The sequence below is a fragment of the Vipera berus genome (assembly GCF_964194415.1).
Source record: "Vipera berus genome assembly, chromosome: 3".
NCBI classification, from domain to species: domain Eukaryota; kingdom Metazoa; phylum Chordata; class Lepidosauria; order Squamata; family Viperidae; genus Vipera; species Vipera berus.
In genome coordinates this window covers 111,022,108-111,094,196 of record NC_138204.1, presented here as the reverse complement: position 1 = coordinate 111,094,196, position 72,089 = coordinate 111,022,108, and the positions used below count along the sequence as shown (strand labels likewise).

General features: G+C 42.9%; 1 long non-coding RNA gene across 1 annotated transcript; it reads left to right on the top strand.

Moving 5' to 3' along the window:
• Positions 1 to 47,806: 47,806 nt before the first annotated feature.
• Positions 47,807 to 63,320, top strand: LOC308665859. Its single transcript, XR_014025974.1, has 3 exons — positions 47,807 to 47,915; positions 48,753 to 48,874; positions 63,082 to 63,320. It is a non-coding gene; the product is annotated as an uncharacterized lncRNA (long non-coding RNA).
• The last annotated feature ends 8,769 nt before the right edge of the window (positions 63,321 to 72,089 follow it).

Below are 72,089 nucleotides of genomic sequence, written 5' to 3'. Positions count from 1 at the left end.
ATTGTATTCCTACCCCCTCCCCACCTGGTGCTGCTCTTGACTGGTCTAGTCTGTTCATATTGTTGTGAGTTGTAACATTCCTATCATTATTGGCCTGCACAATTTCAGGAGACCTTTTCCTTAACTGATCGATGTGTCTCCTAATCAGCCGATCCCCTTCCCCCTCTATAATGTACGATAACGGCCCAGTTTTGTCAATAACTACCCCTTGTGACCATTTATCCCCCTGTCCATAGTTCCTGGCCCATACTAAGTCTCCAATATTGAGAGACCTGGTCGGACTGTCTAGTTCCGGTTCCACAGGTAGTCTGTCGGGGTGTAGTCTGTCTAATTTGGTGGTTAAACGTCTGCCCCACCTCATTTCAGCTGGACTTTTTCCTGTAGCCGTGCAGGGTGTTGTATGTTGGGCCAACAGGAACTGAGCCAGTCTCTGGTGCCAGTTGCCGTGGATGATTCTTTTCAATGCGTCTTTTGTTGTTCTGACGTTTCGTTGAGCCAATCCGTTGGAGGAGGGGTGGAAGGGTGCCGACGTCGCATGCCTAATCCAATTGGCCTTGAGGAAATCCTGAAATTCATTAGACGTGAATTGGGGCCCATTGTCAGAGACAATCACGTCAGGTAACCCATGGGTGGCAAAGAGTCCCCTCAAAACCTGTATAGTTTTGGCAGAAGTCATGGACTTGACAGGCACGACCTCCAACCACCGGGAGTAACTATCCACAACAACCAGGAATGTAAGACCCTGGAAGGGACCTGCGAAATCAATATGAATGCGGGACCATGGATTTCTAGCCACCTCCCACTTGTGTACCGGTTTGTGTGATTGTTCAGGCCTAGACCGCTGACACTGATAACACCCAGCTATTCTTTCCTCAATTGCCGTGTCTAACCCCGGCCACCACAAATGACTCCTAGCCAGAGCTTTCATACGAACAATCCCAGGGTGCCCTTCATGCAGTTCCTCAATGACTGCGTTCCTATGACCTTCTGGAATAACAACCCTATTTCCCCACAAAATGCATCCCTGGTGTGATGACAGTTCGTCCTTCCTCCTGAAGTAAGGCGTGAAATTGGGGTCAGGATTTTTATTAGGCCAACCACCTTGTACCCACGCTGCAATTCTGCTAAGGATGTGGTCTTTATTAGTGGCTGCTGCAATGTCTTTAGCTGTCAATGGGCATTCAGGAATTTCATGTAATGACAGGATTTGCCCCACCGGTGCTGGGTCAGGCCCTATATCTGCTAGAGGTAATCTGCTGAGGGCATCAGCATGACCCATCTCCTTCCCAGGCCTATGTTTAATGGAGAATGTGTATGCTGATAGGAAAATAGACCATCTTAGCATCCTAGGGGACAAGATTTGGGGTGTCTGTTTGTCTGTGGTGAACAAGCCTAGCAGGGGTTTATGGTCTGTGTATATCGTGAAGTCCCTACCATAAAGGTAATCATGGAACTTTTTAACACCAGCCACTATGGCTAATGCTTCTCTGTCAATTTGTGCATAATTCCGTTCAGCTTTAGTTAGGGTTCTGGAATAGTATGCGATTGGCCTCTGTTGTCCCTGGTCATCCATGTGGCTTATGACTGCCCCCACTCCATAAGGTGAGACGTCACATGCTAAGTAGATTGGCTTGTTTTCAATAAAGTGAGTAACCGTGGACTGGCTAGACAATATGTCCTTCAAAGTTTGGAAGCTGATTTTGTGTTTTTCTTGCCACTGCCAAGGGGTCTTCCTGTCTAACAGCCTGTGTAAAGGTTCAGCAATAGCTGCTTTATGAGGCAAGAAGGTGTGATAGAAATTTATTAAACCTAGGAAAGCTTGTAATTCCGCCTTATTTTTGGGTTCTGGTGCTAATTTAATTGCTTTAATTTTTCCTTCTGTGGGGTGAATGCCCTGAGCATCCACTCTGAATCCTAAAAATTCAGTAGATTTTACACCTATAAAACATTTTTCCCTTTTTAACTTAAGCCCTGCAACTCTAAATTTCCCCAGTACCTGTTCCAGCCTGTCAGCTAAGATTTCTTCAGTTTTTCCAGCGATTAGGACATCATCGAAGTAAGGGCATACACCTGGTATGCCCTTTAAGGTCCTCTCCATCACCTCTTGGAAGATGCCTGGAGCTGCAGCAATGCCGAATTGAAGTCTGTGAACTCGGAACGCCCCCTTGTGGGTAACTATCGTTTGAGCCTCGGCGGCTTCCTTAGACACAGTAAGTTGCAAATACGCCTGCGCCAAGTCAAGCTTGGCAAAGATGGCGCCGTCCTGGATCGTCGCGAGGACCTGCTTCACCATCAGAACTGGGTAAGCATGCTTTTTCATTGTTAAATTTAGAGTAGCCTTATAGTCGGCACAAATCCTCACATCCCCGTTTGGTTTAAGGGGTGTGACGATTGGTGTCTCCCAGAGGCCTCCTTCTACAGGTTCCAGCACGCCCTGGCCTACTAGCTTATCTAGTTCGGCCTCAATTTTTTGTTTAAGGGCGAAAGGCACCCTCCGGGCCTTAAGCCTGATGGGCTTAACTGCAGGATCTAAATAAAAATTAATGGGGGGGCCCTTGTATCTACCTAACGACCCATCAAATACGTCTGCGAAATCATCGCAGACAGATTTGAGGGTCTTACTGTGTATAGTATTAATTTCCCCTACCCAGATTCCGAGGGCCGAGAACCAATTGAGGCCTACTAAGCTGGTTCTCTGGCCTTCGGTGACCAAAAGATCTAAAAGGCCTCTGAACCCTTTGTACTTAACCCTGACTGTGGCCTTGCCTTTTATTTTTATAGGGTTTTTTTTGGAAATCTGCTAACTGAATTCGGGTCGGTTTTAGGGGGATTCTATGGCCACTTTTGTTTTCTAAGTATTTTAGGGTATCGCTCGATATTATTGATACTGAGGCCCCCGAATCTACTTCCATCTTGCAGGGAATGCCCTGCAGTTGGACTTCTATTTTTAATTTAGGCCTCAGTATATGGTTGATCCTGGGGTTCCCTACAAGGTTGACTCCCACCCCCTCCCCGCGGTGGGAAGTGCGTGCCTTAGGTTTTGGGGTCTCTCTGCCACTACAATTGGGGGTTACCTTACCTGCGGGCCATGCGTTGATTTCGTGGAGATGGTTGTCGCGCGGTCGGCTATGGCAAATGGCCTGGATGTGGCCCGTTTTTCCGCACATCCTGCATTTAGCGGTGCGGAATCGGCAGGTTGCTCGGGGGTGGTTGCCACCACAGCTCCCGCATCTTGCTTCTGGGTCGCGTGGTCTGGTCTGGCTGTCCCTCAGGGATCTTTGTTGTAAAGGAGGTTGCTGTCTTCTTCCGTGGTCGGAACCATCTGTGCGTGGGGGTCTCGCCGCCATCTTCCCGAACCTTCGGGCGATTTCGTCAACATCGGCTTCCCACTGGTAATCCACCTCCTCACCGTCCACATGGCTCTCTAAGTTAATTTCTGCTGAGGTGCCCATGCTGTTGTGGGGGGGGGTCTCGTCTTCCTGTTGACTCGTACGTGAGTAGTTCATCTAAGACTTCTTGTAGGTTTCCAGTGGGCTTTGCGATTATCCTGTTTTGTAAATGTTCGTCTCGCAGCCCCAAAACCACTCTGTCGCGGATTTGAATTTCAAGATTGTCATATTTGCAGCGCAGGGCCGCTTCTCTGACTGCAGCCACGAACTTTGTTATCGACTCGCCGGGTTTTTGATTCCGTTTTTCGAATATCCTTCTCCAATATAATTCCGACCTCTTCGGTGTAAAATGGACCTTTAGCTTGGCCAGCAGGTCGGCATAGGACACACTGGAGACTGGCAATGGTTGGCACAGACCGACGGCGACCCGGTAAACCGGTGTGCCACTGATGGTGAGAAGGGCAGCCGCTTTCTTCCGGTCGTCAGTTATGCCGTTTACTAGCATAAACCCCTCAACTTGGCCCACATACTCTTCCCAATCTTCGGGGTAGTTCGGGTCGAACTCCTTCAGGGACCCGACTTGCGCCATTTTGTTCGTTGTTGTCGCGGCGATCTGCTTTCGGTTGACTGTGATTCAAATTTCCCGCTTCGCGCGCTGCTGGCTTTCCGCTGCTCCTTCACTGTTCCGTCGTCGAATCCCACCTTCATCGCCACTTGTTATGTTCGGAATGACGAGCGTTGACAGCGAGGTTTATCACAAGAACGTTTATTGAATGCACAATAGTCAACTGGTTCTGTGGCCGTTAAACCCCATATTTATATGCCAATACAATTTAAACAATAACCAATCCCCGGGCAGGAATCTCCCGCCAAGAATACAACATCCAATCCCAGTACCAGGTTTTCCCGCCTAAGGAAAACCACTCCCCTTTAACTACTGACACAACAAAAATATATTAATAAAATATCATAAAAATCAAAGTTCTAGTATTTATTCAACACTAATAATTTTCAAAAATAACCAACTAATAGCACACCAACTGAGCAGTTGTGTACCTATAAGCACCCTGATGTGCTATTCCACACCTCTTTATATTGCAACACACATCTTTCCTACTAGGTTGTTATTGGTCAGTGTAACTCCACAGCTATTATGAGGTTTTTTTTTCATTTAAAAAGCTCATTGTATCCCTGTAGCCTATACAATTTTCTTAGCCAAGGTTGTTCCCTCAGCTTCTTTATGGTACTCAAATTTGTCCTGCTAACAAGTTCAGTATTCTTGAAATTGTTCAAACTTAAGTTTATTAGAGTCATTCTTGCACTCCCAAAATATATTAAGAATGCTATCTTATGTTTAGAGATGGATTTGGTTCTTGTAAATGACAGAAATCGGTTCCCACTCATCAATATTTAGTTAAAGTTAATTTTCTTCCCCATAGGTTTGGTCCTTAAAGGCCACATATTAAATCAACATGGGTTAAGAAAGCCATTGATGAAATTCATTCACTGGATTCTAAGCACAGAGCCTCTGCTGATGTAAAGAGTACGGAAGATGGCCTTGAGGGAGATATGCAAGTTCTATTGCTAAGGTGACTAGAGGTGAAACATTTTCTAAGTCCACTGTTATGTACTGGGCTCTTGAGGAATACCACGTGGGTTGCTGGAGAAGCTAACGGCTCTCCAGCAACCCAGACTACAAGTCTCCTGTGCTGCAATTGGCTATCTCCAGGCGGCAATGGTTGATTCAAACCTATTGGCTGTCGCCTAGGGGCTAGACTATATATTGCGGCTAGTTGCAGCCATTTCCCCAGTACAGTTTCTGCACAAAATAAACTGAGTTACCTTGTACTCAGCTACGCGTCTTCATTCCTGCACCAAAGAACTCGCTATTTAACAGTAGCGATGAAGGTGGGATCCTGCTTCACTGACTAAGAGTTGAAGTCTACGAGGGAAAGGCAGCGCACGCCAGAGGGAAAAGGCATTTCTCCCCCCCTCTCTCAAGGTCGTCTATCAAGCTACGCTAGCGACCTCGTGCTCAGTGGACTCATTCCCTGAGCCTGGAAGCAGGATCCGGAAGAATGCAGGAACCAGCAAAAAGAATGCCAAAGGTTGGAAAACTGCGAGAATTCAATGTGAAACACCCGGAGGAATGGCCATCATATTTATCACAAGTAGAAAACTACCTCAGGGCCAATCAGATCGTTGAAGAAGGACTGAAGGCCGCAACACTACTCTGCGTGTGCGGCCCAGCAACCTTTGATTTGGTCAAGAACCTTTTCACGCCAACACCGATCGAAGCAGTCTCCTACGCAGACCTCAAAAAGAAGCTAACCAGACATTTCCAGCCCAAGATGTCTGAAATGGCTTGGCTGTTCAAGTTCGACTAAAGAGTGCAGCTACTGGGTGAATCAGCTTCAGAGTTCATAATGGGCCTGAGGCAGGCCGCACACCTTTGCAAATGTTCAAATTTAGAAGAGCGACTACGAGACCGGCTTGTCTGCGGCCTATGAGAACGCTTCAGCAGAGACTCTTTGCTAGGCCAAATTTAACGTTTTCTGAAGCACAAGATGAGGTGATGGCCGACGAAGCTGCCAGGGGAGCAGTTCAAACAGTGCAGCCTGCCAAATCGACAAAGTTTGAAGAAACGGTCCACCGTCAGGATGCCAAACGCACCGAAGAATCTTCCGAGGAAGAACCTGAAATCGACTGACTCCAAAAGCAACCCAACGTGCAACACTGCAACAGCCAGCAGCAAGAGGACAGTTATAAGGCAGTTCTCTTACCGAGATGTAAGGGGTGCGGCGGCAACCATTTTCGCGCCAACTGCAGATTTCGATCAGCCACGTGCAGAGCTTGCAGAAGGACAGGCCACATCGCAGTGGTTGGCAGAGCCCGCCAGAGAGACCGGCCACCCAACCACCAGTCAGAAGAACCAACTAGGAGAGGTACTGGGGTCCATGGTCCAGTTAGTGTGGGTTTTTTCAGAAGCCATAGAAGCGTATGCCGCACCGGGGCTCGACGCCCCCTCAAACCCAAACTTAAGCTCATGGTAGAGCTACAAGGAGTTCCATGTAAGATGGAATTGGACTCTGGCTCTGCAGTTTCAATTATTTCTCAAGACACTTTTAACTTCGTGTGTAGGTGCAGTAACAATTGGGCCAAACTAAGACCCTCAGATATAATCCTAACGGACTTTCAAAATGCTCACATTAAAGTTAAGGGAGAAGCCACTTTGTTGGTAAAGTTTAAAGGGTTTTGGGGGCACCTGGATGTAATAGTAGTAGGGGGCCAGAGAACGAATCTCATTGGACTCGATTGGTTTGATGCCTTAGGTAGTCAGATTACTGGCATAAACCGGACACAAACTGCAAACCTCGCGTCAGTATGCGAGGAATATACGGATGCTTTTGATTCAACCCTAGGAACATACACAGGCCCGCCTATTTCATTTAAGTCAGATTCCAACGTAGTTCCAATCAGGGTTAAGCCGCGTAGGGTCCCCTTTGCCTTAAAACATAAAATTGATTCCAAAATCCATAAGCTTGTAGAACAGGGTGTGTTACAGCCTGTTGATGGTGGGAAGTGGGAAATTCCTATAGTCATTCCACTTAAAGCCAATGGGGAAATTCGCATTTGTGCTGACTATAAATGCACACTAAATAAAGATCTCAAGCAACATGCTTACCCGGTCCCAGTGGTCAACCATATTTTAGCCTCCTTGCAAGGGGGTACTATTTTTGCTAAACTTGATTTAGCACAGGCCTATCAGCAATTGCCGAGTGCTGCGTAGCAGGGTGAGCGCCTGTTACTCGTCCCAGCTTCTGCCCACCTAGCAGTTCGAAAGCACATAAAAATGCAAGTAGAAAAATAGGGACCACTACGGTGGGAAGGTAACAGCGTTCCGTGCTAGTCATGCTGGCCACATGACCACGGAGACGTCCTCGGACAAGCGCTGGCTCTTTGGCTTTGAAACGGAGATGAGCACCGGCCCCTAGAGTCGGAAATGACTAGCATGCATGTGCGGGGGAACCTTTACCTTTACCTTATCAGCAATTGACGGTTGATGAGGCCACAGCCATGGTTCTAACGATCGTGACTCACAGGGGGGCTTTCAAAGTTAAACGATTACAGTTTGGAGTCAGTGTTGCACTGGGTATTTTTCAGGGAATCATGGAGCATATACTCAAGGGTATTCAGGGTGTCTGCCCTTATTTTGATGATGTTCTTACTGCAGGGGAATCCCCAGAAGTGTTGGCCAGTAGGCTCAGGGCTGTGTTGCAGAGGCTTCATGAAGCAGGCCTCAAATTAAAAAAGAACAAGTGTAGTATTGGGGTTTCTTCAACAAAATTCCTGGGTTTCCGAATTGATGCTAACGGCATTCACCCCGCTGATTCTAAAGTGTAGGCCATTAAAATGGCTCCTAGGCCCAAATCAAAAGGAGAGCTACAAGCATTCTTGGGCCTCCTAAACTTCTATCGCACATTTCTACCTCATAAGGCAGCAATAGCAGAGCCCCTCCACAGGCTTCTTGATAAGAAAGCTCCACGGAAATGGACTAACTTACATGAAAAAAGTTTCCAGGACTTAAAAGCACTATTGTCAGAAAAGTCCAGGGGAGGTGGAGCGTGAGCGCGCATGCTAGGACCCGAAAGATGGTGAACTATGCCTGGGCAGGGCGAAGCCAGAGGAAACTCTGGTGGAGGTCCGTAGCGGTCCTGATGTGCAAATCGGTCATCCGACCTGGGTATAGGGGCGAAAGACTAATCGAACCATCTAGTAGCTAGTTCCCTCCGAGGTTTCCCTCAGGATAGCTGGCGCTCGCGGGCACAAGGTTTGCCTAATAATGCAATATGGGAAAGTTTCTGGATTTAAGATCAATGTACAAAAAACTAAAATATTGTCTAAAAGTATGACAGTATCACAAAAGGGTGTTTTAGAAGAACTAACAGGATTTGAAATAGTTAAAAAGATTAAATATTTGGGGATATATCTGTCAGCCTCAAATGTGAAGTTATATAAAAATAATTATGAAATGTTATGGGGAAAAATACAAAAAGAATTAGATAGTTGGAAAAAAATACAATTATCTTTATTGCGAAGAATTGCAGCAGTGAAAATGAATGTTTTGCCAAAATTTTTATTTTTATTTCAAATGATACCTATACTTAAAAAGGACTTAAATTTGGAGGAATGGCAAAAAGGAATTAATAAATTTGGGCAGGGAAAAAGCCACGAGTTAAATTTAAGATAATGCAAGATACTCGTGAAAGAGGTGGTCTTAAAATGCCTAATTTTAAATTATATTATGAGGCTGCTGCTTTGTCATCGATAAGTGACTGGTTTAATTTAACACAAGGGAGATTATTGAATCTTGAGGGTCATGACTTGTTATTTGGTTGGCATGCATATTTATTGTATGATAAGAAGGTGGATAATGTGTTTAAGATACATATTATAAGGTATGCTCTGTTGCAAGTTTGGAAAAAGTATAGACATAAGTTAAACTACAAGATACCCATTTGGGCAATACCTAAACACGCAATAGAAAATATAAATGTGGGATTTAAACATGATGAGACTACATATAAGGAAATTTTAAGTCTAGAAAGGAATGTATGGCAATTAAAGCCATATAATATTTTAAAAGAAGAAAAGATTGTACAAACTTGGTTTCAGTATGGGCAATTACAGGCTAGATGGAAAGAGGATCAGAAAACTGGTTTTTCGATGACTGATGAAAACTTGGTAAAGCAAATCAGAGATCAAGGTGAAGCACATATAAAAAGGATATATAATGCATTGATAGAAATTGATTCAGAAACGGAACTTGTCAAAGACTGTATGATAAAGTGGGCTCAGAATTTTCAAGGTTATAACAATGGATACTTGGGAAAAGATCTGGGTTAGAAATGTGAAATTTACACAGGCCCAAAATTTAAGAGAGAATTTTTATAAAATGTTTTATAGATGGCATTTAGATCCTAAAAAATTAGCAAGTATGTATCCGAACTGCCAGCCCAAATGTTGGAGGTGTGGTTGTGAGGATGCAACGTATTTTCATATATGGTGGACTTGTAAAAAGGTTAAAGCTTTTTGGATTAAAATTTGGTGGAATATGCAAAAGATATTTAAGAAAAGGATAAAGTTTTCTCCACAATTGTTTTTATTGGGTATTATTACAGATACTACTGTTATAGATATTAAGTTGATGTTGAATTTAATTACGGCAGCGAGACTTTTAGTAGCGCAATATTGGAAGAAGGAAGAACTGCCGACTATAGAAGAGTGGACTTTAAAAGTTTCTAACTTGGCGGAGATGACAAAGATTTCAGCGTATTTGAAAGATCAATCGCAACAGAGATACATTGTGGAATGGAGGAGATGGATTGATTATATCCAGAATAAATATGGGACTAAAAAGTTTCATTTAGCATTTGAATAAGTAGTGGATCAATATGATGTACAACTAGTTAGTAGTTATTTTATTAATATTTTGACGATGGTGAGTTAAAGTGCGATAGAATTTAATGTTTTATTGTTGTTAGCATATTTTAGATTATGTTTGTTTGTAATTTTATACCCTGTATTCAGCTCTGGAAAGTCGGGGAGGGGGGAGGGGAGGGGAGGGAGGGGTTGGGGAGAGGGGAGGGGGAGGAGGGGGGTTTTTTGTATTCAAAAATGTATTGTAAAACTTTTCAATAAAAAAAAGAAATAAAAGTCCACTGTAACTCACTACAAAGAGTCTAAACCTGTATGTCTTGCATGTGATGGATCTCCCTATGGGGTGGGGGCAGTTTTAAGTCACATAGAAAAAAATGGGAAACAGGTTCCTATAGCATTTTACTCAAGGACATTGTCCTCTGCTAAGTGCAACTATGCTTAGATTGACAAAGAGAAAGATTGCTGGAATAAAAAAAATTCATGACTATTTATATGGCAGGGATTTCACGGTATACACTGACCACAAACCTCTGTTGGGACTTTTCACAACAGACAAACAAACCCCCCACATACTATCTCCAAGAATGCTGAGATGGTCTATTTTCCTATCTGCATACAATTTTAAATTAATTCACAAACCGGGCAAGGAAATGGGCCATGCTGATGGCCTCAGCAGACTACCACTGCCACTAATGGATCCAGATCTGGTTCCAGCTGCTAGAATATTGTCCATACAGGACATACCTGAATTTCCCCTCCATGCAGGGGACATTGATGCTGAAACTGCCACAGATAAAATACTTAGTAGAGTGTTGTCATGGGTATACATGGGCTGGTTGGATAAAAGTCCAAGCTCAGAATTTCAGAGCTATTTTGTCAGGAGGCATGAGTTATCTGCCCATAAAGGGTGCATTTTATGGGGAAACAGAGTCATAATTCCCATTTCCCTAAGAGACAGGGTTTTGCAATCATTACATGAAGGCCATCCAGGCATTGTCAGAATGAAAGCTTTGGCTAGAAGCTACCTCTGGTGGCCTGGCCTTCATAAGGCCATTGAGGCTCAAGTCCATGGTTGTTATACATGCCAGCAATCTAGGCCTGAAATGCCACAGGCTCCAGTTCACAGGTGGGAGGAAATGCACACTCCCTGGTCCCGGGTTCACATAGACTATGCTGGGCCCTTTCAGGGACAGCTCTTCCTTATAGTAGTGGATAGCCACTCCAAATGGCTGGAAGTAATTCCAGTTCCTAACATGACCATCCAGGTGCTGAGAAAACTCTTTGCCACACATGGGTTGCCAGATGTCTTAGTTTCAGACAATGGGGCCCAATTCACTGCTGCTGAATTTCAGGCCTTCCTTAGAGCTAATCTCATCAGAAATGCAACGTCTGCGCCTTTTCATCCATCTTCTAATGGTCAAGCTGAACGCATGGTGACGACAACGAAGGAAGCACTGAAGCGCATTGTCACAGGTGACTGGCATCACAGATTGGCAGATTTTTTACTCTGCCAGCATTCTACGCCCTGCACTGCTACAGGCAAAAGTCCTGCAGAACTACGTTGGGGGAGGTGTTTGATCACTAAACTGGACAGGTTGCATCCAGATAGAGTGGCAGCAGAAGCCTCTCAACCAAAACCCCTGAGGGGACTGCACATGTGCGATTGGGTTTGGGCCAGGAACTATGGTCATGGGAATCTGTGGGTTCCTGGTCAAATTACCAAGGCATCTGGTCCCCTATCTTATGAAGTGGGGTTGGAGGGAGGGTGAGTTCTCAGGTGACACATTGATCAGCTCAGGAAACGATTTCCAGAATGGCCACTAAGTGAGGACTGCATCATAAGTCCCTCCCAAGGTCCTCAAACTTGCAGCCAAGCCAGTCCTCACATGGACTCTCAGGACCTTTCCTTCATAACTGAGGTGGAACCAGAGGGAGAAGTGGGGAGTCCTGGAATGCAACATGGATCCCCTGAAGGAGCAAGCCATCCGAACTTCAGCAACCGCTGCGCCCACTCTGCCGAACAGTCTGACTCTGGGGTGGCTCAACCTGGAGAGGCCAGCCAGAGTGCATCGAATCCCCTTGACTCAGGAGCACAAAGGGACACAAGTCTACCCAGCCCACTGGGTAAGCTGATTGACCACAAAGTGATGGGAACTCCGAGACGTTCCTCTAGGGCACACAAGCCTCCTTCATATCTTGCAGATTACGTTGTAAAATAAAGAGCTATATATTGTTGTAATTCCTGTTGCCACTACACTAGAGAAACTAGTGCTATGATGTAACTGTCTAAAAGTGCCATTTTTGAAGCCTATTCATTGAGACATTGTTTAATAACATTGTAACCTACATTGGTTTTTTTACTTTTATTATTATTATCACTTTTACTTTAGTGTGTTTGGATAATGAGTCTTGACAATTGTTGAGACTAATTGGTGTTATTATGGTCTGTTCTAAGAGGGGAGGGGTGTTATGTACTGGGCTCTTGAGGAATACCACATGGGTTGTTGGAGTAGCTAACGACTCTCAAGCAACCCAGACTACAAGTCTCCTGTGCTGCAATTGGCTATCTCCAGGCGGCAATGGTTGATTCAAACCTATTGGCTGCCACCTAGGGGCTAGACTATATATTGCAGCTAGTTGCAGCCATTTCCCCAGTACAGTTTCTGCACGAAATAAACTATGAGTTACCTTGTACTCAGCTATGCGTCTTCATTCCTTGGGGTGTGTGTGAAAGCCCTAATAAGCAGGCATATACATAGAATGAAGGCTACTGCTAAGTTTGTAAAGCCGCCCTGAGTCTTCGGAGAAGGACGGGATATAAATGGAATTTAAATTAAATTAAATTTAAAAAATTCCTGCGCCAAAGAACTCTCTATTTAACATCCACAATGTCCAGATAACACCGTAGAAGTTACTCATACATGATCCTAATTCACTGGAGTATAAGATGGGGGAAGAGGTACAACACAATATTGACCTTCAAATCAATCTAACCCTAAAGTTTAGTTCTATAATTTTGGGAAATCTTTCAAAAGGTTTTGTACCAGGTTCATATCTATGGTGAACACAACAGTAGTGAACATTTCCAGAGCCTTTAGGACAGGGCTTTTCAACCTTTTCACCCATTGTACCACTTTTAGGATATGGCCACATCCGAGTACCACCAGTTGCCTAGCAAGATGTCAAAAACTTGACCAAAAAAAGAGGAAAAAAGTGATGTAGTACAGGTAGCCCTCAACTTACAACAGTTCGCTTAGTGACTGTTCGAAGTTACAATGGCACTGAAAAAAATGCCCCCCAAGCCACAGCCGAGCAAGATGCCTGCCTGCCCACCCGGCATCACTCTTCCTCCTGTCCGAGATTTTCATTGGTGTGAGCATTTCTGTTGAGGATTGGCAGCGGGGGTGGGGTGGGAGGTCTTTGGTTTTTATTCCCCCCCCCGTCTGCTGGGTGGTAGCAGCAGGTTTTGGTCACTTCACATGACCCTGGGACACTGTGACCGTCATAAATATGAATCAGTTGCCAAGCATCTGAATGTGAATCACAAGACCCTGGAGATGCTGCAACATTCCAGCTGATCGGCGCTTCTTCTGGGCTCAGCTGGAGCCTGGCGCTGATCCTGGCGCTTCCACTGAACCCTGACAGCCCTGCAGTTCCAGCCATCTCTCACTCAGGCTTGTGCGATGCTGCCACCAGTTCAGCTTATTCCCCTCCCCCGCTACCACTTTTTTCTAGGATGGTCACGTACCGCCTGCTAGGTGCCAATGTACCACAGGTGGTACCCGTACCACTGGTTGAAAAGCACTGGACTACAGAATTCCAACAAAACAAGCAGAAAAAGGAAAAAATAAGAACACAAACTCATTATATTGACCAGTTATAGATTTGGCACAGTAAGTACAATTTGCATTAGGACTTTAGAAACTTTTGATGGAAAGTCATGAAAGTCGTAATAAGAGGGAAATATATTGATCAAAGAATTATAATTAAAAAAGAAAAAAAATCATAAATATTAGATAAATTAGACTTAGAAAGCAAAGTTATTAGTAAAATATAATAAAACATATTCCTCAAAGGTCAATAAGACTGAAAATAGATAAGAGATCTATACAGTTTCAAAACAGCTTCTATACTCCAAGCAAAAATGAAGTTGATAACAAACTCTAAATTATTAGCAAATAAGCTTAATGAAAGTTTAATGAATTCATTCATAAAATATAAATTCTAAGGGATAATTGATGGCAACATCAATTTTGAATTAGTAAAATTTGTTTCAAAATCTTCTACACCTCTAAAAATCCAACATTGTAGGCCATCAAGAACTGCTTAAATTAGAGGTACCAGCTTTATCAACAGGAGAGATTCAATACCCAGATTCACCCTTTACAGAATCTGAATTTTGGCTTTAAAGAAAAATCAATTAATTAAGCAAAATATTCAATTCTGTCCAAAGCAAGGTTTGCTAGTAAAGTATCCATCTGAGCCTTGCATGGAATCACTGGTTCTTGGGGGTTCTTTTGAACAATCCTCTTGTATCTTCTAAAGATAGTGAAGAAAGGGAGACTAAGAAAAAATATGACATATTGTTATTTTTCCCACATATCAATAGGACTTAAGAGCCAATTTTTTTTGGGGGGGGAGCAGGGGAGAAACCTATAGTATTTTGTAGAAGAGAGACCAAGACTGATTACTGTTCCACTTGGAGGCAGAGAAGTCCTCCCCCCCCCCATTGTGAACAGCTTTGACTGATGATGTAGCTTTAGGGCACAAGAATAGCCAGGCAGAGTTTTTGTATTTCCTATACAAATGGCAACCTTGGCATCTATTCCTTGCACAGAGTTGCACAACTATGCACTAAACCATGTGACTCTGTCAAGACCTGGGTGCAGCCCACAGAGTACTTCCCAAAGTTGCCACGAAATTATAATGCGTTAATGTGCCTGGTGGGATAACATTATTAAATGCACTGGGAAATCCTGACAACTATATTTAATTAATTTTATTAAACTTGCATTTAAATTAAAACATATCCAGGTTTCATCCTCGTTTCATCTAATTCTTTGTCTTTCCCGTACCTACATGGACTCCTAGCATAGCATTCAAAGGTAAACACAGCTTTTAGAGTACAGTACAACAGAACTGAAAAAAAGATAAAAGGTAAAAGTTTTCCCTGTCCAGTCGTGTCCGACTCTGGGGGGGTGGTGGTGGCAGGGGACGATGCTCATTTCCATTTCCTAGCTGAGGGAGTCAGTGTTGTCCGAAAATGCTTCCATGGCCATGTGGCAGGCATGAGTTTATGTTGAGGCATATGGAATACTGTTACCTTCCCACTGAAGCAGTGCCTATTTATCTACTTACATCCACATGCTTTCCAATTACAATTTCTTTCAACTCCAACCAGCACAACTATGATGTTGAAGAATACTAACAGTTGTAGTTCAATATCTGGGAGTGCAGCAAGCTCTCTATGCCTGATGCTTACTAATATGTGAACAAACTGTCCTTAGAAATACAAACCACCCGTATATGCTTATTTTGACAGACAGTTGTGAATGGCTGCAATCTTTCTTCCTTTTATTATTGCAAGCTGAGTAATATGTGAAAATGACCCTAAGTTCTGATAAGACCAAAGTATAGATCTGTGTGTGTGGGATATAAATTCACTCTTTCTGTCAGGCTTCTGTAAAAAAGAGAAGTTTCACATGAAGACAGGGTTGTAACCTTGTCTGCAGACATGAGAAAATATGAAGAAAAGACTTGATAGGGTGAGAGGTTAGTTTTAGATTGGCCAGAGGATGGTGAAAAATAGAGACAAAATTGTCTGAATCCATTTCCAAGTTCTTCTCTAACAACTGATGCTATTCACTTGTCAATTTTGGATACTAACCCTCCTTGCAATAAAGAGTAGTCCTAGCTGTCTCAAAATTCCTCAAGGAAACAACTGCAGTGAAGTTGCTGAACCGGAGAGTTTGACTCCCTCCCAGATTAACATCACTTCTGGCCAGATTCACTCCTGGGAAATCAGATTATGCTTGTAGTCATAAGTGCTTTGCATTCTTTAATCCAGTAAACTGGCTATGTGCCTCTTCCTAAAAAGACGAAATCTGGTCTCTGTAATCATACAAATGGCTAAACAATGTATTTTTAATTGTACCTGAAGCTTTCGATACCAAATATGCAGCTTGCTTAGTGATAAGAGTATTATAAATTTCTATATAGACGGTTCTTCTCAGCATTAATGTTAGCTTCTAGATACAAAACAAAGCCCATTGTCTATAACTTCTTAAATGGAGAAAAATATTGCTCTTATGGTAAACACTCTTCTTTTTGAAAATAAGTGTCCTTGTATTCCAGAGTATTAAAGACAGTGATGGTTCCTGCTTTGCTTCTTGGAGTTTCTATTCACCTCTTGAAAACAGCATTTGAGCTACTACCATAATCATTTTAATAATCCACCTTTAGTTCCCAACCTTTCTTTTGTTTCTGTTCATCCCAACCATAAACGTTTACTGTTTCTCTTTAATCTCACATACTGTACGTACCTTGAATGAATAGAAACCCTTAGCCAGACTATAGCAGAGAGATTATTGGATTATAAAAAGACCAAGCCAGAATGAAATGGTTGGACCCATTCATGGAAGTCATGGAGATCAATGACTATTAGCCTTGATGGCAGTGTGACTGTGAAGGCCATCTACTCAGAGATTAATGGGCTTTCTTGTGCAATTTTTTTTTTGGGGGGGGGGCTACTGTAAGAACAGACTGCTGGACAAGATAGGCCAAGGGTCCAATCCAGCAGGGCACTGCTTATGTTCTTATGAAATGCAAAAATGTGTACACCACATCTAACATAAAACACCATATTCTCATTAAACGTAGTGGTAGGTGATGTAGTAAAAGCTATATAACAGATAGGCAGAGCTTAATTTACTGTAACAGGCAGACCTTAACATACTATGACTAAATTGTACACTCCCATTGATAATGGCATATACATTTATTTCTCTTTCCCACCTTCTGAAACTCTGAAATCTACCTGGTATTTTTAATGTCAGTTTTATCACTCCAAAATTATGACTCACCAAAGAAAGAAATGGAAATAAAAAAAACATTTAAATACCAATATTGTAAAATTGCCTATGGAAGACACCCTGAGCATGTTATTCAGTGGAAATATTGAGAGTGCAAACTTTTGCAACTTTATGTAGAAGTCTTATCTGGAAAAAAAATTAAGCATAATATTCATCAGATCAATCTGGGGCGTATTAAATAATAAAGAAGAAATAAGAAATTAGCTTAACTGGCTATCATTATTAAACAAACTATGAGCTATGAGATTCAGAGGGTACTGATCTCTGAGGGAGCAGGAGATGGCTGGTGCATCCATCCTTGCTCCTCTTGATCTCTCAACGGCATTCGGTACCATCAATAATGGTATCCTGGACTGGTGTTGCGGGTTGGGCATGGACAGCACAGTGTTTTGCTAGTTCTCCTCCTTCCTTTCCCCCCAGAGCCAGTGTTGTTAGGAGAGGAGAGGTCCAGCCTGCAGCCTATACTATGTGGGATGCTGCAGATTTTAGTACTTTTTCCTCTCTTATTGAATATTTACATTAAGCTACTGGGTGAGTTGGTTTGGGGAAAGGTATCAACAGTGTGCAGGTGATACCCAGTTATATATCACCACCCTAGACTGTCCACACGATGCTGCCTTAGTGTCTATGGAGACTGGGAGTCTACTAGATGGAAACAACCACCTTCGGCTCAATCCTGGTAAGCACAGGTGACTTTGAATTTTAGGATTCCCTAGTTCTGGGGACTTTCCATCTCTTGTTTTGGATGGGTTGCACTGCCTCAGACAGATCCTATGTGCAGTCTGGGGGTCGTGTGGGACTCATAGCTCTTGACTGATGAATAGGTAGCAGCTGTGGCTAAGGGGCCTTGTGTACAGCTTTATGTTATGTGCCAGTTGCACCTGGGTCATTTTTGTGAGAGAATGTCATCTGTCAGGAGGGGAGATTTCCTGCTATGGCATCCATCCCCTAGAAATTAGACTTACCCAAAGCACTAAAAACCTGGCTTTGCCAGCAAGCATGGGCCCTGATAGCATGGGTAAGCTCATCTCACAGTTAATTTGGGAGGGGTTGAGTGTCCTCAGCTGCTATTTTTATGCTATTTTTGTTTGGTATACATTCTGATTGTTTCAGTTGGTTTTTTTTAACCCCAAACAAGTGATGAGCAACCTATACAATAATAAAATAAGTATGTGTTTTGCTGGCTATTTTTCTTCAATCTTTAGAAATACAAGTGTCTGTCTGTCTGTCTGTCTGTCTATCTTGCAAAAGGATTTTGAATCTGTAACATCAAGCAGGAGGAGCCATAACACAGCTATGGGATCCATGTCTTTGACTCCTCAGCCATTTATGTCATCTACTGTACAAGCCACCATTAATCATTATAAACATAAATTGGACCGTATTGAAGCCCTAAAGGCAACTGCAGCCTCTCTTTCAAACAGAATTGAAAGTGAAGCCAAAAAATTAGCTGGGGCTGGCATTAACTATGAAGCAGCATGGGATACTGAACGTGACTTGTTGCAAAGAGATGAAGGTGAGACCTGCTGGGCAAAAGCCAGCAGCCCTCCTGTGAGAGAAGATGATGTCTTTTCAGCTAGGTGTCAGGACCCACCTCAATCCACATCTTAGGAAATAAGAACTCTTGGATGCAAGTTTAGTCCAAAAGGAAAATGTTTACTAGGATGGAATCGATTGTGGCAATACAAGACGGAATCTAACAAAGTTACATTTCAATCCTATATAAAGCATTCCCATTTCAGCCCCTCCCCTCATCCATTTGGTCAGATGTCAGGCCCTTCCATGGGAAAGGGAACTCTCCTTGGTTTTATGGTTATTGCTTCCTTTTTTGTTGTAAATGAAGATGCAATCCAGATCTGTCACTCTCCCTCCCTCCCCCAGTTCAAATGTTCCCTGTTGTTTGAAGATGCCTAAAGTCTATCCTCTCCCCCCCCCCTTCGGAGAGATGGCAGAATCCCCAGAATAAGCACATTGTTCTACCTATACATTTATGAAATGTGATATAAATGGATTCTGACATTCGGCTCTCCTTTCAGAAAAAAGATGAGTCCATCTGTGGGGGAAGAAAACATATAAATGTTAGTCTGGTTTGTTCGGATATTCTGTATGAAACCTCTTAAGCAACTTAGGTGCTTTAACATGGAGTTTGTTAACCCACTCATTTTCTGAGGAGGGGAGGTGTTTCCATGCCACTAAATATTGTATCGTTCCATGGTGTTTTCTGGAATCTAAGATTTCTTTCACTTCAAAATGTTGTTCTCCTTCCACCATGATGGGGGGTGGTGGTGGTGGGATTTTTGCTCGTAGTGGTGATTGTTGTTCTCTCTTTAATAGACTGCAGTGGAAGGTTGGGTGTATTCGTCTAAGATTTTTGGGTAGTTCTAATTCAACTGTTACTGGATTTATGATTCTTTTAATTGGAAAGGGTCCAATATATTTTGGTCCTAGTTTTTTACAGGGTTGGAGTGATTTCAGGTATTTTGTGGATAAATATACCATCTCTCCTACCCTAAATGGTGTGGGATCGGTTCTTTTTTTGTCTGCCTGTGTCTTGTAGGCTTTTCTGGCATCTTCCAACGCTTTCCTAACGATTGGCCATGTATTTTGTAATTGAGCAATCCATTCCTTCAGATCAGGGATAACCGGTTCTTTTGGGGTTAGTTCTGGTATTGGGTTGAAACTCTGGCCTGTAGCTACTTGAAAAGGAGTGTAACCTGTGCTTGAGTGGACTGCATTATTATATGATACTTCTGCAAAAGGCAGTAGGTCCGCCCAGTCGGACTGCTGAAAATTAATAAAGCATCTCAGATATTGTTCCAGTATATTAAGTCTTTCAGAAGCTCCGTCTGTCTGAGGATGGTGACTAGATGACAGTCCTTGGGTGGTTCCTAAGAGGGATAAAAATTCTTTCCAAAATGCCGACGTAAATTTCACCCCTCTGTCAGATACGATGTGTTGTGGTACCCCGTGCAATCTGTAAATATGCTGTACAAAAAGTTTTGCTAATGCTTTTGCGGTCGGGATTTTTTGGCAAGGTATGAAATGTACTTGCTTAGAGAACAGATCTGTGACAGTCCAGACTACGGTGTTTCCATTACTTTCTGGCAGTTCTACGATAAAATCCATGGCTATTTCTTTCCATGGGGCTGAGGGGTTTGCCACTGGTTGTAACAGACCTGGCGGTTTCCCTTGCAGTCTTTTGGCCATCGTGCAAATTTGACAGCTACCCACATAGCTTTCTATGTCCTTTTTCATAGATGGCCACCAAAATTGCCTTTTAGTTAAGTGTAGGGTTTTTACAAAGCCAAAGTGTCCTGCTGATTTTGTATCATGGCACAGTTGCATGAAATTGATTCTCTGTGTGGCAGGTATATATAGCTTCTCCCCCACCCATGGCAGTCCATCTTTAATTGTGCACACATGTCTATTTTTCTGGAACCATTCATCACTTTCCAAAGACTTCCTGAATTCTATTCCAGTTTGGCTATCTACCTTCGGCTTCATTTTTTCTTGTGCCCTGGTGGTGACTGGTGCTGCCAGTTGTTGTTCCGGTACAAGTGGTTTAAAGTCAGTAACTCTTGTGCTGTTATATTGGGGCATGCGGGATAATGCATCTGCCAGGAAGTTCTTCCCCCCTGGTAAGTGTTTGAGAGTGAAATTGAATCGGTGAAAATGTTGGGACCAGCGGGCTTGCTTAGGAGTGAGCTTCCTGGGCGTTTTTAGTGCTTCCAAATTTTTGTGGTCTGTCCAGACCTGGAAAGGTATTTTATTTCCTTCTAAAAATTGGCGCCATGTTAGTAATGCCCACCTCAACGAGAATGCCTCTTTTTCCCATATTGGCCAGCGTTGTTCTGTTTCTGTGAGTTTTCTGGATGTGTATGCGCATGGTTGCAATGTCCCCCCATCATTTTCTTGTAATAGTACGGCTCCTACCGCTACATCACTCGCATCTGCCTGTATTACAAAAGGTTTGTCGGGATCTGGGTGTTTTAGGACAGGTTCAGCAGAAAAAAGTCTCTTTAACCTCTCAAATGCTGCTTGACATTCCATTGACCATTTCAGAGGCTGGCTGGGTTTCACGGGTGACCCCCCCTTTGTTTTCAACAAATTTGTGAGGAGCATGGCTATTTGGCCAAATGCGGGGATGAATTGGCGGTAGAAATTTGCAAACCCCAGGAAACTTTGTAATTGCTTTCGTGTGCGGGGGGGGTGCCCACTCTAGTACTGCCCTGACCTTCTCAGGGTCCATTTCGATGCCCTCTGGAGATATGCGATACCCCAGGTAGTCGATTTTTTCCTGATGGAATTCACACTTCGATAATTTAGCATATAAATGGGCAGCTCGCAACTTCTTCAGGACTGCTCTGACTAGTTTGATATGTTCCTCTTTGGTTTCTGTGAAGATAAGGATGTCATCGAGGTAAACCAGGACCCCCTTATATAGGTGCTCTCTCAGCACGTCATTAATTAATTGCATAAAGACTGCGGGGGCCCCTTGCAGTCCGAATGGCAATACTTTGAATTGATAGCACCCCATTGGGCAGTTGAATGCAGTCTTCCATTCGTCTCCTTCCTTAATCCTAATACGGTAGTATGCTTCCCTCAGGTCTAGTTTGGTAAAAATCTTTCCTTTCGATAGGTGGGATAGCATATCCTTCATTAGGGGAAGGGGGTACAGATTACATTCACTAATTGTGTTCAAATTTCTATAGTCCACAACCAAGCGAAAAGACCCATCCTTCTTCTCCCTGAACAGAACCGGGGCGGCCACTTTGGGTTTGGCAGGCTCAATAAATCTTCTTTCTAAGTTTTTCTTTATGAATCTTTCCATTTCTGCCATTTCCCTTGGGCTCATGGCATACATCCTGGGTTTTGGGAGTTTTGCCCCAGGTTTGAATTCTATGGTGCAGTCTGTGGGGCGGTGGGGGGGGAGCTCATCTGCTCTTTCCTCACTGAAAACCTCAGCCAGGTCCCTGTATTCTTCCGGTATCTCTGGTAGCCCCTTCTCTTTCCCCACCGCTGCTGTCTCCTCCCTCTGGGTTGGGGGGGTGCATTTGGAGTCTAGGTTCTTCTGCCCCCCCTTTGGGAAATTGAGTTCTGCTGTCCTCCAGTTTATCCCGGGGTTCCATTTCTTCAGCCATTCCAGTCCTAGAATCATTGGGCATTCCATGCCTGGGGCCACTATAAACGTTATGTCCTCCTCATGGGGCCCCAGTGATAGGTGGATTGGTAAAGTGGCTAGGGTGGCTGGTCCTCCCCCTGCTATTGTCCCATCTAATTGACTAAAAGAGATTGGTTGTTTTAGCCTCCTCACTGGGATGCTCAATCTCCCCACCAGCGTTGGGCTGATAAGGCAGCGGATGCACCCAGAGTCTATCAGAGTTTTTATTTTGGCTGCTTCAGGCATAGAGGAAGCTAATATAGTCACTGTCTTAAGTATGGGTGGAAGGGGTCCACTTACCAATGCCCAGTTCCTGGCAGGAATTGTGGACTCTACAGCCTCTGTCCCCTTCATGGAAGATTCTTTTGTGTTGCCTTGGGGCTTCCCCGGCTTCTTGGAGGATGATGCCTCTGGTTTTCGTGGGGGGGCTTTTGAACGACATTCTGCAGCACGGTGGCCCTCTCTCCCGCAGTTGAAGCAACCTGTTGATTTTTTGGCTGTGGCTGGTGGTTTTTCCCCCTCGCGTGTTTGCTCGGGTGGCAGGCGGCCCCATGGTTTTCCTCTGCGGTGTCTCTTCAGTAGGTCTATTTCCACTTCCTCCGCCAGGATGTACCAGTCGTCGAGATGGGGTGGGTCTCCTCGAGGCAGGCAAGCGTCATACAGGTTGTAGTTTAGACCGTCTTTGAAGTGGCTGAGGAGGATGTCTTCTGGCCAGTTCAGCTTGCTGGCAATGGCTCGGAATTCTTGGGTATAATCAGCCACTGCTCACCTTCCCTGCCTCACCGTTTTGATTCTCTCCCGGGCCTTACGGTCAGCCAAAGGATCCTCGAACCGCCGCCTCAAAGATGACATGAATCGGTTGAAGTTGTTGAGTTCTGGGGCGTTGGAGTCATGCAAGTTCACCACCCAGTCTGCAGCCGTCCCGTCCAGGGCAGATTGCACAATTCGGATGCGTGCTTTGTCACTGGGGATGTTCCGTCTGTACTCTTCCATGTAGCTGAGGACTTGGGTTAGGAAAAATCCCAGTCGTGATGGCTCCCCCTTGAATTTGACTTCCAGGGGCGGGAGTCTTTGGCTGGAGCGTTGTCTGCGCCGGGGCCGGTATCGCTCCTCATCCTGGTCCCCGTCTGTGGTTCTGGGGTGGGTGGGTACTGCTGAGGCAGCAATTCCTGTTCCATTGGACGGCCCCGGGGTTTCAGGTGTTGGATCCCCTCCGTTACCTTTCCAGTTACGTCCCCAGGCGCTGCCTTGGTTGCGATTTTCAGCTCTCTCCTCCCTCAGTGAGCTCAGGGTTGCTTTCATCAGATCAATGGCCTTTTGCAGGATCCGCTCCTCCTCACTGGCGTGCAGGGAACTCTCCATCTCTTGCCTCCATTCCGGTTGGTGGTTACTCTGCCTCAGGGTCGCTTCTCCCGAAGCCTTTTCCCACTCACTTTTCCTTCCAACGCCCATCGACCATCGGGGTTTTCGGTCGTACTGCTCCACCGCTTCTTCCCCAGGGGAATATGCTGCTTCAGCTTCTCATTGTCTCTGGGAATCCATTTGGGGGGAAGGCTCCCCCTCCATGGGGCTTCCCTCCTCTCTTGCTTCGTCGCCAGACATTGTATTTGTTGCAAAGTCCCCCGGTAAGGTTTTCCCTTCCAGATTGACTCTTAAAGCAGATTCCGTCTACTGTCAGGACCCACCTCAATCCACATCTTAGGAAATAAGAACTCTTGGATGCAAGTTTAGTCCAAAAGGAAAATGTTTACTAGGATGGAATCGATTGTGGCAATACAAGACGGAATCTAACAAAGTTACATTTCAATCCTATATAAAGCATTCCCATTTCAGCCCCTCCCCTCATCCATTTGGTCAGATGTCAGGCCCTTCCATGGGAAAGGGAACTCTCCTTGGTTTTATGGTTATTGCTTCCTTTTTTGTTGTAAATGAAGATGCAATCCAGATCTGTCACTCCCCCTCCCTCCCCCAGTTCAAATGTTCCCTGTTGTTTGAAGATGCCTAAAGTCTATCCTCTCCCCCCCCTTCGGAGAGATGGCAGAATCCCCAGAATAAGCACATTGTTCTACCTATACATTTATGAAATGTGATATAAATGGATTCTGACACTAGGCTTCAGAAAATGTTGGCAACCTGCAATTCACATACAACCTTTGATGATAACCTTCCTGGAATGGGAAATCTCAATGAGTTTAAAAAGCTCCCAGAGACTTAGTTCTCACACAGGTGCTCTCGGTCTTCCAGGCAATAATACATCTGAAGGAATATTGGGAAACCTGTCTCAAAAGCAAACATGCCCTGCTGGGCCTGAAAACAAACCTGCGGTTCTGAATGATAGTGGGAGTTCCTTAAGTGAAGGTCTACTCAGCACTGGCTTTCTCTCTGAGGAAGAAGGTGAAAAATCTAATAATCCATCCTTGAAGATTGCTGAGGCATTAAATGAAAAAGAGTTCTGTGTTGCAGATAAAACTGCTTATGAACCCATAAAAGAATTTCAGAAGGAGGCAGAAAATTATTTACCTATTTTCACACAGATTAGGAATGGTCCAAAACCATGGGAAGAACTTGTCAAGAGAAGTCCACATAGTGTCATCAACATCTTTACAAAATCTTATGAGTTGTGTGGGAAAGGTGAGCAAATGCAAACCTTTTGATATTTCTGATTTTTTGTTAGGTAAACAATTAAATGAATATGTGTTGAAGTCCTGTGTTCTATATGCAATACCTGAGCCTAGTTTTGCTGATATCAGTACCTGCCGATATGTACAACATTTTTAATTTGTTTTGGAAATGTTGGCTGCTATACTTTTTTGGAATGAAGTCAATCATTTGTTAAAATGTTACACCTCTTTGCATTGCCAGAGAAAGAATCTTTTTTAGTTCTTTGTGTAGGCGTTTAGAATTTTCCGAGTTGTTTTGTATGATTGGTCTTTCGGTCATGATCATTTTACCTATTTGCATACTCTATGTTAATCTTTTGTTGAAATGGAAATTCTTCTGAAATATTGGTTGTATTTCATTTTTCACTTTCCTCCTTCTGCCAGAATCTGAAGAACATGCAGGGCAGGGATCATCAACACATCGACCTTTACTTCCTGCCATGAGCCCTCCAGATAGTATTGCTTCTTATGAGGATGGGTTCATCTCATCACAAGGAAGTGGTACATCGATGGACAAAAAGTCTACACCTGAGCACAGGTATATATTTTTCAAATGGGTAATGAAGCTATAAAATAAGAAGGGAAAAGTTATTTTCATTGGATAATATGTGGAGATATATATATATATATATATATATATATATATATATATATATATATATATATATATATATATATATATATATATATATATATATATATATATATATATATATATATATATATATATATATATATCTTTGGTTATTCGGGTTTTTCCCTGCGTAGAACTAAAGGTGTAGGGGCGACGTTTCGACGGAATCCCATCCGTCATCATCAGGCTGGTGGCTTCTGCTTCCTTCTTCTGGGAGAAGCATGTGGCTGTTTGTTCCTCTTTTTTAAACTGCCAGAGGGGGTGTGTTCTGTGGGTGGAGGTGTGCTCTGATTGGGTGGGGGAGTAAGTGTGTTCTGATTGGGTGGGAGTGTGTTTTGAATGGTGGGTGTGTTCTGATTGGGTGGGGGTGTGTTTTGAGTGGATGGGCTGGTCTCAGCTGTCAGCCTTAGACCTGAGCTGGTGAGTTGTGCTGCTTTTGTTCGGCTTCGTGTTTGTGGTGGTGCCATGTTTTTATAGTGGGTGTCAGTTTGCTTATTGTGTGGTTTGGAGGGGTTTAAAGTGGCTGATGTTGCAGCTGTACTTAGGTTTCTGTTTTGTGGTTGTGCCTCGTTATCATTGTGGGTTCGGATTTGCTTTTTGAATGGTTGTGTGGTGGTGATGTCCTGTGGTGTTATCATGACTTTGGGTCTATCATTCTTGGTGGTTGGGACTCGTCTGTCAATCAAGGCGGGTTTCCAAATGGTTGGTAGGCGAGAGGTATCATCTCGTTTGTTTATGCTGTGGGGGCGTTTTTCTATCTCAATGGCTTCTCTGATTATTCTGTTGTTAAAATGTTCAATTTTGGCGATAGTTTTGGTTTTTTTAAAATCAATTTCATGTCCCGTGGCTTCAAAGTGTTGGACCAGGGATGAAGTTTGTTCTCCTTTTCTGAGTGAGTTTTTGTGCTCTTCAATGCATGCACTTATTCTTCTGTTGGTCTGTCCAATGTATGTGGTGGGGCAGGTGGTGCATGGGATTTCGTATACTCCTTGGTTTTCTAAGCCAATTATGTCCTTGGGGTTTCTTAGGATGGTGGATATTTTTCTGTCTGTGTAGAATGCTGTTTTGATGTTGTGTTTTTGGAGGACCTTGCTGATTCTGTCTGTGGTCCCTTTTAAGTATGGGAGGAGGGCTTTGCCATTTTCTTGTTCTCTGTCTTGGGTTTTTGTGGGTGTCTCTCTTCGGATTAAGTTGGTAATCGTGTTTCTTTGGAATCCATTGGCTGTTAGTACATTAGTGAGAGTGTGTAGTTCGGTTTTTTGGTGTTGTTCGTCAGCTAGGTGTTTTGTTCTGGAGATGAGTGTCTTGGCTACGGAGTTGATCTGTGCTGGGTGGTGGTGTGAGAGTGCGTTCAGATAGCGGTTTGTGTGTGTTTTTTTATGGTAGATAGTGTGTCCTAGGGAGCCGTTGGATTTCTTGTAGACTAAGACATCAAGGAAGGGAAGTTGATTGTTAGCTTCTGTTTCCATGGTGAATTGTATTTTGGGGTGTAGGCTATTGAGGTGTGTGAGGAAGTCATCCAGTTTTTCTTTGCCGTGTGGCCAGATTACGAAGGTGTCATCTACATATCTGAGCCAGAGTTTGGGTTTGTGGTTGGATTTTTCTAGAGCGAGGGTTTCAAAGTGTTCCATGTAGAGGTTTGCGATGACAGGTGAAAGGGGTGATCCCATGGGTGCTCCTTCCATTTGTTTGTATCTTTGTCCATTGTAGATGAAGTATGTGTTAGATAGGCAGTGGTTGGTCAGATCTAGGATGTGTTTTGGGGGGTTGTATTTATTTAGGATAGCTGTCAAGGCTTCTTTGATTGGCACTTGGGTGAAGAGGGATACGACATCGAAGCTCACAAGTAGGTCACAGGGCTGTAAGTTTAGTTTAGCGAGACGACACCTCCCGCCTACATGCCATTTGGAAACCAGCATTGATAGACAAACGAATTTCAGCAAACAAGGATTTAAAAAACCAACAAACAACCCCAAATGCCACCAGCCCCAGCAAGACTCATCCACACCCAGAACAAAAACTCTCCCACACAGAAGACAGAACAAGTCAAGCAAAAGTGCTATCACCCAAGCAGAAGAACGCACACACGAACCTGACTGACCCATACCAGAGATACATAGCAGGTCCTCGAACTCGGAGCCAAACCAAAGCTCTGGAGGCCACTACACAGCCCACTCCTCAGGACACCAAATCACAACACTCAGGATATTACGACACAACAAAAAACCCCACCCATTCAGAACACACCCCACCCAATCAGAAGACAGCCACGCCGCCAACCAATCGGAAGACAACCACACATCCACCCAATCAGAAGACAGCCACGCCTTCTCTCAATCAGAAGACAACCACGCCTCCACCCAGTCGGAGGACACCCCCACCCAATCAGAAAACAGCCACGCCTCCACCCAGTCGGAACACAGCCCCACCGGCAGTTGGAAGGAACGGAACAGACAGACCACGCATTGCTCCTGAAAGCAGCAGGAGGAACACTCCGGCCTGATGATGACGGATGGGATTTCGTCGAAACGTCGCCACAACTTTCTGAAGATGAAAGGAACGCGGGAAGAAACCCGAGACTCTAGACCTACACATACAGACACCCGCGAGAATCTACGAAAACATATATATATATATATATATATATATATATATATATATATATATATATATATATATATATATATATATATATATATAGGGGGATGCGGTGGCTCAGTGGGTTAGGATGCTGAGCTTGTCGATCTGAAGATCGGCAGTTTGTTTGGCGGGTCGAATCCCGAGTGCCGCGTAGCAGAGTGAGCACCTGTTACTTGTCCCAGCTTCTGCCAACCTAGCAGTTCGAAAGCACGTAAAAATGCAAGTAGAAAAATAGGGACCACTACGGTGGGAAGGTAACAGCGTTCCGTGCGCCTTTGGCGTCTAGTGATGCTGGCCACATGACCACGGAGATGTCCTCGGACAAGCGCTGGCTCTTCGGCTTTGAAACGGAGATGAGCACCGGCCCCTAGAGTCGGAAACGACTAGCACGCATGTGCGGGGGAACCTTTACCTTTACCTATATATATATATATATATGTCTGTGTGTATAATAGCTAATGTCTCAATACTCTTAGTCTAGTATTCTTTAATGATACAAATTGCTGTCTGAAAATTCTGAATTCTCAGGTATAAAATTTTGGTATTTCAACATTTTTGTTAGGATGTTTTAAATTGGGACTGCGACAGGTAGACCTTGACTTACAGCCAACTTTTTAACGACCATTCCACAATAATGACTGCCTTGGAATGGATGCCTTAGATGGAAACAACCACCTTCGGCTCAATCCTGGTAAGCACAAGTGACTTTGAATTTTAGGATTCCCTAGTTCTGGGGACCTTCCATCTCTTGTTTTGGATGGGTTGCACTGCCTCAGACAGATCCTATGTGCAGTCTGGGGGTCGTGTGGGACTCATAGCTCTTGACTGATGAATAGGTAGCAGCTGTGGCTAAGGGGCCTTGTGTACAGCTTTATGTTAGGTGCCAGTTGCACCTGGGTCATTTTTGTGAGAGAATGTCATCTGTCAGGAGGGGAGATTTCCTGCTATGGCATCCATCCCCTAGAAATTAGACTTACCCAAAGCACTAAAAACCTGGCTTTGCCAGCAAGCATGGGCCCTGATAGCATGGGTAAGCTCATCTCACAGTTAATTTGGGAGGGGTTGAGTGTCCTCAGCTGCTATTTTTATGCTATTTTTGTTTGGTATACATTCTGATTGTTTCAGTTGGTTTTTTTTTAACCCCAAACAAGTGATGAGCAACCTATACATTAATAAAATAAGTATGTGTTTTGCTGGTTATTTTTCTTCAATCTTTAGAAATACAAGTGTCTGTCTGTCTGTCTGTCTGTCTGTCTGTCTATCTATCTATCTATCTATCTATCTATCTATCTATCTATCTATCTATCTATCTATCATCTATCTATCTATCTGTAATGTATTGGCCTTTTACATGCTGTAAGTGTTTGCTTATGTTATAAAAGGTAAAGGTAAAGGTTCCCCCGCACATGCGTGCTAGTCGTTTCCAACTCTAGGGGCCGGTGCTCATCTCCGTTTCAAAGCCGAAGAGCCAGCGCTTGTCCGAGGACATCTCCGTGGTCATGTGGCCAGCATGACTAGACGCCAAAGGCGCACGGAACGCTGTTACCTTCCCACCGTAGTGGTCCCTATTTTTCTACTTGCATTTTTACATGCTTTCGAACTGCTAGGTTGGCAGAAGCTGGGACGAGTAACAGGCGCTCACTCTGTTATGCGGCACTCGGGATTCGACCCGCCAAACTGCCGACCTTCTGATCGACAAGCTCAGCGTCCTAACCCACTGAGCCACCGCGTCCCTTATACAGCTTATGTTATACTGCTTGCTAATTGCTTAATTCAATTGCTAAGTGTTTAGTTCACCTGTATGCTTGTAACGTTGCCGGCCCGGCCCAGACTGGTTGTCTCCAGCCAGCTAATTAGGTCTTTGGGCAGGAAACCACTGCTTTAAACCTATTGGTCGCCGCCTATCGGCCAACCTTATAGCTACACAGAAGCTCCTATGTTGCTTCTGTTATGTTCTGACATTCAGTAAAGCCTGTTGCTGTTTGAACCTCCTGTCTCCCTCAATGCCTGCAAAGAACCAGCTACACAACACTATCTATTTAAAAAATCTAGTTTTATGGTAGTTACTACACATTTAAAGAAACAGACCTAAAACTGTCAAAGAATAAAGGTCATGGAGTTGCCCAAATATGGCAGAAAGGAGTTAAATAAGGGCACTTGGGAACCAGGAAAATATTTATAGAAACTTGCTTTTCCCAGGCTGAGGATAGCATTTTTCAAAACCAGATTTAATATCTTACCATCTAGTGTTGGAAGATAAATTCGCCAAAACCCCATTAAACAAGTCCACCTACCCATGTGGTGACAAAGAGATTGAAGCCATTTCTCACATATTATTACACTATAAATTATACAAGGCTATTAGGCCTACTTATATTCTGCTCTTAATATCTAAATTCCCAGGAAAGCTAAACAACTTCTCTGTGAATCACCTTCTAGAAGATTTGAAACCCTTCATTACAGCAGTTGCTCAATATTTATTTATTTATTTATTTCATTTGTATACCGCCCTTCTCCCTAAGGACTCAGGGCGGTGAACAGTGACATAAATATCAATAGCCAATTTTTGTGTTGCTGCAATAAAAATAAGGCATAACTGGTCCCAAGAATAATGATGTCTGATATAATTTCCAGTCTAGATTCCATTTGTAGATTCTGCTGTTGTATTATTTTGTTTTAGATGCCATGCAGTTCTATTTCAGACTATCTTAGATTTATACTTGCACAGTTCATTAATATATATATTATTAAAGTAGCATATAGTACATTTTTCTTAAGAGATATTCTGCCTAAATAAAATTGAAGTAGGAACCTGCAATGATACAGATTGATAAGACTTACGTGAGGAAAACAGCTGCATGACATTAACCTATTATTCCTAAGTCCTATACCTGGACATCTCCAAAAGGACAACAGCACATTCAAACAGATTATATTTTATGTAGCAAGAGACGGAACAGGAATATGTGGAAATGTAAAATACTGCCAGGTGGTGGCTTCGGATCTGTCCATAAGCTGTTAACTGTAGAAATATACCGGTACCTCAGACTCAGCGGTGGGATTCAGCAGAACCAGTAGCTAATTTTTTGTTGCCCAGGCCCAGAATGGACTTCCGGAAGCGGCATCCACACAGAGAACTGGTTGGTCACGTATTTGAATTCCACCACTGCTCAGACCGAAAAAGATTATGGGAGACCCAATCCCAGTTAGATATAACCTAGAAGAATATAAGAGAAAGATTAGAAAGAGATTCAAATATTGGACTTAGCACACAGAGGAATATGTGGGAAGATGTTCAAGTGCTTATAAAAGAGGAAGTTGGAAGCACATAATAAGAGCTAGAATGGAATGTCAAACACATTGGCTATCAAAGCAAACTATAGAAATAACTAAGAAAGAGGATGGTCCTAAGAAAAACTAGGAGATTCAGAGAAAACTATGCAATCTTCAGATGATAGATGAAAAGAAATAAAAAGATAGCTCTGAACTCTTTATTGTGTAGTGTAGACAATAGAAGAAAATAACTGAGTGGGATGGAGTCACTGAAGCAGTAGGCGTGAGCCTAAATGGACTCCAGAAGATGGTAGAGGACAGGAAGGCCTGGAGGAACGTTGTCCATTGGGTTGCGATGGGTCGGACACGACTTCGCAACTAACAACAACAACAAACTGAGTGGGAGAACAAGAAACTTGTAAGGAAATTAAGTAGACATCACAAAGTGTTTATTTGCAAAGCATGATCTTTATGTCCTGGTTGGTGGGATGCAATATATTGACTTATAAAGTGGTCTCTGAACTAGAGATCATAACTGGCAGAGAATATCATGAGCATGCTAGGGATTTTGTTGGGTTTTGGCGTGATATAAAATAGGAAATGCTATATGTAGCACACATAATTAAACTAGAAATTTAGTTGGTACTCTTTTTTAATTGAACAGTATTATGTAAAAGTAAGAAGGGACGCGGTGGCTCAGTGGGTTAGGACGCTGAGCTTGTCGATCAGAAGGTCGGCAGTTTGGCGGGTCGAATCCCGAGTGCCGCGTAACAGAGTGAGCGCCTGTTACTCGTCCCAGCTTCTGCCCACCTAGCAGTTCGAAAGCACGTAAAAATGCAAGTAGAAAAATAGGGACCACTATGGTGGGAAGGTAACAGCGTTCCGTGCGCCTTTGGCGTCTAGTCATGCCGGCCACATGACCACGGAGACGTCCTCGGACAAACGCTGGCTCTTCGGCTATGAAACGGAGATGAGCACCGGCCCCTAGAGTCGGAAACGACTAGCACGCATGTGCGGGGGAACCTTTACCTTTACCTTTATGTAAAAGTAGTAGTCCAATAATCCAGCATTTTACTTGTCACCATTATAAAATTGCAAAGTACATGTTATACAAAATCAACAATTTCAGATTCCCATTACAGCACAGTGTTTATTTCACAAACTCCCTTCTTGTTCTTTTATGGTACCTGTAGTTTTAATTGAGTTATTTAATAGGATTACAGTGCAGTTTATTGTAATATGGTGATGGAGTATGGCAAGCAAAAAGGAAGATTCTGACTTTCCATTTGCTATTCAACTATAATAGCATCAAAACCTTTGTCTTAGTATTAATGTGAAATAGAAGGAACATGTATAATTAGGGTGACAAGTCAAGATAATAAGAGAACATAATGTTATGATCAGGGCAAATAGGATCTATCTATCTCAACAGAGGCTTGCTTGATTGGGAGATTAGCTAGACCTGAGCATCTATTCTTGACTGCACATCAACATAATAAAGCATTTTAAAGGAATACACAATTTTTCTTTTGAAAATCTATTACACTTAACTAGAAAACAACAAGAATCATAATCTTAGGGCTGAATTTCTGCTGGTTTAAAGAAACATGTTAACCTGGTTTCCAAGCCTGGTCTCTGGCTGTGCCAATCACTATTATAATCAATTGCTTGCACAACATGCCAACATTCTTTCCAGATTCCCTCAGTAGTTTTCCCACTGTAATCTATAGTTATAGGCAGACAAATTGCCTGTATTGTTCCTGAAAACTATCTGGAAGCAATTCACAATTTCTCCTACGATTTTTCCTATAGACCTTGCCTACCGACCAGTACAGCCCTGCTTAGTTGTTTGACAGCAACGAATTCAGGGAGGGATTACCCAAAAATCCAGAAGTTCAATTTGTCCTAAAGAAGGCAGATATTTGGAAAAAATTCATCCAAGTTCTTTGAAATTTGCTGTCTGCTGAGCTTTGCTGGCAATAATTTGCAACTATTTTAACTGCCAACCTTGATGTGCACGTAAATCTATTTCTTTAATAAACATTTGAACTGCATGCTTTTTTTAAATCCGCAGTGGTCATTCTTTCAAAATGGTAAAGCTTTTGAACCTTGATCTGTTCAAAGAAACAGAGAAAGAGGGGGAAGAGTCCTTGCCCAGAGCCCAAGAACAATGGGGGGTGGGTGGGTGTAATCTGGGAAATAATAAACCAATGGTAGGCAAAGAAAAGAGAACATCTATTTAGGATTTCTAATAAACAAGAGTGCTAACTCCCACACCGCACAGTCTTAATTTTCCTTCATCCTGGCTTTCTTATTCTGTGAAGGCCTGTCAATTATTTTTGCTTCCTTCTGTCCAGGCTGCAGGAGTGCACAAGCAATTGCAACCCTTAAAAAAAACCAAACCAAACCGTAACTGCAAGCAGCAGCGTTTCTCTCCCACGTCCCACAACACCCCCACCCCCATCCTTCCAAAAGCCTGCAGCACCCAGGATGCTTTTCTTCTCCCTAGATCAGGGGTACTCGGCTCTTTTATGACTCATGGACTTCAACTCCCAGAATTCCTGAGCCAGCCACACTGAGGGGAAAGGGAGAGGTTTCCATGCTGAGCCATTGTGGCTCAGGAATTCTGGGAGTTGAAGTCCACGAGTCATAAAAGAGCCGAGGTTGCCTACCCCTGCCCTAGATCAATTTCCTTGCGCTTGCCTGCGTCACCTGCCCAACACCTCTCTCTGCGAAGAACAGCTCTCGAACACTAAGGAGGGAGAGGGAGCGGCGGGACTACGAACCCCACAATGCAGCGGGAGCCAGGACGCGCCTGCGTGGGATGGCGCGCTCTCGGGAAGCGGGTGAGTTTGAAGCTGCAAGACGAGCTCCATGGAAACCGGGCCGCGGGACATCAGGGTCTCCTGGGCTCCCGGAAAGCGGGTGAGGAGGGCGGCTTACAGGGTCAGGCGGAAGAGCTGCAGGGCGTGGGGGAGAGAAAGCAATAAAGGTTGACTCCAGGCTCCTTTTCGATCCTCCGAAGCTGCCGCCGTGCTAACTAATCGCTCTTTGGTCATTTCTAGGACTTAAGATCCGCCCTTGCCCGTCCGGCCTGTCTGCTCTTGTCGAGGCCGAAAGAGCTGCCTTTGTAAGTGAAGATGACCGGCGTTGAATCTGGAGCCTCCAGTTGCACGCAGGCTTGATGACTGAGATGCGGATCCTCCCTTGGTAAATCAGCTTGGAAGGGAGGGGGGATGTCCCATGCACGGACTCCGCTCTAAAATGATGGCCCGTGGCATGGAGGAGGACTTTCCTCATCCGTCTGTTGCCATTTCCCTGAGCCTTGAGTCCTGATGTGGAGAGTAAGCGCTCTCTTCTTTCTGGCAACATCTTTAATCATGTTTTCAGCTGCTCTTTATTAATGATAGCAATAGCACAGGGGTAGGCAACCTTGGCTCAGGAATTCTGGGAGTTGAAGTCCACGAGTCATAAAAGAGCCAAGGTTGCCTATCCCTGCAATAGCACTTAGACTTAGACTCACGGTGCTTTTTACAGCACTCTCCAGGAGGTTGTGTTCCTGATGGCAAGGCCAGGCTGTCTACTGGATTTAGCAGGACTTCACTGCCATGGGAAGGTGGGCACAACTGCCTTTTTTTTTTTTTTTTGCTGAGCTTTAGGGTGTGAGGAGCCCACCCACTTCAACAGCACAATAACATTCTGTACTGGGTCGATCTTCCACTGGCTGCAGTGATTAAGAGCAATCTTGGCTCATGTTAAATATTTTTATATCAGAAAAGGAACTTTTCCGGGTTGTACAAGAAGTATAATGTAATGTAGAATAAAATGTCAGTTTAAGAAGAGGCAATTCTTCTGCAGTCTCTGCATTAAAAACCCCAGCGTTTAGAAGACTGCCACTCATGCAGTAGTTTCGCTGAGTTTCTTCTGTGCATTAGAATGGATCATTTTTAATCAGTTCTGGATCTTTTTTTTTTAAAGGGAGAATGAAAAACTCAGAATTGTCAAATATGCCATTTTTTTTAGAACAAGCTGAATTTTGAGTGAATCCCATTGCTTTGATAGAGATTTAATATCAAATGAAATGTACACCAGAGAGGTAAACTCAGATCTGGATGGCTCAGTATATCGGACAAAAGGGATGAGTAGTTGTGATGTTAGTGATAATGTATCTTTGGAAATAATACTCTGTATTGTCAGTCTCCTCTTTCTGCTTCAAGACTATGAAGGTTTATAGTTAAATCATTCACTGTAAACAAGCAGTAATGTCATAAAAACTACTAGCTTCCTATCCTTTTATTCCAGAAGTTTTGTTTGAAAAATCTCTACTGGCATTTATTGGCTCAAATTACTTATTGAATTATCAAAAATATTAGGAAAACCTATCTTTTTAACTCAGCTTCATGAAAAGAGAGATACTCTATTCCCATATTACAGGATAAGAGTGGACAGCCTAAGGCTTTTGGGGCACGTGTAACCTCCAATCCTCACTCTTGAAACTACTTCTGACTACAAAAGCTAAAACCTGATAGCAGTTTCTTGCTATTCTGAGTTGGGAAAGATAAAAATATAGTGTCCTACAGCTGATATGTAAAAGAAAAACCAAGGGGGGGGGGGAGAAACCAGAAATCCTGGCACTGTCTAAATTTTATCACAGCTATTCCATTCTCCAGACCTGCAAAAAATAGTGTGGCAGCTCACTATAAAATTATCTCTTTTCACTTCTTTTAATATATATGCACATTATAAAAACTATTTAATCGTTTCTCTCTGCAGTTATCGTTTATATCTTTTCCCAGTGATTAATGAGTTGGTTTTAAGAGCACTCATAGCTACTATCTCTAAATTTAATTGTTTTTAAATTAGATGCTAGTTGAAAACTGAGATTGTGATGGCAAGACCAGTAATTTCCCCAATGGATGTCCAACCAACGGCTCCTGAAACCTTTGTTGTGCTGAACCAAAGAATGAAAGTAGTGGAAGAGGAGACAAATTCACTGTTGAATGATCTGCAGAAAATGGGAGTGAACGGACACAGGTATGCTTGAAATGGATCCTGTACAATCTTGGGTGTGTTTGCTTAGAAGTAAGTTCCCTGGTAGTTTAATGAGACTTGTTTTTAGGAAAATCTATTCAAGAATGCAAGTTTAATTCTGAGTTTGCCTTCTTCTGTATTCTTTTCTCTTTCTGAGCTTCATGTTGCTTCTTCCCTTAGCATTTAATTATTAACAGGGTTTTTTCTATTCTAATTTAATCTGGTTGTGGAATTAATATAATTTGGGAAATGTGAAATAGGTTTTGTGGCTTAGTTGTGTTCCAGATTTTAGATAATTACATTAAACATTGATGAGACGCCAGTGATGATTCCAGACAAATAGGTATTCTTTTGGTCTTTTTCCAGCATGGAACTCTTAGCTTCAAAACACCCGGTGAACTCTCAAGACCACCAGGCCATCAGCCCTGTCCAAGCTCGAACAGCATTTGTTGGAGCAAATAACTCATTGTGGAGAACTTGTGAAAGTCTGGTGAACCGAATATGCCGGCTGGAGAGTGTCATCCAGACCATCAAACTGAACATATTCCGATTGCAAACAGAAAAGGAATTGAATCCAAAGCATACAGGTATCATAGAAAGACAATGGAAAACTGCAGCAACATACATGCTATTAGTGGTAGTCCTCGACTTAAAACCATTCATTTAGTGACCATTCAAAGTTACGACGACACTGGAAAAAGTGACTTATAACCGCTTTCCCACTTTCGACCATTGCAGCATCCCTATGGTCACATGTTCAGAATTTGGATGCTTGGCAACTGGCATGTATTTAAGACAATTGCAGTGTCCTGGGGTCACGGGATCAGCTTTTGCAACCTTCTGACAAGCAAAGTCAATGGGAAGCCAGATTCGCATCACCACCATGTTACTAACTTAACATCTGCAGTGATTCACCTAACGACTGAGGCAAGAAAGATCGTTACAGGGGCCAAAACTCACTTAACTGTCTTGCTTAGCAATGGAAGTTTTGGGCTCAATTGTAGTCATAAGTCAAGAATATATGTATACATGTATACCTTCTTTCCTTTGTGTAGAATCTATAGTCTCCACAGCAGCAGTTGCTTTATTGGGTAACAGAACAGTATGAATATTTATTTATTATTTGGATTTATATACCGCCCCTCTCCCGAAGGACTCGGGGCGGTGTACAGGGCAATTAAAACACTATATACAACACATAATATACAAAAATTAAAATAAATATAATATAGTTATGCAGAAAAGCAATTCATCTCTGTACAATTCAGAAATTAATAGAAGTTTAGTAACAAAGGACCATATTCGTGAGGAGGACCAAAGAATGCAAAGTTGGTACAGCTGCGTCACACAGAATGAACATTGACACGTAATAGTGATTAAAAAAGAAATATGAAATATAAATAAATAAACAAACAAATCCAAAGTCAGTCTAAAGCTAATCTATTGGATATACAGAATAGAAAGAAGAAAATGCAATTAATTAAATTGGAGGTTCAAGAAATTAGTGTGTAGACAAAGAGCTTATATAGAATATAAGTGCTCCTCCTAGTGGTGGCGCTGGATATTGCCCATCTGCCCATCAAGCCGATGTCAGGCCCATGAAAGAGCTATAGAGTATAACTAAAATAGTTTTAGTGTTGTGAGGTACACAATAAATGTACATGTTGTAATTTTCCATTTCTGTTAAAGGAATAGGCATATAGAAGCACTTAGCTAAGGTACTTTTAGGAAAGGAGATATAATAAGCGGAAGGAATAGAGAGGAACTATATACACTGACCTGTCCAACGCTAACTGATGAGGTCATATGATATTTGTACTTTATGACTGTTATCACACAGTGATGGTAATTTTGGTCTCAAGTATTGCTGTAACTCAAGGACTATCTATTGCAACTAGCGTGCAGTGGAGACATAGGACTTTTATTTTATTCCTTATTGGAGTAGAATCTATCAAGAACTTTCCTCACCTCGGCTGATTCTTTTTGGGCTGCTTTCTTCGCCACTTCTCATTCAGTCTGAAACTGTTCCTCCAGGGTCTCCAGGCGATCTGCATAGAACTTTGTCTCCCTCTTGTTTTGTTCAATGAGCTGGTCCCTTCAGAAGGAAAAAGGAATTCTTACAGGACATCAGTCCCACCTCTTCCGTTTTGAAAATACATGCCTCAATAGGCAAAAGAGCTCCCTCCAAAATGTACACCGGATTTTCTGTTCATTTCACTTTGTTTTTTTATCAATCCCTCCAAGCCTTCTGAATGCTTGGGATAACTAGGTTATTTTTGGGAGGACCTCTGGGGATTAATTAGCAGTACCAATAAATTTATAACTGGATTGTAAAATTTCATTTTGTTCTACCATCTTTATGACATCGTACATCGCCTAGAGCAGGGGTAGGCAACCTCGGCTCTTTTATGACTCATGGACTTCAACTCCCAGAATTCCTGAGCCGGCTGGTTCTGTAATGCAGTGGGAAACGCATATGTAAGTAAACAAAATCTGACCTGCATTGCACTAATTGCTGGCATTCTGCTTCTTTGCTTTCCACCTCATCTTGAACAAGAGAGAGTTTGCTTTCCAAGGCACTATTGGTCTGCAGGGTTTGCTCCAAATTTTGGATAAGTTTCTTCTTGTCCAGTTTGGAGGTTTCCAGGGCTTTACGAAGTGAGGTCATCTTTCATAGTACGGAAGAAAGCACAGGGCGACAAAGAATTGTGTGAAGTGCCATCTATTACTACAAAGCCAGTGTGTCTAAAGATGCTTCACTTGACATTTGCCAGGCTTTCTGCACAAACTATTTTATATTTTTAAAAAGGCTTCATGTTGCCATGCTGCATCTGCTGGGGCAACCATTTTGTGAACAGGAATGGCCACTCAACAGTCATTTTGCAAAATGCCAGGCTAGAAAGTGGGAGACTGTGAATTGAAGTCCCACCTTAGCCATGAAAGCCAGCTGAGTGAGTTTGGCCCCTTGCTCTCAGCTCAACTCATCTCACAGGGTTGTTGTTGTGGGGAAAATAGGAGGAAGGTGGTGTGTTGGATATGTTTGCTGCCTTATTTGTAAAAATAATAAAGGTGTGTGTGTTTATGTGTGTGTGTGTGTAATGCCTACAATCCCCCCCCCGCGCCCCTAAAAACAAAAGAGGGCCTGGGAACCTCTGTATTACAATCAGTGTCAACCACTTATCCTGCTATCAACCTCGCATTGTAAATGGCAACACAAAAAGTAAGCACAGCTAAAAGAGCCTTCCATTTCAACCAAATTATATCAACACTTCATCAGCACAGAATGTCATTTCTGACAATGTCCACAACCCCAGACTGAACAGACTATTTTAATCACTGGAAGTTGCTTCCCTTTTTACCTTTGCATTGCGCTGAGAGTCCAAAGCTAGCTTGTCATGGCATTCTTCCAGCTCTTCTTCCAGCGTCTGAATTCTTTCCTCATTCTGGGTCCTGCATGAAAAGAGAAATAGCCCAAAGAATAGATGTACTCAGAGAATGTGCTTGGTTCCCCCCCCCCCAAAAAAAAATCTCAAGTATTGCCTAGTATTTTAGAATATTTTTTTAACAAATCCTGATATTTTACATTTGACTTTTTTTCAAGGTAGATACTAATGTCTACCACACCAATAAAAAACATTCAGTTGGCCATACTGAGCACTGTACAAAGTGGAAGGATGGGCAAGTTCATTTACCTATCTTTCTTTAAGCCAGCAATCTCAGAATCTTTGTGCTCCAATTCAATCTGCACCTTTCCCAAAGCTACCTGCATCTTGTTATGAGAAGTCAACACATTTTCTAGAATTGTGGTCATTTTGATGTTGTCTTCCTTTGCTTCTTCCAGCTTGCGTTGTAGATTTGCTACCTGTAGGACAACAACATGACAGGCAATGAACAGTTGGCCCAATAACGATTTTGCATGTCTCAGGCATAGCTCAGGAGCAGAGGACCCGGATTTTTTTTACAAGCAAATGGTCCTAGTTGAAGAGTATCAGACAATGCGCTCTGTAAACACCTCTTCCTTTGACAGCCTGGAAAACTGTAGCTGCTGCACAGAATTGACAAGGCTAGAAGACAAACTGTTGTAGCAACTTTCTCTATTCGGCAAACTTCATCTTTATCTTGAGCTATGAAAATGTTGTCACGCCTTCAGTGCAAAATAAATCATTACCACGTATGAAAAGCAACCTCAGAGTGCCTCAAATGCACTGGGGCAGTGATGCAGCCTTGTACAAGAGATTGCTACCGTTGTGTCCAGGGAGAAGTGTGAATCTGGTATTACACACCAGTCATGCAAGAACAGAAAGGCATCCAAAAAGAGAAGCCACCTTCTGGTTGGTGATTCAATTATAAGGGATGTAAATTTAGGAAAGGACACAGAGGTTTTGAAAGAGGTCAGGTGTCTTCTAGGTGCTACTGCCAGTAAGGACAAGAAGCATATTTCCAAAATAATCAAGAATGCCAGCAAGGACTGTGATGTGGAGGCTATTGTACATCTTGGCACTAATGATCTGTCCCAAAAAGATGTACTCTCTGTGCAGAATGATTTCCAGAGCTTGGGGCAGGAACTTAGCAGAATAGGCTGTAGGCTTACTTTTTCAGAGGTTTTACCAGTGTATAAGGAGCAAAATGGAAAAGGCCAGCGTATAGCAGAATTTAATATGTGGCTAAAGGAGTGGTGTAAAGGAGAAGGCTTTGGTTATATTAGTCATGATGTCTGTAGCTGGTCCAATGAAAAAATGTATAAAAGAGATGGTCTGCATCCATCCAAGAAAGGGACTGAGTTACTTGGCAATAAAACCACAGCTTTTTTGGAGGAACATTTAAACTAAATAATGGGGATAGTGAGTTAATTGATACAGTACATCACTGTCCCCGGCAATCTAAGAAAATAGTGGAAGCCAGGCACCACACAAGTTATGCAGCAAGTAAACACAGCGTCAGTCATAAAGGACTCAAATGTCTATACACTAATGCACAGAGTATGAACAGTAAGCAGGGTGAACTAGAAATTCAGGTAAATGAGGGCAGATATGATATTGTTGCCATTACGGAAACATGGTGGGACGAAACCTACAAATGGAACACACAGCTAGAGGGATTTAAACTATTTAAAAGAAACAGACTAAACAAAAGAGGAGGAGTTGCTCTCTATATAAGAAATAACTTTATCTCTACAGAAATAGAGCACAACAATGACGAAAACTGTAAACTTGAAAGCATCTGGGTCAATATAAAAGGGGAAAAATTGACATTGCCATAGGTGTATACTATAGGCCGCCCAACCAAGCAGAGGAAATAGATGAACTTTTTGCTAGTCAGCTAACTAAGGTATGTAAGAAGCACATCACAATAGTAATGGGGGACTTTAATTACCCTGATATCAACTGGGAGACAAACTCTGCACCAAGTGGAAGATCAAACAGATTCCTGTCAAACCTAGCAGACAAGTTTCTCTCCCAAAAAGTAGAGAAGGGAACTAGGGGATTAGCCATATTGGATTTAATTCTCACTAACAGAGATGAAATGATAGAAGGTGTCGAAGCCACAGGAACCTTGGGGGGAAGTGATCATGCAATATTGGAATTCAACATTCTGGAGGCACAAGCAATAGAACACAGCCAAACTAGAGTCTTGGACTTTAAAAGAGCTAATTTCAATAAACTTAGAGAGACCATGGGAAGAATTCCATGGATGAGAATCCTAAAGGGGAAAACAACTCAAGAAGCTTGGGAAATTTTGAAAAGTGAGATAATAAAGGCCCAGTCTAGTACAATACCAACAAAGAAGAAAAATAACAGCCCTCAAAAGAAACCAGCATGGCTGCATAAAGAACTCTCTGATAAATTGAAAGATAAAAAGGACAAGTATAAGAATTGGAAAGAGGGGCACATAACTAAGTCAGAATATCAGCAAATAGCCCGTGCCTGCAAAGATGAAGTGAGGAAAGCTAATGCTCAAAATGAACTAAGGCTTGCAACCGAAGTCAAAATAACAAAAAAAGCTTCTTTCAACATATAAAAAACAAGAAAAAAGTTAAGGAAATGATTGGTCCATTAGTGGGGGAAAGTGGCAAGAAGGTGACAAGCAATAGGGAGAAAGCAGAACTATTTAATTCGTTTTTTGCATCTGTCTTTACACAAAGGGAAAAAACAGTCCAACCTACCCAAACCAGTGCCATAAAAAACAGAATAGAAACACAAGTTAAGATAGGCAAGAAAATGGTAAGTGAGCACCTGTCCAGCCTAGACGAGTTCAAATCACCAGGACCAGATGGATTACACCCCAAGGTTCTCAAGGAACTGGCAGACCCACTGAACTATATTTTTCAAAGATCCTGGAGCACTGGGGAACTACCAGAGGACTGGAAGAGAGCTGATGTAGTTCCCATCTTCAAAAAAGGGAAAAAAATAGATCCAGGAAACTACAGACCTATCAGCCTGACCTCAATACCTGGGAAGATTCTGGAAAAGATAATCAAACAACAAATCAGCGAACACCTTGATGCAAACAAAGTCATCACTAAAAGTCAACATGGGTTTGTCAAAAACAGATCATGCCAGACAAATCTTATTACATTCTTTGACCAAGTGACAAAACTAGTGGACCAGAGGAATGCTGTAGATATAATTTACTTGGAGTTCAGTAAGGCATTTGATAAAGTAGATCATAACCTACTACTTGATAAGATAGAAAAATGTGGGTTAGATAGCATCACCACCAGATGGATTCGTAGCTGGCTGACAGGCCGTACTCAGCGTGTGGTCTTCAATGGAACTGCATCTACATGGAAGGAAGTGTGTAGTGGGGTGCCCCAGGGCTCTGTTCTGGGCCCAGTGCTCTTCAATATCTTCATTAACGATTTGGATGAGGGGATAGATGGGGAACTCATCAAATTTGCAGACGACACCAAGTTGGCAGGAATAGCCAATACTCCAGAAGATAGGCTTAAGATACAGAAGGATCTGGACAGACTCGAACACTGGGCACTATCTAACAAAATGAAATTCAATGGTGAAAAAAGTAAGGTTCTACATTTAGGCAGGAAAAATCAAATGCACAGGTATAGTATAGGTGGTACCTTGCTCAATAGTAATAACTGTGAGTGGGATCTCGGAGTCCTAGTAGACAATCACTTCAATATGAGCCAGCAGTGTGCTGCAGCTGCCAAAAAAGCCAACACAGTGCTGGGCTGCATTAACAGAGGGATAGAATCAAGATCAAGTGAAGTACTAATCCCACTTTACAATGCTTTGGTAAGGTCACACCTGGAATACTGCATCCAGTTTTGGTCACCACGATGTGAAAAAGATGTCGAGACTCTAGAAAGGGTACAGAGAAGAGCAACAAAGATGATTAGGGGGCTGGAGGCTAAAACATATAGGGAACGGTTGCTGGAATTGGGTATGTGTAGTTTAATGAAGAGAAGAGTGAGGGGTGACATGATAGCAGTGTTCTAATATCTCAGGGGCTGCCACAAAGAAGAGGGAGTCAAGCTATTCTCCAAAGCACCTGAAAGCAGGACAAGAAGCAACGGATGGAAACTAGTCAAGGAGAGAAGCAACCTAGAACTAAGGAGAAACTTCCTGACAGTTAGAACAATTAACCAGTGGAACAACCTGCCTCCAGAGGTGGTGAATGCTCCAACACTGGAAGTTTTTAAGAAAAGACTGGACAGCCATTTGCCTGAAATAGTATAGGGTTTCCTGCCTGAGCAGGGGGTTGGACTAGATGACCTCTAAGGTCCCTTCCAACTTTATATTATTATTATTATTATTATTATTATTATTATTATTATTATTATTATTATTATTATTATTATTATTATTATTGATGTGGGTGGATTCTGATCTACCTAAGGTCATGGAACAAGTTCACTTTAGGAACAAAGGGAACTAACTGCCCAATATTAATTAAATCCAACCAATTTAAGTCCATCTACTTAAGTGTTAGCAATTGTTCATAGTCTTTTCTAGATCGAGTTGGAGAATGAACGCAGGCATGCCGTGGATTAAATCTAGGCACAATGCATATGATCTGTCCCTGAATTACCAATTCCACTTTTCAACAGTTCTCTGTGGACTTTCAGAGAAGTAAAGGACATCAGACAAAGCTGTACCAGCCAGGCTTAAGGTCAGTTTTCCCTCAGAACATGGGAACCTTTTACTTACCGATAGCAGAATTTTTATTTATTATTTTATAAGTGAAATTAACAGACAAAAATAAGAGCCAATAAAAGAGATCACTATCATCTAGATACAGAAAAAGCAAGAAAAAAAATCTTGACATTTGGGGTAAGAGGAAAGGACTCAAGTAAAACTGAGCCTGAGTCTTCACTGTTACATCACCAAGGAATGGGGAGATCATATTCAGGATCATAGACGTAGCAAGAATATGGCCCGAGAATCAATCAAATTTAGATAGTACGGTGTGACAAATGAAGGAATATACGTAACCACTTTGTTCACAAATGTATTCATCCATATGGCCTAGTGCAGGGGTAGGCAACCTTGGCTCTTTTATGACCCGTGGACTTCAACTCCCAGAATTCCTGAGCCAGCCATGTTGCCTCAGGAATTCTGGGAGTTGAAGTCCACGGGTCATAAAAGAGCCAAGGTTGCCTACCCCCTGGCCTAGTGCAATGGTTCCTAATCAGTGGCACAGGAATTTCATTTTGACCTTGAGCTACAAATATTCTCTATAAGTAATGGTCTGTGATGGTGCTGCAGGTTGTTCCAGGTTGTTTTTTGACTTGACAAAAAAACAAACACCGTGGGTCAATTCTGATTTTGGAATAAAACAGTCATTTTGCACTGTTGCACCTGAAACATTGTGTTGAGACTTGTGATTTTGTTTTGTTTTTAGTTTAGTCATATCCTTTGGCTAAGGCTGGGTTGAGTGATTGAGAAATGGCCGACCATCCTAGGCAAATCCCATAGGGACTGTAGGTAGCTTCTGGAGCTCCTGCTTGGAAAGTTCCAGCCTTTTTAAAAAAGATTCATTATGTGGAATTTCATATAGGTGGGTAGCAATGAAACTATGAAAGGGCTACTAATATAGTCCTTCTAGGGCTGAGAGAGAATGACTGACCCAATGATATCCAGCTGGCTTCCTTGCCTAAAGGAAAACTGGAATCTCCCTACTTATATGTGACTGATTAGCTGTTATCCTCTTTCTGCATGTCACGGTTTTAAACTCACCCTGTGGAGATCTGATCCCTCACTAACAACATCACTGTCAGTTTCTAATTGTTTGCGGCTCCTGATTTTTCTTTTACGCTCCAGCTTTTCATCCACAGCCATGGCAGCTTTGAAGAAATCACGTGAAGAGGCTCTGCGATTATCACCACAGTCAGATTCCCTTCCAGGCAGATCAGTCATGAAACGAACTCTACGCGTTGGAGAATACAGGGCAGAAGCTTGTTCCCTAAGTTCCAGGTTGTCCTTTATGTCACAGGCCAGGCATGACCTAAAATGGTTACTGGACTTCTGCTGCCAGCAATTTTCCAAAGACTTTCTTTTTTTAAGAGGCATTTTTGCTATAAACTTTGTGGCTTAAGGAGAAATAAAAATCCTGGAGAAGGCAGATCAAGTTTGAAAAGAGTGGTGTCCATTTTCAAATACAGATTCTTATTCCCAATTACGTATTTTTTAAAGAAAGCTGTTACATTACTGAGGTCTGAAGAGAGCCATTTAAAATCTGATTTTGTTCCCTTCCCCCACCAATGGGGGAATACCAACCCAAATAAGGCATACCTCCCTAGATCTCTCACCTCTAGGGAGGCAGCAGATGGTATAGGTTGGTATAGGTGATAGTACATACGAGCCGCCCTCTCACAGAGGCTCGTCCAAGACCTTCTAAGTCCAGTGGGTCCATGGGGGGAAGAGAAAAAAGAGCAGCAGTTATCAGGCATAGCAACCTGAAGGTGACAATATTCAAGTTGGAGAGCACGGTTCTTCTCAAAGCGGGGAGAACAAAGCGGGGAGAACAAGAGAAGCTGGACAGCAGATGGATGGACCCCAAAGCAGGCAGCTGAAGTCCAGATGGCCAAAACATAAAAGGCATGAGGACCCAGATTGTTGGGGGCAATAAGCTGACTGTAATAATGCCGCTTGGTGTGTGTGTGAAAGCCCTAACAAGCAGGCATATACATAGAATGAAGGCTACTGCTAAGCTTGTAAGCCGCCCTGAGTCTTCGGAGAAGGGCGGGATATAAATGTAATATAAATAAATAAATAAATAAATATCGTCCGGCCAGCCACACACAGCACCAACAGTCGGACGGTCCAACGCCAGCCGTAGGTCTCCCCAGCCGAAAACAGGCGAAGAACAGCCTCAGATAACCTCCAACAGACCACAAAGAAACCACGAACCGGCATGACGCTCCCATTCAGCTCACTGCCTGTCGCTCCACCGCTCCACCACAACGCCGAGTCATCCTCCATTACAAAGCATACAAAGCATTACAAAGCATTCCATTGCTGATCACACCCAGTTTTGCAAAATTGTAATTTTGTAAGAGAAGCTGTATTCTAGAGCCTATATACAGTCTGATTATGCTATAAATAATTTCTGTAATATAGCAAACTCTCATGGATGTTCCAGTTGAAAATCTGAGAACATGAAAATTATAGCTATAACTAATTCTCTCGTTACCAGTTTCCAAAGTTCTATATATATTTTTTCAGATAATGGTTAAAAAAAATTACATTGCAGTTGCATATTATTTTATTACCCAACATTAATTCCAACCTTTTAAAAGCAATTTTTCCTTCTGTATTAAAGAATGTAGTTTCTGGATAAAGTGTTCAAATCTCGTAAAATAAGATAGATTAAAAAATAATGCCCATCAAATAATGTCCCACATAGTGGATATTGAGATGAATGTGCTAATTTGAATCTTAGTTACTTGCTAATGTTAAATTCTGATCTTTTCCCTCCGCTTCCCTCTAGTATCCTCAGCTCAAGTAAAAGAAACCGACTGCAATGTGCCCGTGGATGTAAAACCCCTCACAAAATGTCCTGAGCGTTCATGGAGCAAAATAAGAGCAAAGAACCTGAAGAAAAAAGATGTTGCTCCTCACAATGGGGGACTAGGAAATGATCGTGTAAACAAGGATTTCTTGCCAGTAGAAATCTGTGGGATTCTTGATGATCTGCAACTGGATTCTGTAGTTCAGGATTCAGAGAAGAGGAATGAAGAATGTCAGAATCAGGAATCAGAAGCATCTCCCTTTTCTAGAAGTCACAGTCCAAGCAAAAAAAAAATCAGACAAAGTTCCCATCAGTGAAGACACTCAGTTTATCTTAAAGAAACGCCACTATGATGCAGATGAAGTGCGCCAGTATATTGCGAGACAGCGAGAGGCTAGGAAGAGGAGACAAAGTGAAGAAAAGAAAGCACAAAAAGAGGCAACAGAGCAAAAAAATAAAAGACTCAAGGAACTTTACAAGAAACAAAAAGAAGCTGTTGCCAGTAAAACAAAGACAACGTCAACATCTGAAACGGTCACTAAACAGTTACAAGAAACTTATTCTAAATTGTTCTTGGAACAAACATTGCTGGAGAATCCAGCACTCTCTGTGCAAGAAGTTCAGGTATCTTGATAAGAGTTGGAATAGTTTCTGTATTTCTTCCATGTTACTTTTTAAAAAATGCATACAATAAGCAGAAATAGCTGTTATTTATTCATTTGTTGCATTTGTTCATTTGTTGCATTCATTTGTTGCCCTTTCCTTGATATTAAGGAAATAATATCAAGGGTAATTTTTTTGAGATCTGAAGGTGAGTTATATCACATTAGGTAGGGTTTAGGTTTTATCCCCTTAATGCTATTAAACTTGTTGAGGTAATTCAAGCTAAAAGAGACTAGTCAGAGTTATCTATTAAATTCCACGGTTGCCTAAAGACGGAATCAGGAACAGGGTAAGTAAGAATAGAATTAGCAAGATGTATAAGAATTGCCAACAGCTCTTGTAGTCTGCAACTGTAGTATAATATACAATTTTTAGCATAGCGTAAGATGTGAATAGACATTAGCCAGATTAAAGCATTTTTAAAAACGCAGACAGGCACAAAATAGATAAGGGCCCTGTATTCTTTCCTGGTCCTCAACATGTGTTAATCCTAGCTGCTCCTGCTCCTTCCACATTAAGGAAGTGTCTGAAGATTCATTCTAGATATGTTTAGTTGAACACATTTAGAAACCATCATGTCGCTGGAAGCCTTGATTATACAACTGTAATACTCATGGAGTATAAGCCTTGGCTATTTATTCGAGTCATTATATAGTTGTTACTTTATTTAATTATATTGCAAAGATTCATGTTCAAATCCTCAGTCATGAAAGTCATGGGATAGTATAGTTCATAGTCCAATACATTATTGATTCAGTTTGCCCTTATTGTATAAAACATGTCAATTTTTCTTCCCAGTCCAAACCTGGATATCAACCATCTGGAGAATCTGATAAAGAGAACAAAGCTCAGGAGCGTCCTGTTAGTGCATCATCCAGTAGCGATATGTCTCTCTCTGAGCCTCCTCATCCTCTTGTAAGGTAAGAAAGTAAGAAGGCATTCGGGGCTAGGAAAGTGGTACACACTAGACATATGATTTTACATATGATTTAGCTGTACAGCTTTTGTAGCAGCTGAGAATTTTGAAATATTTTTCCAAAGCTTTTGAAAATATATTTATTAAAATTCAGTGCTCGTAAAATTCTTAAATATGTCATGAAAAGCAAGATGCCTCTTCATGGATCATTACAAGACAAGGATAATTTCTTCTGTATATTCAAGGCTATATCTGTACCAAGATTCTGCAGGAATGCAAATGGAATAGTACAAGATTATATTGTATGAAGAATTCAGATTCACTTTAAAACATTCAAATTTGGGGCTGGTAATATGTTTGATGTTTATCTATACTGGGTTTTTTCAGATTTTAGTTAACTATTTTTATGTATCTTATTAATTTTTACAGTAACAATCTTTAGTATTTAGTAAGCAACACATCTGGGTTTGTATGTTTGACATTAAAAGTAATACAATATCCATTCCTACCCTTTATTCCATTTTTCTAACCATTTATAAAAACTTTCCCATGTTTGAAAGCATTCTGAATCTTGCTTCCCCTTCATTTTCAATGTGAGCCTATCCATTTCTGCACAGTCCAAAATTCTCTTTATTATGCCTTCTACAGATGGTACTTCTCCTTTTTCCCGGTATTGAGCAAATGTAATTCTCGCTGCTGTTAATATATGTAATATTAAGTATACACATTTTTCATCATAATTTTCTGAGATTATATCTAAAAGAAATAATTCCGGTTTATGGTTTACATGCTCCTATTGTCTTTTCTAGCCACCTATGTATTTTCGACCAATAGGGGTGTCAAACTGCCGGCCCGCGGGCCGGACGCGTCATCCCAAAACCGCTCCCACCCCATTGCTGGCAAAGGAGAAAAAGCTCCAATACATTGCGCGACGTCATGTGACGTCGCAAGTTTGACATGTCTGCTTTAGGGCATGTCCACCAAGATTTTGTCTGCATTTCCAAATATTGCTAGACATATTTTTAAACATTTTTGCTAGTCTTGTAGGTGGTGAATGCCATCTATACAACATTTTATATAAATTTTCTTTATAAGTAGCTGCCCTTGTTATTTTGTAGTTTCTTTCTCAAAGTTTTGTCTTTTTTCTAACTTTACATTGTGCCCCAAGTTTTTTGCCCAAGTTATCATTGTTTCTTTAGCTTATTCATCATCCATCTTTAAATTTATTTATTTATTTATTTGATTTGTATACCGCCCTTCTCCCTAAGGACTCAGGGCGGTGAACAGTGACATAAATATCAAATGCACAAATACAGATATTGAAAACATTAATGTAGAAGATAAGTGTGGTGGTCTCTCATGAAAAAAAGACAGAGTCTTTCCTGCCTCGGGATGAGAGCCCAGAGCAATGTCCAAAGCTCTCTTTTATTCACAAGGAAAAACACTCATTGGATTGAGCTCGTGTATAACAAAGAATCCCACTTCCCATTGGCTCTGAACCTGCAAGATACTCCCCTGGCTTGGTTATGTCAGCTGTATTTTAATAGCCAACAATTAGCTGATTCACCTTGTGCTGAACAGGTGGTTTATCATGGCTTGTTTCGGGAGACTGAAAAACAATTGTTTCAGCTGCGCTTCTGCAGCCTGCAATAATTTCCCTACATCTCCTCCTTTTTTGTTTAACTGCCATACAGATCTTAAAGTTACTTCAACAGTTTGTAGGCGTATAACACCTCTTTCCAGGGTGGTCATAAACCATAAGTTTGGTAAGCATTGTATACAACAGCACAAACCAATCAGCAAACATATAACTCCAATTATGATGGGGACAATTTGTCGCACCCATCCAAAATCAGGTAGCCAAGACCATAACCAATCCCATGGATTTGTCACTGCAGAGCCAGTATAAACTAAAGAATTTTTCTTTAACCATCTTTTCCATAACATCAATTGTATGAGCAATATTAACATGAAAATCAGAAATATAAACACAACAGTGACTATGAATTAAAGCACAAACCCCTCTTTTTGTGGCTAACATAATATCTAAAGCCATGTGATTCCACAATACAACATCTCTAATGTCTGAAACTTTTTGTTCTAACAATTTAAAGTCTTGATAGTTTGGTTAAACATAGCTACAATCCAATGATTCAAACAAATGCAAATCTCTATAATTCATGGCAACTTCTGATGGTGGTCTAAGTCCTCTTGCCATTTGCATTCCAATCCTTCAGCTTATTGGACTTTGATCAAAGTTCACGTTTCTTGTGTTTCTTAAACGACCAAATGGCAACTCATTCATTATGTAGATTGAAGGTGCAACACATATACATTATTTCTCCAGGCTCCTTGCTCCGGTTCTTTTTTCTTTTTTTCCAATTGAACTGAATAAATATTGACTTCATTACACAATATACCCAAACAAATCCCAAATATTAGACATATAAAATTAACAAACATTTCAATTTTAATTTCCTTCTCCACATCATTTCCAAGAGTTTTCTCCTTATGCGATACAGATTGTTCATTCTGAGGTGGAATTTCCTTTGGCATTTTGATTGTTATCCTTTGATTCTTTCGGAAATCCGGAATAGGATCGTATAGCCCTTGATGCCATGGGTTCATGATATGGTCTTACACACCTGGCTGGAATCCAGACTGGACCTGTTGGAGCAAGCACAGCAGCATATCCTCGCCCCCATGTTAACAAAGGCACAGGACCATGCCAAATGGGATCAGGTGGAGTTCTATACCAAACCTTAGCCTTTTGCACCTCTAACTGTTGACCAAAATGTCGGTCCACAGCTGTGGAGTCCAAAACTGAATCTAATTTTGAAATATTTAAATGATTTAAAGTAAATAAAGTTAAAGATAACCATTCCTGCAACACTGGTAAATTAGTCACATTTCCTCCTTTTTTGTTTTTATGTTTGTCAAGAGCCTCCTTTAATGTCCTATTTGCTCTTTCTACTATTGCTTGACCCTGAGAATTGTAAGGAATACCAAATTTATGCAAAATATCCCATTTATCACAAAATTTTGCAAAAGCCGCACTGCAATATGCAGGTCCATTGTCCATTTTAATTTGTACAGGTTTTCCCATTATTGAAAAACTTCTAATACAATGATTGATCACATGTTTCACTTTTTCTCCTCTTTGAGGAGAAACAAAAATATACCCAGAACACGTATCAATAGAAACATGTAAATATTTCCAAGGAGCAAAAGGAGGATATTGAGTAACATCCATTCGCATTTTAATGGAAATAAGAATGACTCTCCCATGGTGTAATTGTGGCCACCAAAGCAACTCCTGCTGTAGCCGCATCTGCCACTGCATTGCCTTCTGAGAGCCATCCAGGAAATGGTTGATGACTTCTAATATGAGACACATGTAAATAATATCTTCGGCTAGCTAATAACTGCTGCAGTGTAAGAAAAAGAGACAATAAATTGTCCTCCACAGTGGGAGAAACATAAGCATGAGAAAGATTCTGAATAACATTAGCAACATATAAACTATCAGTAATTAAATTAAATGCTTGATCTTTAAATAATTGCAAAGACAAAATTACTGCGGCTAACTCTGCCCTTTGCGCAGACTTCTGAGGAGGGGTTATCTTCGTTTTAAAGACAAAGGAATATTATCTTGACATCGGTCAACCCAAATTTGACTCAAAGAATTAGAAACTGTTTGAAACACCTATAGAAACACCAGCTGCCTGCAATTAGTGCAGGTTCGCATCCCACCAGGCTCAAGGTTGACTCAGCCTTCCATCCTTCCGAGGTAGGTAAAATGAGGACCCAGATTGTTGGGGGCAATTAAGCTGACTTTGTAATAATGCCGCTTGGGGGTGTGTGTGTGAAAGCCCTAACAAGCAGGCATATACATAGAATGAAGGCTACTGCTAAGCTTGTAAGCCGCCCTGAGTCTTCGGAGAAGGGCGGGATATACCGTATATACTTGAGTATAAGCCGAATTTTTCAGCCCACTTTTTGGGCTGAAAAAATCCACTTCGGCTTATACTCCAGTGAACAAAAAAAAGAGAACTTACCGAGGACTTGCGCGCGGCCGAGGCTTCGGTGCTTCCGGGATCGCGCGCACCTCTCCGAAGCCGCCGCCGTCTGGAGACCTGCCGAAGTTTGGGGAGGTTTGGGGAGGTGCGCACGCACCTCCCCAAACCTCCCCAAACGTCGGCAGGTCTCCGGACCTCCGCGCCCTGCCTGCCTGCTTCTTTCCGCTGCCTGGCTGCCCTACGATGTAACCCGCTTCATGATAGAGTGCGACACCTGCAAGGACTGGTTTCATGGCAGGTAACACAAAGCGGTCATTCTCGCCTTTCCCTCCCCCCCTCGCCCGCCCGCTCGCTTTTTTTTTCCTCTCAAGCATCACTGGACTGGGCCAGGGAAATCAGAGAGAAGCTGGGCGTGCAGCGTCACGGCGACGGCTGGAAGCCTCACCCAGCTAGAGACAGAGAGGAAGGAGGGAGGGAGGGCGCGCGCAGGCAGAGAGGGTTTGGTCAGGGTGGCGGCGGCGGCGGACACAGGGAGCTGAGGCGCCGTCCGGTAGGTAGAGGCCGTTATGGGAAGGAGGCGGGAGAAGGGACGTGTGGGGGAAGTATGGGGGCCGTGTAAATGGAGTACGTGCGGCGCCGCGCGGGTCTGATAGAACTGGGCCGGCAACGGGTGCTTGTGAAGCGGCTGAGGGCTGGCTAGGAAGGGGGCGGCAGCGCTGGCGTTTTGCGGGTGGGACAAGGCTCTCGAGAGAGAACATGGTGGAGGCGGAACCGACCCCGCCGCTCCCTGCAGGGGAGAGAAGCCGGGCAAGCGCTGCTCCAGTCCTCGCTCTTCTTCCCTCTCCCGATTTTGCCTTCCTCTCCAAGATAAGTTCGAGCGGTAGGGGAAAGTTAGAGCCCCTTTCTGAGGCTGCCCCTTACTTGGGATTGTTGGGCGAGAAGGCGACGTGGGCATGGAGGAGGAAGTAAGTCGCGCTTTACTCGTCACTGCGGGGCGGGGAGAAAAAAAGTTCTTGCCGGCCGGACTTGGATGGCGGCAGCGGCATCAGCTGGGAGCCGCAGCCCCGCCTAGTCCGGCTGAGCTGAACCAGCTCAACACAAAGCGATCGGGCCTTTCCTCCCCCCCCTTTCCCTCCCCCCTCCCGCTCTAGGGCAGAGATCCCCTTCCTATCGCTCGGGGCCTTTCGTCTCTTTGGCTCGCCAGGGCTGGAGCGGGGAGAGCGAGCGGCAGAGGAGAGATGGTGGCCTTTCCTTTCCTTTCCTTCCCTTCCCTTTCCGTTAGAGAGCTACCTTCGTGATTACAATGTGGAGTGGCCGACTGAGGCTGAAAGCACATTAGGTAGCACTTGAGACATGCAGGCAAATCCTGCTAAAGGGCTTTTCCCCCCCACTGGATCCGCGCTCCGCAAGCCTCTGCCGCCGGCGGAGGCTGGATCCGCGCTCCGCAAGCCTCTGCCGCGGCAGGGCGCGGATCCAGCCGGCGGCAGAGGCTTGTGGAGCACGGATCCAGCCTCCCCCGGCGGCAGAGGCTTGCGGAGCGCGGATCCAGCCTCCGCCGGCATGCAGGCAAATCCTGCTAAAGGGCTCTTCCCCCCCACTGGATCCGCGCTCCGCAAGCCTCTGCCGCCGGCGGAGGCTGGATCCGCGCTCCGCAAGCCTCTGCCGGTGGCAGAGGCTTGCGGGGCGCGGATCCAGCCGGCGGCAGAGGCTTGTGGAGCACGGATCCAGCCTCCGCCGGCGGCAGAGGCTTGCGGAGCGCGGATCCAGCCGGCGGCAGAGGCTTGTGGAGCGCGGATCCAGCCTCCGCCGGCGGCAGAGGCTTGCGGAGCGCGGATCCAGCCTCCGCCGGCGGCAGAGGCTTGCGGAGCGCGGATCCAGCCTCCGCCGGCGGCAGAGGCTTGCGGAGCGCGGATCCAGCCGGCGGCGACAGAGGCTTGATCCGCCGTTCTGCAAGCCTCCGCCGCCGGTTAATACCCTGTATTCAGCTCTGGGAAGTGGGGGGAAGGGGGAGAGAGGGGGAGTTTGGGAGGAGGGGGAGCTCCACGGTGCAAAAATAAAGCCCTGCCGCTCTTCGCGTTGCTTGCCCGACTGGCTGTCACGGGACCGCACGGATCGCCTCGCTCCCACCGGCAGCTGATTCCTTCGAGTTTGGTCTCGAGCGATTTTGCATTTTCTCCAGTGCTGAAAGCCACTCGGCGGATCCCAGCCTCGGCTTATACTTGAGTCAAGAACTTTTTCCAGTTTTGGGGGGTAAAATTAGGGGTCTCGGCTTATACTCGAGTCGGCTTATACTCAAGTATATACGGTAAATGGAATTAAAATAAAAAATAAAAATAAATATAGTTGAGCTTTATCTAGAACTATCTGATCTGTTGGTTGTCTACCCAGTTTCAAGGCACTAAACAACGGTTGTAATACAGATGTGGGAAGACCCAAATAAGGCCTAATCCAATTGATACATCCCAGTAGTTGCTGTAATCTAACATAAGAAATGGGATTTTCTTTCTTCCATTCTGGTAACATGGGATGAGAATATGCTTGCATCAATTTGTGACCTAAATATGTAAATGGTGGAGAAGTTTGAATTTTTTCTGGGGCTACTTCTAACCCATATCTCAATAAACATTGACTTAATTTATTAATCATTGAAGTAGTTATAATAGGAGAAGCTACTAAAATGTCATCCATATAATGATAAACAATAGCCTTAGGAAATGCATTTCTAAATCCTTCCAAAGCTTGATTTACATATAAATGACACATGGTAGGACTATTAAGCATTCCTTGGGGTAGTACTTTCCATTGATATCTACTGGTGGGTTTCTCTGCATTCAACACTGGTACTGTAAATGCAAATAACTTCCTATCTACTTTACACAAAGGAATAGTATAGAAGCAGTCTTTAAGATCAATTATTCTAATTTGATAGCCATAAGGAATCAGATTAGGGTTAGGTATTCCACATTGAACCGGTCCCATTGGTTGAATAAAAGCATTCACCGCTCTTAAATCATGAATCAATCTCCATTTGCCTGATTTCTTTTTTATAACGAAGATAAATGGACTTGTTGCGGGTTCAATATGACCTGCTGATAATTGCTCTGCTACTAAGTGATGAAGAGCTTCCAATTTTTCCCTTGGAAGAGGCCATTGTTCAACCCATACTATTTGTGTTTTGTCCCATTCTAGTGGTAAAGCTGTTTTTGTGATGTTCATTTTAATCTTGTAATTTTATAACTGCATCAAACTGTTCTAACAAACCTCTTCCCCACAAATTAACATGAATTGGCAAAATCACTGGTCTTAATTTGGCTGTTCTGTTTCCTCTTTCCGTTGTCACTTGCAACCAACGTTGACTTTGGCGAGCAGCTTGAGAGCCACCCACCCCCCACACAGACGGTGCAGAAATGGCTGGCCACTCCGGGGCCCAGTCAGATGAAGCTATGACTGACACATCAGCTCCAGAATCTAAAATTCCAGAAAAAGGCCTCCCATTAATAAAACAAATTTGCCTAGGTTTCTCCTTTTGTAAATTTTTTATAATAGCTAAGATTTGAGGATCCACAGTATCTGTAGAGCCAAACCCTCCAGTTCCTCGAATCCGCTCAGAATTTCCCCCAGGTGTTACATAAGGAAGTAGTATTAATTGAGCCACGGAGTCCCCTTTACTTGCTAATTGAGGAACTTTCACCATTATTTGAATCATAATTTGTCCTAAATAGTCCGAATCAATTACTCCAGGAATTATGTGAAACCCTTTTTTCGCTGCTGAGGAACGAGGAAGGACTAAACCTACTGTTCCTTTAGGCAATGGTCCCCAAAGTTGAGTTGGCATACAAGTCACAATGTCAGGAAAATCCAAATTAATATCTTGCTGATTAATCAAATCTATACCTGCACTACCCTTGGTGGCTGTGGGAACGTTCTGAACAGACAATTTTTCACAAATAGTGTTGCCCTTATAACTTTGTTCATTTTGGCAACAAGCAGCTTTACTTCCTGGGCTAGCTGCTAGCCCGCATCCCAGTTTCCCGAAGTCTTAACATTTCTACATTGGTTTGCCCAATGAAATCCCTTCTTGCATCTAGGACAAGGTTGTTTCGGGCGAACTCCAGATTTATTATTTTCCTGTCTGCTTCCAACACTATTCCCTCCTCCTGGAGCTCGACATTGTGCCTTAAAATGACCAGGTTTCCCACAGTTGAAACAATTACCCGTTTGTTGACCAAATTTTCCTTTTTGCAAAGTGTTAGCTAAAGCACTCATATTCCACACTCCTGTTCCCACAGAGGAACATGCTCTTAACTTATCTGCTATTCCATAAGTTGGTTGACTCACTATATTAGTTAGAGTTTTTTTTACAGTCTGCGTTTGCAGCTTCATAAGCCAACAAAAGTTCTTGAACTGCTTCTGCATTATCAATTTGTTTCTCAATAGCCTCTTTCAATTTATCAATGATTTCTGGATAAGGCTCAGTTGGCCCCTGTCGGACATTAGTAAAAGACTTAGTGGGTTTGCCTGACTGAGGTACTTTTTTATACGCGCTTATCACACAACGGCCAATTACAGGATAAGCAGCATCAGGAATTCCTCCTACTTGTTGTAAAACAGTGGTAAATCGACCAGAACCATAAAGTTGATCTGAAGTGTAAGCCCCTCCAGAGTTGTTTCCAGCTACAATAGCGTTACGCTGATATTCAGAATCCCAAACTACATACTGTGCCGGTGTTAAAAGCATTCTCCACAAATCCTTCCAATCTTGTGGAACCATATTATATCCTGTAGATATCCCTTCTATGGTTCCTTGCACAAAGGAGGAATGCAATCCTGTCTCAGTTATACTTTTCCTAATTTCTCTCAAAATAGAAAAAGGCAATGGCTGCCAACGATATTGCCTATTTCCTTGACCATCTATATCCATTGTTACAGGAAAGGCCTCCAAACCTTCTACTAATTCCTCCGGTGACAATAACCCTTTCCCTTGGGCTTCATCAAATCCTGCTCTAACTACCCCAACTGCCCCTTGACACTTTAAACTTTTTGTACTTGCTTCATTAACTTTTTTGGAACCCTCCAAATTGTTAATTTCAGGTAATGATGTATATGACTTGGATATTAACTTAATGTCCTCCGCAGCCTTTGGGGTTACTAAACGAGGCATTGGAGTTAACACATGAGGTAGTGGGGCAGAAAGTTCTGGTGAAAGGAACAAAGGATTAGAATGTGCTATTAAAGCTTCCAAAATTTTCTCCCAAAGAAGTAAATGATTAATTGAGGCTCTTGGTTCCTCATGTAAAATTTTCCCTATCCTTTTCCAATCCTGAACTTCTAAAGTACCTTGTTCAGGATACCAGGGACATTGAGCTGAAATAACCCTGAGTAAGTTTTCTATGTCTTCTAAACCTACTTGAGAAAAAGCAGGAAACGTATTCTTTAAGATCTGGCGTAACTCCTTCGCATGGAGTGTTTGTGACGCTGAAAAATCATTCCCCATACTTACTGAATATTCGGTCCCGTCCTGCAAGATCCGATGAAGTGCACTATGCCTATGCCAGGCGTAAGTCTGAGGGTCTCAAAGAATCACGTCGGGGTCACCACATGTGGTGGTCTCTCATGAAAAAAAGACAGAGTCTTTCCTGCCTCGGGATGAGAGCCCAGAGCAATGTCCAAAGCTCTCTTTTATTCACAAGGAAAAACACTCATTGGATTGAGCTCATGTATAACAAAGAATCCCACTTCCCATTGGCTCTGAACCTGCAAGATACTCCCCTGGCTTGGTTATGTCAGCTGTATTTTAATAGCCAACAATTAGCTGATTCACCTTGTGCTGAACAGGTGGTTTATCATGGCTTGTTTCAGGAGACTGAAAAACAATTGTTTCAGCTGCGCTTCTGCAGCCTGCAATAATTTCCCTACAATAAGTTACCTTAAAACAATAATTACAACAGAACCCGTCAGACCAGACCGGATTGCTCAAACAGATAGGTTTTTAGGTCGCGTCGGAAGGAGCCAAGGTCGGGAGCCATCCGGAGCTCAACCGGTAAACGGTTCCATAGGTCAGGCGCGGCCACAGAGAACGCCCTCCCTCTGGGAGCCACCAGACGGCATTCTCCGAACTGCGGAACCCTTAGGAGGCCCTCTCTGTGGGAGCGCACTGGACGGAGGGAAGTTGACGCTGGCAGCAGGTGATTCCTAAGGTACTCCGGATCCATGCCATGTAGGGCTTTGAAAACCATTACCAGCACCTTGAATCTTACCCGGAGGACAACTGGGAGCCAATGCAGCTCACGGAGTAGAGGTGTAACATGGGAGTATCGGGAGACTCCCAACACAACTCTCGTGGCTGCATTCTGTACCAGTTGGAGCCTCCGAGTGGTCCACAAGGGCAGCCCCATGTAGAGAGCATTGCAGTAGTCTAAACGAGAGGTCACGAGTGCAGGAGTGACCGTACGCAGGGCATCCCGGTCTAGATAGGGCCGTAATTGGCGCACCAGGCGAACCTGGGCAAAGGCTCCCCTAGTCACAGCTATTATGTGGTCTTCCAAGGAAAGCTGTGAATCTAGGAGGACTCCCAAGTTGCGAGCCCTATCTACGGGGGGTAATAACTCACCCCCTATAGAAAGAGATGGAATGTTCTGAATATCCCGAGATGCCGGTACGTACAGCCACTCAGTCTTGTCAGGGTTGAGTTGAAGCCTGTTCCTCCCCATCCAGATCCGAACTGCTTCCAGGCAACGGGACATCACATCGAGGGCATCACTGAGGTGGTTTGGGGTCGAAATAAAAAGATGGTTATCATCAGCATACTGGTGATACCCGACTCCAAAACCACGAATGATCTCACCTAGCGGTTTCATGTAGATGTTGAACAGGAGAGGCGAGAGGACCGATCCTTGAGGGACTCCACAAGTGAGAGGCCTCGAGGTCGACCTCTGACCCCGTTAATACCGACTGCGAAGGTCCGATGAGATAGGAGGAGAACCACTGAAGAACCGTGCCTCCCACTCCCAATCCCATGAGACGCTGCAGCAAGACACCATGGTCGATGGTATCAAAAGCCGCTGAGAGATCTAGAAGGACTAGGACAGAGGAACAGCCTCTGTCCCGAGCTCTCCAGAGATCATTTATCAGTGCGACCAATGCCGTCTCTGTGCTGTGTCCGGGCCTAAAACCCGATTGGTACGGGTCCAGATAGTCAGTTTCCTCCAGAACCGAAGGGAGCTGATGCGCCACCACTCTCTCAACAACCTTAGCAAGAAAGCAAAAGTTGGAGACCGGACGAAAGTTGTTTAATATAGTTGGGTCCAAGGTAGGTTTCTTGAGGAGGCGTCTCACCACTGCTTCTTTCAAGACGGAGGGGAAACAACCCTCACTCAGGGAGGCAGATATCACCGCCTGGAGCCAGCTTCGTGTTCCCTCTCGAGCTGAATAAACCAGCCAAGAAGGGCACAGATCTAATAAACAAGTGGTGGAGCTCAGCTTCCTCATAATTCTGTCCACTTCCTTTGGGGTCACAGGGTCGAACTCGTCCCATATAACATCGACAAGACCACCCATGTCCGAATCCGAGTGATTTTGTCCGACAGATGTTGGCAAAACTCCTCGGCACGACCCTGTAAGGGATCCTCCTTCACCTCTTAAGGAGGGAGCGAGTTACCCTAAACAAGGCAGCCGGGCGGTTATCTGCGGACGCAATGAGTGTAGCGAAGTAATTAGACCTCGCCATCCTCATTGCTGCGAGATAAGATCTAGTAAAGGTTCTTAGTCGTGATTGGTCGGATTCAGATCGGGTGGATCTCCAACGACTCTCTAGGCCCCTTCTCCGACGCTTCATCTCCTGGAGCTCCATGGAAAACCATGGAGCGAACTGGGATCTGCATCGGGTCAGGGGCCGCAAGGGAACAACTAGGTTAAGTGCATCCGTGGCAGCCTTTTCCCAGGCTTCCACTAAGGCACAGGTCTGCAACCCGCGGCTCCAGAGCCGCATGCGGCTCTTTCAGCCATCTCCTGCGGCTCCCAGTCCTCTGCCATGTGCAGTCCCCCCCCCAAAAAGTGGGACTAAAAAAGTTCAACCAATCAATTCAAATATGCAGGGTAGGTGCATATCTCGCCTTGGCTCCACTCTTCAGTCAAACCCTGTTCTGCGCATGCGCGCATGTACGTGCATGTGCACACATTTTTTGCGGCTCCCAGTTTTTCCTTTTGTGAGGGAACTGGTTCTGAGTGGCTCTTTCACTGTTTCAGGTTGCTGACCCCTGCACTAAGGCATCAACCGAGCTGTGAGCAAAGGAGGCAGGTGGAGACCCCAGTGCTGCCTGGAACTTCTCAGGGTCCATTAAGCGCCTGGGGCGGAACCATCTTGATGGTTCCACAACTCCACAACGGGGGGTGGCATAGTAGAAGACCAGCCTCAGGAGATGATGATCGGTCCATGACAGGGGTGTAATAATTGGGGAACCCCCACCAAGATCATCTAACCACTGTCTAGATCAGGGATCAGCAACCTGAAACAGTGAAAGAGCCACTCGGAACCGGTTCCCTCACAAAAGGAAAAACTGGGAGCCGCAAAAAATGTGTGCACATGCGCGTACATGCGTGCATGCGCAGAACAGGGTTTGAAGAGTGGAGCCAAGGCGAGATATGCCCCTACCCTGCATATTTGAATTGATTGGTTGAACTTTTTTAGTCCCACTTTTTTTTTTGGACTGCACATGGCAGAGGACTGGGAGCCGCAGGGGACGGCTGAAAGAGCCGTATGTGGCTCCGGAGCCGCGGGTTGCAGACCTGTGGTCTAGATAGAAAACCCAAATCAAGCGTGTGGCCCCCCACATGAGTCGGGTCCCGAATTACTTGTATCAGGTCCATGGCCGTCATGGAAGCCATGAACTCTCGGGCTAACTCAGATGATCCTCCCAGGGATGGTAGATTGAAATCACCCAAAACTATAAACTTGGGGAATTCAACCACCAGCCCCGAGAGGATATCGAGAAGCTCAGGCAGGGCCGTTGTTGTGCGACTAGGCGGAATGTATACCAGCAGTAAGCCTAGCAGCGCCCTAGGACCACATCTCAGGAGGAGGGATTCACATCCGGCTATTTGGACGATGGTGGACTCCTGAGGACAAAGAGTCTTTCTCATAACTATAGAAAGCTGTACAGTTTCATAATCAATTTGTCATCTGATGACAATAGTATCTGGTCTAACGCTTTCTGGTCTTTGTTAAAACCATATATTTTTGCATCTTTCTCATATCTCATTTGCATTTGCAGATGTGGCCACCATGCTAGCTCAATTCTTTTAACCATGTTAGTGTGGTTGCAAGACCCAGTCTGGTAGCCCAAACCGTCCATTTTCTTTTGCTTCTTGTAACATTTTCAGTCTGATTCTAGCTTTTTTTCCTTGCCAGATAAATTTCAATATCGATGTACTTAATTCATTGAAATTTTTTTTGTCAATTTTTATCGGTATTGTTTGAAATAAAGTAGTTTTGGTAAATGTTCATTTTCACAGTCGCTATTCTTCCCAAGATTGATAGTTGTAGATTTTTCCATTTTTCCAAGTCTAGTTTTATTTGTTTTAATAATTTTACATAATTATCTTCTTTTATTGTTGCACACCCTGCTGTTAAATATATTTCCAGGTATTTAACTTTCTTAAGTACTTGAAGGTCTGTTTTTTTCTGATAGTTTTTTTTGGTTATCTGTGAGGTTTTAAACTATAACTTTAGTCTTTTCTCTATTGATTTTCAGTCCTGCTAATTCTCCAAATTCTTCAATCTTTGCTAATATTAGGACTTGTCTCTAACAGATCGTCCAATATAAAGACCAAGTCATCTGCAAATGCTTGTAGTTTGTACTTTTCATCTTTTATCTCCATTCCTTTGATTTCTGGATCCTGTCCAACATTCCTGTTCAACACTTCCAGATTTAAGATAAATAATAATGGGGATAATGGACACCCTTGTGTATCAATAAAAACCAAATCCAGTTTTAAAAAATTAAGGAACTTCCTGCCCAAAAGAACAACTGATCAACAATCCACATAATTTTCATTGCCCTCTTCACTGAAGCCATTCCTCCAAAATACTTAAACCCTTGGCCACCATCAATTCTTACTACAGGTGACTATTTTATAATTAAATGTCTAAACTTTATTTCTGTAAACTAATGACAATTCAATGGATTATTTACAGGGATAATACACTGGAGCCTTTAAGGATTCATCCAGAGAAGCTGAATTCAGTAGCACAGGTTCCTTGCTCAAAATCTGTTTTGAATGGAGCTCTTTTCTCTCAGCTTTTATCTTTGGATAACATGGGTATCTTGCAAAAGGATTTTGAATCTGTAACATCAAGCAGGAGGAGCCATAACACAGCTATGGGATCCATGTCTTTGACTCCTCAGCCATTTATGTCATCTACTGTACAACCCACCATCAAGGCGTAGCATGGGTTGTCAGCACCCGGGGCAAGGCAAGTAATTTGCGCCCCCTAACCCCCTCCACAGTGGGCGGCGACCCGGCGGCTCGGATCGGATTCGCACAGCCAGCACTGCAGTGAGAGAGAGTGAGTGAGCCAGGCAGGGGCAGAGAGCTGCGAGTGCGAGCGCCCCCCCAGATGTTGCGCCCGGTGCGGCTGGCCCCCCCTGCACCCCCCACGCTACGCCACTGCCCACCATTAATCATTATAAACATAAATTGGACCGTATTGAAGCCCTAAAGGCAACTGCAGCCTCTCTTTCAAACAGAATTGAAAGTGAAGCCAAAAAATTAGCTGGGGCTGGCATTAACTATGAAGCAGCATGGGATACTGAACGTGACTTGTTGCAAAGAGATGAAGGTGAGACCTGCTGGGCAAAAGCCAGCAGCCCTCCTGTGAGAGAAGATGATGTCTTTTCAGCTAGGCTTCAGAAAATGTTGGCAACCTGCAATTCACACACAACTTTTGATGATAACCTTCCTGGAATGGGAAATCTCAATGAGTTTAAAAAGCTCCCAGAGACTATTAGTTCTCACACAGGTGCTCTCGGTCTTCCAGGCAATAATACATCTGAAGGAATATTGGGAAACCTGTCTCAAAAGCAAACATGCCCTGCTGGGCCTGAAAACAAACCTGCGGTTCTGAATGATAGTGGGAGTTCCTTAAGTGAAGGTCTACTCAGCACTGGCTTTCTCTCTGAGGAAGAAGGCGAAAAATCTAATAATCCATCCTTGAAGATTGCTGAGGCATTAAATGAAAAAGAGTTCTGTGTTGCAGATAAAACTGCTTATGAACCCATAAAAGAATTTCAGAAGGAGGCAGAAAATTATTTACCTATTTTCACACAGTTAAGGAATGGTCCAAAACCATGGGAAGAACTTGTCAAGGGAAGTCCACATAGTGTCATCAACATCTTTACAAAATCTTATCAGTTGTGTGGGAAAGGTGAGCAAATGCAAACCTTTTGATATTTCTGATTTTTTGTTAGGTAAACAATTAAATGAATATGTGTTGAAGTCCTGTGTTCTATATGCAATACCTGAGCCTAGTTTTGCTGATATCAATACCTGCCGATATGTACAACATTTTTAATTTGTTTTGGAAATGTTGGCTGCTATACTTTTTTGGAATGAAGTCAATCATTTGTTAAAATGTTCCACCTCTTTGCATTGCCAGAGAAAGAATCTTTTTTAGTTCTTTGTAAATCCAGTAGACAGCCTGGCCTTGCCATCAGGAACACAACCTGGAGAGTGCCGTAAAAAGCACCATGAAGCGGTACATAAGTCTAAGTGCTATTGCAGGGATAGGCAACCTTGGCTCTTTTATGACTCGTGGACTTCAACTCCCAGAATTCCTGAGCCAAGGTTGCCTACCCCTGTGCTATTGCTACCGTTAATAAAGAGCAGCTGAAAACATGATTAAAGATGTTGCCAGAAAGAAGAGAGCGCTTACTCTCCACATCAGGACTCAAGGCTCAGGGAAATGGCAACAGACGGATGAGGAAAGTCCTCCTCCATGCCACGGGCCATCATTTTAGAGCGGAGTCCGTGCATGGGACATCCCCCCTCCCTTCCAAGCTGATTTACCAAGGGAGGATCCGCATCTCAGTCATCAAGCCTGCGTGCAACTGGAGGCTCCAGATTCAACGCCGGTCATCTTCACTTACAAAGGCAGCTCTTTCGGCCTCGACAAGAGCAGACAGGCCGGACGGGCAAGGGCGGATCTTAAGTCCTAGAAATGACCAAAGAGCGATTAGTTAGCACGGCGGCAGCTTCGGAGGATCGAAAAGGAGCCTGGAGTCAACCTTTATTGCTTTCTCTCCCCCACGCCCTGCAGCTCTTCCGCCTGACCCTGTAAGCCGCCCTCCTCACCCGCTTTCCGGGAGCCCAGGAGACCCTGATGTCCCGCGGCCCGGTTTCCATGGAGCTCGTCTTGCAGCTTCAAACTCACCCGCTTCCCGAGAGCGCGCCATCCCACGCAGGCGCGTCCTGGCTCCCGCTGCATTGTGGGGTTCGTAGTCCCGCCGCTCCCTCTCCCTCCTTAGTGTTCGAGAGCTGTTCTTCGCAGAGAGAGGTGTTGGGCAGGTGACGCAGGCAGGCGCAAGGAAATTGAATTCCTGAGCCACAATGGCTCAGCATGGAAACCTCTCCCTTTCCCCTCAGTGTGGCTGGCTCAGGAATTCTGGGAGTTGAAGTCCATGAGTCATAAAAGAGCCGAGTACCCCTGATCTAGGGAGAAGAAAAGCATCCTGGGTGCTGCAGGCTTTTGGAAGGATGGGGGTGGGGGTGTTGTGGGACGTGGGAGAGAAACGCTGCTGCTTGCAGTTACGGTTTGGTTTTTTTAAGGGTTGCAATTGCTTGTGCACTCCTGCAGCCTGGACAGAAGGAAGCAAAAATAATTGACAGGCCTTCACAGAATAAGAAAGCCAGGATGAAGGAAAATTAAGACTGTGCGGTGTGGGAGTTAGCACTCTTGTTTATTAGAAATCCTAAATAGATGTTCTCTTTTCTTTGCCTACCATTGGTTTATTATTTCCCAGATTACACCCACCCACCCCCCATTGTTCTTGGGCTCTGGGCAAGGACTCTTCCCCCTCTTTCTCTGTTTCTTTGAACAGATCAAGGTTCAAAAGCTTTACCATTTTGAAAGAATGACCACTGCGGATTTAAAAAAAGCATGCAGTTCAAATGTTTATTAAAGAAATAGATTTATGTGCACATCAAGGTTGGCAGTTAAAATAGTTGCAAATTATTGCCAGCAAAGCTCAGCAGACAGCAAATTTCAAAGAACTTGGATGATTTTTTTCCAAATATCTGCCTTCTTTAGGACAAATTGAACTTCTGGATTTTTGGTTAATCCCTCCCTGAATTCGTTGCTGTCAAACAACTAAGCAGGGCTGTACTGGTCGGTAGGCAAGGTCTATAGGAAAAATCGTAGGAGAAATTGTGAATTGCTTCCAGATAGTTTTCAGGAACAATACAGGCAATTTGCCTATAACTATAGATTACAGTGGGAAAACTACTGAGGGAATCTGGAAAGAATGTTGGCATGTTGTGCAAGCAATTGATTATAATAGTGATTGGCACAGCCAGAGACCAGGCTTGGAAACCAGGTTAACATGTTTCTTTAAACCAGCAGAAATTCAGCCCTAAGATTATGATTCTTGTTGTTTTCTAGTTAAGTGTAATAGATTTTCAAAAGAAAAATTGTGTATTCCTTTAAAATGCTTTATTATGTTGATGTGCAGTCAAGAATAGATGCTCAGGTCTAGCTAATCTCCCAATCAAGCAAGCCTCTGTTGAGATAGATAGATCCTATTTGCCCTGATCATAACATTATGTTCTCTTATTATCTTGACTTGTCACCCTAATTATACATGTTCCTTCAATTTCACATTAATACTAAGACAAAGGTTTTGATGCTATTATAGTTGAATAGCAAATGGAAAGTCAGAATCTTCCTTTTTGCTTGCCATACTCCATCACCATATTACAATAAACTGCACTGTAATCCTATTAAATAACTCAATTAAAACTACAGGTACCATAAAAGAACAAGAAGGGAGTTTGTGAAATAAACACTGTGCTGTAATGGGAATCTGAAATTGTTGATTTTGTATAACATGTACTTTGCAATTTTATAATGGTGACAAGTAAAATGCTGGATTATTGGACTACTACTTTTACATAATACTGTTCAATTAAAAAAGAGTACCAACTAAATTTCTAGTTTAATTATGTGTGCTACATATAGCATTTCCTATTTTATATCACGCCAAAACCCAACAAAATCCCTAGCATGCTCATGATATTCTATGCCAGTTATGATCTCTAGTTCAGAGACCACTTTATAAGTCAATATATTGCATCCCACCAACCAGGACATAAAGATTATGCTTTGCAAATAAACACTTTGTGATGTCTACTTAATTTCCTTACAAGTTTCTTGTTCTCCCACTCAGTTTGTTGTTGTTGTTAGTTGCGAAGTCGTGTCCGACCCATCGCAACCCAATGGACAACGTTCCTCCAGGCCTTCCTGTCCTCTACCATCTTCTGGAGTCCATTTAGGCTCACGCCTACTGCTTCAGTGACTCCATCCCACTCAGTTATTTTCTTCTATTGTCTACACTACACAATAAAGAGTTCAGAGCTATCTTTTTATTTCTTTTCATCTATCATCTGAAGATTGCATAGTTTTCTCTGAATCTCCTAGTTTTTCTTAGGACCATCCTCTTTCTTAGTTATTTCTATAGTTTGCTTTGATAGCCAATGTGTTTGACATTCCATTCTAGCTCTTATTATGTGCTTCCAACTTCCTCTTTTATAAGCACTTGAACATCTTCCCACATATTCCTCTGTGTGCTAAGTCCAATATTTGAATCTCTTTCTAATCTTTCTCTTATATTCTTCTAGGTTATATCTAACTGGGATTGGGTCTCCCATAATCTTTTTCGGTCTGAGCAGTGATTGAATTCAAATACGTGACCAACCAGTTCTCTGTGTGGATGCCGCTTCCGGAAGTCCATTCTGGGCCTGGGCAACAAAAAATTAGCTACTGGTTCTGCTGAATCCCACCGCTGAGTTTGAGGTATATTTCTACCGTTAATAGCTTATGGACAGATCCGAAGCCACCACCTGGCAGTATTTTACATTTCCACATATTCCTGTTCCGTCTCTTGCTACATAAAATATAATCTGTTTGAATGTGCTGTTGTCCTTTTGGAGATGTCCAAGTATAGGACTTAGGAATAATAGGTTAATGTCATGCAGCTATTTTCCTCACGTAAGTCTTATCAATCTTTATCATTGCAGGTTCCTACTTCAATTTTATTTAGGCAGAATATCTCTTAAGAAAAATGTACTATATGCTACTTTAATAATATATATATTAATGAACTGTGCAAGTATAAATCTAAGATAGTCTGAAATAGAACTGCATGGCATCTAAAACAAAATAATACAACAGCAGAATGTACAAATGGAATTATATCAGACATCATTATTCTTGGGACCAGTTATGCCTTATTTTTATTGCAGCAACACAAAAATTGGCTATTGAGCAACTGCTGTAATGAAGGGTTTCAAATCTTCTAGAAGGTGATTCACAGAGAAGTTGTTTAGCTTTCCTGGGAATTTAGATATTAAGAGCAGAATATAAGTAGGCCTAATAGCCTTGTATAATTTATAGTGTAATAATATGTGAGAAATGGCTTCAATCTCTTTGTCACCACATGGGTAGGTGGACTTGTTTAATGGGGTTTTGGCGAATTTATCTTCCAACACTAGATGGTAAGATATTAAATCTGGTTTTGAAAAATGCTATCCTCAGCCTGGGAAAAGCAAGTTTCTATAAATATTTTCCTGGTTCCCAAGTGCCCTTATTTAACTCCTTTCTGTCATATTTGGGCAACTCCATGACCTTTATTCTTTGACAGTTTTAGGTCTGTTTCTTTAAATGTGTAGTAACTACCATAAAACTAGATTTTTTAAATAGATAGTGTTGTGTAGCTGGTTCTTTGCAGGCATTGAGGGAGACAGGAGGTTCAAACAGCAACAGGCTTTACTGAATGTCAGAACATAACAGAAGCAACATAGGAGCTGCTGTGTAGCTATAAGGTTGGCCGATAGGCGGCGACCAATAGGTTTAAAGCAGTGGTTTCCTGCCCAAAGACCTAATTAGCTGGCTGGAGACAACCAGTCTGGGCCGGGCCGGCAACCGTTACAAGCATACAGGTGAACTAAACACTTAGCAATTGAATTAAGCAATTAGCAAGCAGTATAACATAAGCAAACACTTACAGCATGTAAAAGGCCAATACATTACAGATAGATAGATAGATAGATAGATAGATAGATAGATAGATAGATAGATAGATAGATAGATAGACAGACAGACAGACAGACAGACAGACAGACAGACAGACAGACAGACAGACACTTGTATTTCTAAAGATTGAAGAAAAATAACCAGCAAAACACATACTTATTTTATTAATGTATAGGTTGCTCATCACTTGTTTGGGATTAAAAAAAAACCAACTGAAACAATCAGAATGTATACCAAACAAAAATAGCATAAAAATAGCAGCTGAGGACACTCAACCCCTCCCAAATTAACTGTGAGATGAGCTTACCCATGCTATCAGGGCCCATGCTTGCTGGCAAAGCCAGGTTTTTAGTGCTTTGGGTAAGTCTAATTTCTAGGGGATGGATGCCATAGCAGGAAATCTCCCCTCCTGACAGATGACATTCTCTCACAAAAATGACCCAGGTGCAACTGGCACCTAACATAAAGCTGTACACAAGGCCCCTTAGCCACAGCTGCTACCTATTCATCAGTCAAGAGCTATGAGTCCCACACGACCCCCAGACTGCACATAGGATCTGTCTGAGGCAGTGCAACCCATCCAAAACAAGAGATGGAAGGTCCCCAGCACTAGGGAATCCTAAAATTCAAAGTCACTTGTGCTTACCAGGATTGAGCCGAAGGTGGTTGTTTCCATCTAAGGCATCCATTCCAAGGCAGTCATTATTGTGGAATGGTCGTTAAAAAGCTGGCTGTAAGTCAAGGTCTACCTGTCGCAGTCCCAATTTAAAACATCCTAACAAAAATGTTGAAATACCAAAATTTTATACCTGAGAATTCAGAATTTTCAGACAGCAATTTGTATCATTAAAGAATACTAGACTAAGAGTATTGAGACATTAGCTATTATACACTTATATATATATATAAACCACATATTATCCAATGAAAATAACTTTTTCCTCTTATTTTATAGCTTCATTACCCGTTTGAAAAATATATACCTGTGCTCAGGTGTAGACTTTTTGTCCATCGATGTACCACTTCCTTGTGATGAGATGAACCCATCCTCATAAGAAGCAATACTATCTGGAGGGCTCATGGCAGGAAGTAAAGGTCGATGTGTTGATGATCCCTGCCCTGCATGTTCTTCAGATTCTGGCAGAAGGAGGAAAGTGAAAAATGAAATACAACCAATATTTCAGAAGAATTTCCATTTCAACAAAAAGATTAACATAGAGTATGCAAATAGGTAAAATGATCATGACCGAAAGACCAATCATACAAAACAACTCGGAAAATTCTAAACGCCTACACAAAGAACTAAAAAAGATTCTTTCTCTGGCAATGCAAAGAGGTGGAACATTTTAACAAATGATTGACTTCATTCCAAAAAAGTATAGCAGCCAACATTTCCAAAACAAATTAAAAATGTACATATCGGCAGGTACTGATATCAGCAAAACTAGGCTCAGGTATTGCATATAGAACACAGGACTTCAACACATATTCATCTAATTGTTTACCTAACAAAAAATCAGAAATATCAAAAGGTTTGCATTTGCTCACCTTTCCCACACAACTGATAATTTTTTATAAAGATGTTGATGACACTATGTGGACATCCCTTGAGAAGTTCTTCCCATGGTTTTGGACCATTCCTAATCTGTGTGAAAATAGGTAAATAATTTTCTGCCTCCTTCTGAAATTCTTTTATGGGTTCATAAGCAGTTTTATCTGCAACACGGAACTCTTTTTCATTTAATGCCTCGGCAATCTTCAAGGATGGATTATTAGATTTTTCACCTTCTTCCTCAGAGAGAAAGCCAGTGCTGAGTAGACCTTCACTTAAGGAACTCCCACTATCATTCAGAACCGCAGGTTTGTTTTCAGGCCCAGCAGGGCATGTTTGCTTTTGAGACAGGTTTCCCAATATTCCTTCAGATGTATTATTGCCTGGAAGACCGAGAGCGCCTGTGTGAGAACTAATAGTCTCTGGGAGCTTTTTAAACTCATTGAGATTTCCCATTCCAGGAAGGTTATCATCAAAAGTTGTGTGTGAATTGCAGGTTGCCAACACTTTCTGAAGCCAAGCTGAAAAGACATCATCTTCTCTCACAGGAGGGCTGCTGGCTTTTGCCCAGCAGGTCTCACCTTCATCTCTTTGCAACAAGTCACGTTCAGTATCCCATGCTGCTTCATAGTTAATGCCAGCCCCAGCTAATTTTTTGGCTTCACTTTCAATTCTGTTTGAAAGAGAGGCTGCAGTTGCCTTTAGGGCTTCAATACGGTCCAATTTATGTTTATAATGATTAATGGTGGGTTGTACAGTAGATGACATAAATGGCTGAGGAGTCAAAGACATGGATCCCATAGCTGTGTTATGGCTCCTCCTGCTTGATGGTCTTAGTGTTTAGTTGTTCCACTTCTCCTGTTATTTTCTGCATTGTTAGTTCTTTGGTTATAGTCAAAATCTGGGTTTGCATATTTAAGCTGGCATCTTGTTCCTTTATGTTGCAGCTTATTTTGGCACAAGCTGAAAGAATGGTTTTGTGTATTGATTTCAACATGGAAAGGACCCAAATTGAAGACTTTAGAATCAAACGTTAAAAATAGTTTTTTTTGTTTTTATAGCTAGGTATGGGACATCTATTTCACATGTTATAGGTGGTCTTTATAGTAGAAATTGTTTGTCAAGTAAGAGTATATAATCCAAGGTATTCCATCATCTCGTATAATAACCTATGCTTCTCATGTAAAGAAATAGGAAAGCAAGTCCCCACGTATACCTCTGAAAGTCAGTAAAAGTTTACATTCATAGTTCGAATCCAAGGCAAACCATTCAATATCACAGTAGTCCAAGTCTATGCCCCAACCACCAGTGCTGAAGAGGATGAAATTGACCAGTTCTATGAAGC